Source organism: Jatropha curcas, chromosome 9 (genome assembly GCF_041381405.1).
Source record: "Jatropha curcas cultivar XTBG-Jc1 chromosome 9, XTBG_Jcur_1.0, whole genome shotgun sequence".
NCBI classification, from domain to species: domain Eukaryota; kingdom Viridiplantae; phylum Streptophyta; class Magnoliopsida; order Malpighiales; family Euphorbiaceae; genus Jatropha; species Jatropha curcas.
The window spans coordinates 10,828,415-10,889,362 of record NC_143159.1 but is presented as its reverse complement, the minus strand read 5'-3'; the positions used below and the strand labels follow the sequence as shown (position 1 = coordinate 10,889,362).

The window sequence follows — 60,948 nt, the reverse complement described above, 5'->3', positions numbered from 1 at the left end:
GGGGGGGGGGGAGATGTTACTACTGAATGTTTGAAATGTTTAAGTGGTGATTCTCTATTACCTGGTTTTAATAGAACTAACATAATTTTGATCCCAAAGAAAGCAAGTCCCGAACATGTTGCTAACTTAAGACCAATCTCGCTCAGTAACGTTGTTGATCATATTGTATGCAAGACTTTGGCGAATCGTTCGAAATTGGTGCTGCCACAGATAATTTCGAAGATGCAAAGTGCTTTCATCTCTCAACATTTAATAACAGATAACATAATCATTGCTTACGAGTTATTTCATACTCTTAAAAGGAAAAACCAAGGTCGTACTGGGATTATGGCTTTAAAAACAGACATGAGCAAGGCCTATGACCATATTGAATGGGAGTATTTGAGGCTAATCATGTTGAAGATGGGTTTTATAGAGGAATGGGTGTCAAAGCTTATGAGAGTGGTCACTACAATTTCATACTATTTTGTAAGGGGTAGTGAGGAATTTGGTCCTTTAATTCCTAGCCGAGGTTTAAGGCAAGGGGATCCACTCTCCTCGTATCTATTTATCATTTATATGGAAGGGCATTCTGCTATCCTATCTACATTTGAAGCGCAGGATAGAATTCATGAAGTAGCGAGAGGTGCAATTCCTGTTTCTCATCTTTGCTTTACTAACGACGCTTTATTTTTTTCCAAGGCCAAGGAGTATGAAGTTTCTCAACTGAAAAATTTTTTGTCCCTTTATGAAGCAGCTTCTAGGCAATGTATTAATTTTTCTAAATCAGTAGTTTGTTTCACTCCAAATACTGATAGTGCAACAAGGGCTCAAATTTGTCAATCCTTAGGCGTTCAGGAGGTGGTAAATCATGGCAACTGTTTGGGAATTCCATCTGTTATTGGCAAAGAGAAAAGATGGATTTTTCAGTTTATTATTGAGAAGGCAGTTAAGCGACTATAGGGATGGAAAGCCAAACTTTTATCCAAAGCTGAAAAGGACATTTTATTATGCACTGTGGCTCAGGCTATGCCGAATTACTTAATGTCCCTATTCCTTCTTCCAGTCGATATCTGTAAGGACGTTGAATGTCTTATGAATGGTTTCTTTTAGCATAACGAATCCTTAGATAATAATGGCATTCGATGGTTTCGGTGGCGTCGTCTGACTATCCCAAAAAGGGAAGGCGGTTTGGGGTACAGGGATCTTAGATAGTTTAACTTAGCTCTATTGGCAAAATAAGGGCGGAGAATTCTAAAGTATCCCGATTCTTTAGCTGCAAAAATTTTGAAGCAAGGTACTTCCCTGATTCTAGCCTCTTTAACACTGAAGTCAAACACAATCCCAGTCAAATATGGCATAGCATCTATGCTTCACAATATATTTTATGTCAAGGTTGTAGAAAATGGGTAGGCGATGGTACTTCTATTGATATATGGAACGACCCATGGCTTCATGATGAATTTGATCCTTATATTCAGACTGAACTAATGGAGGACCAAGTTTTATCAAGGGTTTTTGACCTTATTAATAATCAGAAATGGAATGAAGAATTGATCAGATCCTATTTCAGTCAAAGGGATTCTGATTTAATACTAAAAATTCCATTGTTTGCTAGAGTAGTTTGTGATAATTGGTTTGGTTCTCAAACAGGAAAGGGGAGTATTTAGTTAAAGAGGGTTATAGGATGGCTATGCAGATGGATAATGTGGAGTTTGAGGTAGTAGGATTTCCGTGGCAGAAGTTATGGCAGGTATAGGTTCCTGGAAAAGTAAAACTTCTTATTTGGAGTGTGATGTGTGATGCTCTCCCTTGCAAGACAAATCTCAAACGGAGACATTTGGAGATTGATGAGATTTGTCTGGTATGTGGTTTTGACAATGAAACTGCACTTCATATTTTGTATGACTGTCCTTGTGCAAAGTCGTGTCGGTTGCTGTCAACTGTGAGATGGAAGATAATCAGTTCTTTTCATGATTGTCTTACTCGGATTCTGACTGATATGCATTCCAGTAGTCATGAAGAATTTTTTATGTTGATTTGGAGCTTATGGTCTCACAAAAATGAGGTCTTGTGGCAGAGACATTTTCAAAATCCTAATTACGTGTTAAGTCATGCACATGCCGTGCTTTATGAATGGAAGGCAACAAGGAATAATGACTCTATGATTTCCAAATGGGTTATTCAGCATCAACAGGATAAAAGGAGTTGGAAGGCCCCCATGCCAGGTTTATATATATGCACTATTGACGTGGCAATCTTACCCAATGAAGCGTATGGCATCAGTATGATTATAAGAGATTGTCATGGTCATTCTTGAGCAGAGAAATTGTTTTCTCCACCTGGTTTGCATGACCCATAGATTGGAGAAGCTTTGTGCTTTCAAGAAGCACTGAGTTGGTTGAAGTCACAGCCTTTCTTTCCTATTTGTATGGAGACAGATTGTGAAGTGGTAGTAAAAGCCTTGAGAACTTCATATGAATTTTCTTCTTATTTTGCTTTGATCATTAATGATTGTAAGGCTCGATTGAACGAGCTGCAGTTAGTTTCTTATGATGTTGTTAGAAAGTCAGCGAATCAAGTTACTCATACGATTGCTAGGTTGGCTAGTTCTATGTCTGGTTTAGATTGGGGGGGGGGGGGTATGCCCTCCTTCATTTTTGTATGATGCTTTATTATTTGATATCAATAATATGAGCTGAGCTCATCATTTTATTCAAAAAAAAAAAAGAAACGCCTAATCATATATATAAGAGCAGGGGTGTGTAAAACCACTGATTAAACTGAGCTGACCTTCGATAAGCTATTCAAAGAAGGTTTGATTTGTTGGGTTAGTCAATTTGAACCGAATTTATTTTTTGGTTCGAGTCTGTTTCATAAAAATTCATTGCTTGGACTAAAACCAAATTGACATTGCAAAACCCTATAAAAATTGTACGAACCGAATTGGTTCGATTTGATTTAAGTCAGTTCAGATGCCAATATTGGTTCGATATGGTCCATTGTCCATAAACTTCATTTTTTTTACCTTGATTCAATTTGATTTGAACCGAGCCTACCATTTGCTCACTCCTATATAAGTGGTACACAATTAAAATTATTCGATTTTAGAATACCATTAATTGAAAGAGTTTGAACAAATTTTTTCAACTAGGTCTAAGCATAATAAGCCAAAACAAATATTTTTTTGATTTGATTTGTTTTTCTTGGTGCAAAAATTTTAGGTATAAAACTAAAAGAAATCTAAAAATTCTAAACATTAATTTAATTTAATCCAAATATAAATTTAAAATTGAAAAATCTAACTAATCCACTTCTATTTGATTTTCTTCATATAAAAATTGAAATTATTTAGCGTGTACTATTTTATTTCGATTTCAAACAAGCTAATAGAATATTCGTCTGTACAAATAATAATAATAATAATAATAACCACTACATTACTAACTTAATTAGTAATTTGAAATTGATATTTGACAAATTTTATTGTTACTAAAGCTCTGATTTTCTTTAGGTAAAATAAATCTATATATATAGACATATCTTAAAATGATCTTATTACTTTGTGACATGAAAGATATTTAATCCATTGAAAAATCTAAACATAGGTAGTGATGATAGCAACTTAATAATAATGGAATCTTAAGAATCCTATGAAAATTTGCATTTGGATTATAGGATATTACCATATGCATATTATAATGTTAATGTGTAGCTACCTACCTAGTTTTCTGTCAAAGCATAAAAGACACGCGTACATATAGCATGGCCTACACCAGTGTTTGGTATTTTATTTTTTAGTTTTTGATCTCTTAATTAATTTGATTTAAGATGTTTCCTAAATACTTGTGGTCCAAAATTATAATTGAAATGTTAAAATTTAAGATTTTAATTATTATTTTTTTTATAAAGATACTTCAGGTATCTTTATTCATTGGATTAAACCTAATCCTACTCGCTCCACGTCAGACCCATAAGGTGGAAGCGCTCTCAATGGAAATTATCTCTGTTCACAGTGATGAAGCACTCAACCTCTTACTTAAGTAACCTGAGTCCTTTCACTCAAACAAACCTCCGTAATATTTTAATTATTTCTTATAAGCCTAAAACATATAATTGTTATTAATCGATAATCAGATAATAACTAATTAAATGTATTAATTTGAATTATAACAAATGAAGAAATTATTTTTTAAAGTGATAAAATTAGGATGAGTTCCTAAAGCTAGTAGGGAGGAGGATGAACAAAAATGAGAAATTACATATTTGGAATAGATAGGCATAAAATTGAAAATAGAAAAAGTTGGCAAGTAAAGTAATCATTTGGCACTTTAGCGACATACAGAGAAGCCTGAATTAAGCCTCTCAACACGGATATAGGTCTCAACACTTTTTTATTATTTTGGGTTTCTTTCAACATAAGCAATTATCTATCTATAGTTTCTTTTCTCTTCTCTTTCTCCTGTGTAAGCAATCTACCAAATCCACTATATAGAATATCCTTACCATTTCTAACTGCTCTTTCACTATACTTTTATTTTTGTAGGCCATGAGTTTGAATTATAGATTTAATGATAGTTTAAATTTAATTTAATTGATTGGAATTTAAATATTGGAAGCTCATAATTAATTAATGAGCAGTTCTAAATGGCACAACCTGTGCCAGGCTCAACTAGAATCTATGGTTTTACAGCTTCCACTAGGAGGCTTGGAGCTTTTAGTAATTCAAACTTTTCATTAAGTAAAAGGTTAATAACACTTGGGTTGCCATCTTTACCGTTGGATCTAAAACGCCCCTGAAAGGGGGCATTATAGACATTTTATATACCAAGATTCTAATTGAGCTTGGCGCATGCTGTGCCAAAAGTCTTTATTGTTATATATATATATATATATAATATGAGTTTAATTTTATGCTAAAAATTATAAGTAAATATTCTAATATCTTATTTTGTCATTTTAAATTTAATAATCAATAAAATAACAGTTTTTACTGAACACTCTTCCTTTCGATTGCTACTTAAACAGCTAATAACTAAACAGCTAATAACTAAATGCTGAATCCAAAAACGTAAAATTTTAAATGAATTCACAGAAGATTTACAATGTTAGCGTGGACAGAAATTCACTTCTCTGTATCAAAATAGAAATGGATATCAAGGTGTATCAATTCCTTAAAAATTCATGGAGCCCCCAACCCTATTTATTTAGGGTGTGTCAATTTCTTCACTTACAACCGTAGAAGAAAAACCATATTTCTTCGTAGCTGAAAAAAGCATCAAGAAGACAAACGCATAGGCTAGGTTTGCTTAAGACCTACACTTTCATGCTATAACAAAATTACTAACTTTTGATTTATTTTTTCTTTTTCCCATTCTTGGCAGAGCCAACAAAAGGTAAAATATTAAAAAATAACATATTAATTGTTAGTAATATTTTCTTCCTTCATTTTCTCAACAACCAAACGAATTTATCATCCAGAAGTACACATTACAGTCATGTAATGACCTTTGATTAAAATAAGGATTAATGTTCGAAGAATTTCACTGGGAATGGCTATAATTATGTTGACCCACAGATTCATTTTAAACCAAAACCAAATTGAAATCGAACCGGTCAAAATCAACACTAAGCTACATTCAATCATTTTCGATTCCAAACTGTAACCAAAACCGTACTTTTACAATTTGATTCCAATTTTTCAGTTTTAAAAATTGAAACCCAGGGTTTTAGTTTAAAACCGATAATTTCGATTTAAAACCACGAATGATATATTTTTAAATAAACTCTCAAAATATTGCTCTTTTTATTAAATTATAATATTTTAAAATAAATATCAACACTTTTTATTAAACTATTTTCGTCCTTTTCAATTATTATTATTCATTCAAATCTACAAAAATAGAAAAAAAATAAAAAATTTTAAAAAGATTATCTAATTTCACTTTCAAATCAAAACAGCACAAAAACCAACAGTTTCCAAACTATCTTAAACACCACCTAAGAATGCTTCGGTTGTAATTCCTCCATTTTTGTAACAAGAACCAATTGTTTTGAAATACTAACCTACATTTCAAGAACCGTGGTCATGCCTAACAAGATGTAACTTTTTACAATTTATAGATCCGAAATTGATTTTCAAAAAGTTTCAGATTTAAATTTTCCCAAAATCAAATTTCGGCACATAAAAATCACATTTGCAAGAATCTATTATCTTTTTAGTCCAAAAAAAAAAAATTCTTTTTAACTTTTGACTCAACATATGCTATTAGCAATAGCAATGCTAAACACACACCAATCATAATTGAAGGGGAAAATTGCAGTAAATTAAACTGAAGAGAAAATTCAGTTGTGCCAGTTCCATGTACATGAGAAGTTATACCTTAAAAGATGGCAAGAGGAAAAATAAATATAAATACTACTTTAAAACTCTGGTCAGCGACAGACACCAGAACGAAAAACAAGTCGCATGCATGTCAAAGAATTGAATTTATCAAATTGTGTAGAAGATTTTATGCATAATACTGCACATTGTGTAGAACATCTGGACAGAACTCGCATCCAGCCTGTGATTACCAATCATATGCAATTGTGAATTTTCCAAATGGATAATGCAATAGTTGCACAGTGAAAAAGGGCCCTAAAGATCTTTCCTTTTTCTCTTGGTAGGGCCAATTTTGGTTTTGACGGAGAGAGGAACGAGGGATGAGTTTCCCTCCTCCAAATTATGATACAACAGCTTAGCATTAGATCAGTAAATTCCCTTAATCTCTTTCAAATTTGAACCATTTCCAATTTGCATACATAATTTCTTCACTATCAAAAGGTAAGGCATTACTTAGAGTGGATCCGGACTTACGAGTGGCTAAAACAACAGGTAGCATTTGCCTATACTTCTTTGCCATCTCTTCTGCCTCGGCGAATACTTTCTGTACATAATCACACAGAACTTATTCAACAGCACTTGAACTTAAATAAATATGAGACACCAAATAGGAGAGGAAAATAAACCAGAAAAAACAATTGCACCTCTTTGTTTGATATAAATAGGCCAGGCTCACTTTCGAGGTCTGCAATACTGCATGCCAGAATAAAAAATTATCAGTTGCAGCCTTTCAGGTACCTATCTGGCATCAGACGAATTTATAGGTAACAATATTTTCATATATTATCCAATCTCAAAGAAGTTTCATCAAGTAAAAGTCCATCTGGTTCCTCTCTACTTTTCCTCCCAAAAGAAAGCATAAAAAAAAACATCACTGCAACTCTTTTTCTTTGGGCATGCATACAAGCACTTGTGCAGTCAATTAATCCTAACATTGTTGATGAACAGAAAGACAAAAATAAAATAAGCCAATGCAAAAGGTAGGCTAGTAAGAATGCAAGTTATGTAGTTGGAAATTTAATAGCAGGCATGATCATAGTAATTTGGGATTTCAGATGGGCTCATTTAACAAATTGGATCCCTGGCACTACTGAAATATATAGTTTCACTAATTTTGGTTGGGAACTAAAACCCATCACCATCATATAGGAAAACAGAGGAAATAAATTATATCAACTGGAGAATCTAGTGACTAGGTAAATGGTACAACTTAAAAGAAAAATTTTTTCTTGGCAGTTCAAATCTCTAAAATTACTCTTTGATGTTCTAGTTCCACAAGTAAACACTCATTATGATACAAACAGAAACAACCTTCATCACCTCATTAGCTAGGAATATTGTTTTTGCATAGATGGTTGAAAGAAATTTCTTACTAGGATGAATGAGCAAATTTATTTCCAGAGGCATTACAAAATTATACATAGCCAATTCAGTCTATGATATAATGATATTAGACAAATTATATAGAATCAATTTCATGTTCTTTTCTTAGCCTTTTTACATATACAAACACTTAAAAAGGATAAATATAGATTCTTGTATATGTTGATATCTCCTAAGAATCCAAAAAAATTGTTGGACTGGATTGTAAATAAACTTGAGGCATCAAATGAAAACAAGAGTAATTGAGCCTTCAATTACCTCAGTGCAATTTTATCAGGGAACATTGACTTCACAACGAGGACTTTAACCTTCTCGTCAATTTCAAGTACATCACTGACGGCAGTAACTCGGGTTCGAGTGATGTTTGATATATGCAGCAACCCACTGAAATGCATCAACAAAGTTTAGGAAACTTTTGTACCAATGGGCCAGATACAGAAGAACAGAGAAGTGAGACATTAAGTCAACTTATAGTTGATATTCAGAGAATGAAAATCCTTTGCTTATCTTACATCTTATATATAATATTATGAACAAAAGAAGAAAGGAATAAATATATTTAAACAACCACAAAAGCTTGAAATTTTCTACAAGTATTTTGGAAAAAAAAAAAATCAAATATATGAATGCTCAAAAGGAGCATATAAAAAACACTATGTTGCCAATTGCTTAACTAACAAGTAGATCGAGCCTTTACAGATCTTATTCTCAGCATAATGGATGATAATAAGATCAACATAGCACAAAAGTTATGTCATGTATCCTCCCTGTATCAGTATCATTTTTGTGCCTGTAATCTCTACTCCCTCTATCAATCATATCTTGAAGAAATTTCAAGAAAAATAACATTTGTACAAGAGCATTCCAACAAAGAAAAAATGATTCCAAGTCCACCCCAATCCATATTCGTTCAGTATCATTTTTGTCCCATCTCCTACATCAACACCATCCTTCTCCATTTATTTGTTGCACAATATTTTGGAAAGAATTTGCAGAACACATATAGACAAGTGCTCATCCCACAAATCAAGAAAGTAGTATGAGTAGAATCAGCACAGAATAAGACAATTTTGCCAACAAAAGTATATTCTACACCCACCTCCGGTTAGTGTCACCAATTCTTACTTGAGCTCCATAGGGAAAAATTTTCTTAACAGTTCCTTCATGAAGTGTTCCCTCCCGAAGGTTTAACATTTCCTGCAATCGTCTACAGAGTTAGCAAACCTTTTATGCCAAAAAAAAAAAAAAAAAGGGAAACAGGAATGAGCAAAAACTGAATGAATGTCCAAGCCAACAAAAGGAGAAAATATAAAACACAATGCCACATGGAAACTAACCCAAGCTTCTCTTTCACTCAGTATTAGATCATTGTTAGTCTCATTTATTCGAGTGATCAGTACATACATTCGGCGGCCCACCTACAACATTAAGAAACAGAGAACTTTTAGAGGAAAATGAGGGGGAGAAGAAGCAGCAACATTGAATCCTCAAGAACATAAAGCACATAGCAGGCAAAACAAAAATCATAAAATACAAAATCTTTAAACTGTAGGTTAGGAGTATAGTCAACATGTCAGGGCCTAGGCTTTAGTCACTTAGTTGACCATTTTGCTTGAGCGTGCAATCCATTCAGGGGTGCTGAATCACTTCACCAAGTTCTAAGTAGAAAATCCATAAAGGGGTGCTTTTACAGCAACTATTATGAGTTGAATATGAGCAATTCAGTTTAAATGAAAAACTCAAAATATCCTGACCTCTTTACTTTTACATGTGTATCCGAATTTTCAAGAATCAAGATATGAAACTTTAAGAAATACAGCATAGTTATAGAAAATACAAAAAAATAACAGCATTTGCTTCTAGACATCAACATTAAAAAAATGCTGATATTGCATTGACATGACAATAAGTTTTAGATCACAGAAAAATTATATACTTTTTATTATCTTTACACAATAAAATCTCTTATTATTACATTTGTATATCCTTTTCTGTTACGCTTTTTTTTTGCAGCTTCACATTTGTTTCTAATTCTTGATAAAGAAAAAAAAAAACAAAACTTAATGAGGGGAACTCCTTAATCAAAGTGAAATTTAATTCAGGGAACAAGAGTAATCCTTATTCAAAGAGTAATAAGGGGAACAGTAATCCAGGTACAGGGGTTGGCTTATAGAAAAAGAAGCAGAATAAAATAACATCTCAAGATCAAAAATCGTAATTAATTTTTGGAAAGAGAAGTATTTAGCACAATGTTTTTCTGTTTATACGCCACCATAACAATCCAATATTATTTTCCGATTTCTGTCCACATGTTCAGACACAAAGTTCGGCATATATTAACAAAATATGGGGTTCTACATCAATTATTAACAAAAGGAGGATAAATGTAATATGATAGACATGTGCAAGGAATACAAATGAATATTCTACCAAGAAAATGTGGTTTTTCTTAAAGAGAAAAATGCTAGAGGGTAGACAAAGGGAATGACGATCAAGGTGATGAGAGAAGACAATGATTGAAAATAATAGATTAGAGGCATTTTGCCTGATGATTCAGTTTATAGTGTTTTCTATTTCATTTTGTTGCAACTACAGTCAGTATGGTGCACCATTGCCTTACATTGGATAATTTACTTCCCTATGTGCCTTGACCAACAACAAGCAAACACATGGCTTCAAATATCCTGGCAAAATGATTCTGAGAAGGAAGTCTTAGAAAGACCTTCCACAGTGACATATATGCTACAAATAAATTGAAAACTAATTAGGCCTTCACCGAAAGATTGCAATGATGAAACAAAAGAAGATTATCCCATAAGTGATTTCTTATTTATTTTAAAGAATGAAATAAGTGCAATTCTAGCAGAAAAAGATTTTGCATTTGACAGATTTTAAGGTTATGCAAGCCTGAGTTTTTATAATTCATACATGATGGGCATGAGATTTTGTAATTCATACATGATGGCAACAACTATCAGATGATAAAATGCATTATACTAGATAACAAAATATTTACTGAGCTGAAAATAATATTCTTTTCAGAATCACAATTTACATTTTCTTTCAGCTCCTTGAAATTTTTCACTCTGTTCATTAACTCAGCCTTTGGTAGGAAAGCCCGCAATCCCTGCAAAATTCAACTCTAAAAACTGATACCATTGACATGTGATGGCCAAACACACAAAACTCAGTCACATTAAAAAAAAAAACACAAACCTCAATTCTTGTAAGCAGGCCACCAGTATTCCACTCCGTAATTTTGACCTCAATTGGCTCATTCAGTTCTTTTATCTGACTACCAAAGTAAAATGTCAAAAGGAATCTCAATATTCAATGTCAATTTTGAAACTCTAATTCCAAAAATGTTGATAGCTAAAACGTTGAAAGGAAATGTATGCATAGCATATGACATAAATGATAGCATATTCCCATAAAAGAGATTTGAAGGACAAAAGAAAAAGAATTTATCCACAAACTCATATCTCTGAGCAAAAGTAACAAAACCCAAAAAGTGCAAAAGAAATAAGCAAGAAAAGAACCTGCCTCAGTCGATGCCAAGCTATCCGCCGGAATAAACGTCTAGTTGAAAGTAATGGCCGGCCACTCAGGGTCCTCCCGAGAACCTCTGCAAACAGTATGGTTCCAGTCTCCACAACAGGTCTTCCTGGCCCTGTTCCCCCACTCACTGTAGCCTCATCCTTAACAATTCCCATTTTTCCTTGAACCATAAACCCCTCCGCATCCTTCTTTACATCACATAATAAATATTCCATTTCTCTGTCATACAGAGGCAACACCTCTTTGGTCAACATTGTACCCAACAAATCTGCCCCAACATTCACATCAAGCTTGTTCTCATTACCCGAAACCACAACACCTACAACAAAATCACCAGGTTTTGGTTCATAGTAGTCCACATTAACTTTCTTACCTTCCTTATCTTCATTATTCACATTATTCTTCCCGTCTAGTACACCCAAGCCATCTTCCTCTTCTTTTTTTACTTCTAACGAATTTCTAGGCTTAAAGAACTTCAAAAAAGGGGCCAAGGCCTCATCCTTTTCAGATCCCTTAGATTCTTTATCAATTTCTACACCTAACCCATTATCTATAACTACTGGAGATGGCTTATTTAGCAATTCAAGTTCTTCGTTCTCTTGAATTCTATCATTTTGTAGCTTCTCCGTGAACTGGATACTTGATTCTTTATCAATTTCTACACCTAACCCACTATCAACTACTGGAGATGGCTTATTTAGCAATTCAAGTTCTTCATTCCCTTGAATTCTATCATTTTGTAGCTTCTCAGTCAACTGGGTATTTGAAAAATCATTAAAGTTGTCATTTTGAGAGCAAAATGAGACATGGGTACTTCTCCTAAGTGAAAAATTCTTAGAAAACGACGGTTTTTTGAGTGAGCCAATAGTAGGGAAAAAATGAAAACTCGAAGATTTTAGGAGTTTGTTATTGCACGTAAAAAGGAGAGATGGAGACTTACAAGGTTGAAGAAGGATTAGCATTTCTGGTTATACTTTGCAGAGTGCACCTCATGAGCTAACTCTCCCTTTATTTCAATCTGGTGGTTAGATTTTTCCTGCACGCAGAGCTGTTTTATCGTGTTGCCTCGTTTTAGTTTCTTCTGCCAGTTCTTCTTTTCTATCCATAGACATGCTCAGCCTCATTTTCTACATTGGACTCCATAGACATGCGTAGCCTAATTTTCTAGTCTCTGTCCACCTAGCTTCGCGGGCCCAACCATCTTGGGTTTGGATTACCTAATGGGTCTTCGAAGCTATGCAAATAATAGTCCTTCCACCTGTAAAATCTCACTCGAGCACCATTCGAATTAAACTCATTTAGATTAGAACAATACGGAAAAACAACCAATTTAATCGGATTTGCATTTCAAGAAAAAAGTCACCAACTTAGATTTAATTATTAGGGAAAAACTTAAAGAAAAATTTCAATTTAACTCAAAAAATTTTACCAATGCAAAAATGCACTAAAATTCGAACTAACGAGAATTTGGGGAATAGATTTTTTGTATAAAAATAATAAATTATTTGACTTAAAATTAAAACGAGATTTATTGAAAAAAATTTTTATGAATAATTTATATAATGCATGAACATATAAATAATGCATGAGCACATAAAAAAAAAACATTATAGACACAAATCAATAATAAATAAAGCAAAATTAAATTAAATTAGGGAGTATTGTCTCTAATTTCTTGATAAGGATTCTAACATAATCGCACATCTCTAGATAAAAATAAAAATAAAACCAATTAATCCAAATAAATAAAGTCGGGAATATCAATTATGACTCATTGATGGAGATTCTATGTTACATCACACATTTTCCAACAACGATAAATAATAATAATCAAACAAAATAATGAAAAGAAGATGGAAAAGGAGAATGGGTTTTAGTTGATTTGGTTAAATTCCTAAATTTGTCTATATATCTGGTAGATCCATAGTCAGATCGGGATCAGAATCATGTAGTTCTATCGGTTAATTTTAACATTTATTTATCATGTTTCCACAAGGTAGATTTGTAGAATAGAAGAAGAGAGATATAGAGTGCATTCAAGAAATAATACCTTAGTCTTAGGGATCTTGGAGAGTTTGGATATTGCTTGAACGATACAGTTGGATCTCAATTCCATCTTGATTTGCTAGAACAGGCCAAATTAATTTTAAAAAAATTTGGGAGGAGGAAATTAATTAATTTAATGAAAATTAATTAATTTAAAAACTAAAAATTAATTTAAGAAAAAGTTAATTAGGAAAAGGGAGGCTTAGAATCCAAAAAGATTCCAAAGAGAGAAAGAAGAGAAATTTTCAAGTATTAACACAACCATAAAATCAAAATGTGGAAACATGGTCAAAAACATGGATCCAATCTACTAAATGGGATCAAAACACTTATTTGGTTAAGTTCATAGAAAGGTTTTGTAGAGTCGCTATCATTATTTGGTAAACTTAAGAAAATTTTGATTTTGAGAGTAAATATCTCATATCTATTTATTTTAATAGATTTTGGGGATATGCTTTTAGATTTATTTATTTTGATAGAATTTGAGTTTTGATTAATCTTTTTTTGAGGTTATTGTCGTCACTTTCACAATGGTTTTGTCTGTACTAACTTGTTATTTTGAAGATTATCAAATTAGGCTTGTTAAAAGTCCCTAAAGCTAAATAGAGGTTGTAAATCACTATCAAATGGATCGTGCTTATCTCTGATAGTACAAGTTTATAGTTATGTCAACTCGATTAAATCTCTCAAATGAAACTAAAGTTTTTTATTCTTTATTAAGTGGTTTATATTTAAGCTCCTTATGCAAAATATGGGGACTGGGTTCATATTTATATTCTCTTTTCTTTTAATGAAATTCCTACTTTAAAAAAATAAAAAATAAAAATACTTTGTTATATATAGAGATTATAACTGATTTAAGTTTGTAATATAATTCTCCATCTCTTTTCTTTTATGTTTTTATGGATAGAGCATCAATTTGAAATTGTTTTATTTTCCACTTAATTTTCGCTAAAAAAAATTAATTTTTAACCTTTTTGACTAATAAAAAATATAGTTTACATAAGAATAAAATATTATTATTACACTATTAAAAATTATTTAATCTTTTGTTTAACTGATTTAAAAATATTAAAATTATTTTTATCTTAAATATAGTTTATTATTATTAAAATCTATAAAATAAAATTTCATTTTTCTTAAACAAAAATTGAGTTTAGTTTAAACAAGCTGTGAAACTTTTTTTTTTTTTTTTTGGTAAAAAAGAGAGTTAAACAATACTAGCTAGAAACAATACGAAGAGTAGCAACACCATAAACATCATGACTGAGCAAAGACAATAAATCAGAAAAGGGTGTTCAAGAACTTGAATTCTATAAGCTAAAGAAGAAATACCATTTGACAAACAATCAAAACACATATTTGCTTTTCTATAAATGTGATTAATATTTGAGATAAAATCAAATTGGAAAAATTGCTTAATGCGAAAAAATAATGATCTCAAAGCAGTTGGGGGGTTCAAGAACACCTTCTATGAGCTGAACAGCTTCAAAATTATCACACTCAATTATGATATTAGTAAGATTTATAGTATAAGCGGAATGAATACCAATAAACAATATATTTTTCTTCTTTTTCTTTTTTATTAAGGACATTTACCTTTATATTAAAATTAGCTTTTGGATGCTAAAAATAACGGTGGACATTAGCCTAAAAATTAGGCCTAGGTAAGAAGCTCAGAATTATAGGAGTTAAGAGAAATAATTAAAGCACATGCCAAGAAGGTCACTTGAGCCTAAAAACACACACTTATAAATATTGTATATACTTAGGGTATTATAGATATATTATTTAGGTGGCATAATATTACAACAATAAAAATGTTTTACTCAAGTTGAGCCTGGCACAATAAAAATCTCGTGGTGTTCAATTCAAGCAATACCCCTTCTTGCATTAGGGCGAAAAATGGTGCAATATAGGAGGAAAAACTGCAATGATTTCTTGTGTTGAATAATGTGAACGAAGATTTTACACTTTTTGCACATTAAAATATTGCAGCACACGTGGCATGCAGAGCAAGGTGCTTGAAAAGATTAGATGCTGAATGGATAGGTGGATTGCATGCACCCATCTTTAAATCCTAGGTTGAACTAATGATGAAGGGCCAATTTACTGGGCTAAGAAGTTAAAGGCCAGTTAATTTGGGTTATTGCTGGGCTATTTTTAACATGGACTTGAAGAGAATATAGAGGAAGAAAGCATATCTAATAGTTGGCAATGAATATTTATGGGGCCTTGGGTTTATGGCCCATATCATAGCCAATAAACAGAAAAGATTTTCAATTTCGCACCATTATCAATAAAATCCACCCTTAAATACATAGACCTTGGTGACTATTAAATAGATCCATCCTTATTTTAGAAGCCAATGCATCGCATGCCCTGATGGATTATATGGTTGATTAAAGCAGCAAAGGAGGTTTGATAATAATGCAAGAAGCGGAAGGCCATGCATCTTATGAAAATTGTTTGACTGAAGGAGCTGCTCACGACAATCATAGGACGTTGATGCAGGAACTGTTTGGCAACGATAGTAATAGTTATGAGAACGTATCCATTAATAGTGAAAATCCGGACGATATTAGGAATGACATAATTGAAGACACAAAAAATGTATTGGATTCCCAGACGATGTATGACGAAAACATTGAAAATGTTTTGAACTCAGTCTTGCTGGAGGAATGCGACGGTGGTGACAATGGTTTGATAACCGATAATATTGATGAAGGGTCGAAGGAGGCAATGGTTCTCCTCACACAGGATAGGCTCTACGAATTTTAGCAGTGGCATGGCAAATGCAAAGGTTTTGGCATTGCTAAGGGATAAAGGGTGTCGGAGGGATATATAGGTATTACGTTATTGCTTGCTACAAAGGTAGAAAATTGAAGGCAGAGAGGTTTAGTAAGAGGGTGGACTGTCCTGCGAGGGTATATGCCTCTGTAAACAAATATGACCTATGGGAGGTGAAGAAAATCGTAAGGGGCCATAACCATGATATGGATCCTTCCACGTTTAGGATGATGCCGTCCCATAGGCAGAATCACCCAATATGAAGAGAGTTTTGGAAGCAAACGATATATGCAGAATCTGGCTGTGCAAGAGCATAAAATTTCTCACAGTTCAAGCCGGTGGTCCAGAGAACATGCCTTGCCTTGTGAAAGATTGCATAAACTACATTAAGGCTACTAGGAGGCTAAGGCTAGAACAAAAAGATGCTGAAGCAATTGATAGGGTCTTTCTAAAGATGCAAAGAAATATTCTAATTTTTTCCATTTAATGAGAATGGATGGAGATGGTAGACTATCAAATGTTATTTGGATTCATACATGCGGAAGAGCTACTCATGAAGAGTTTCATGATGTTGTGTGTTTTGATACCGCCTACTTGGTGAACGGATATAGGATGTCATTTAAAACCTGGCTCGGGATTAATCATCACAGGCACTCCATTCTTTTTGGTTGTGCCCTACTGCCACATAAAAATTGATCAAGTTTCAAATGGTTGTTTGAAACTTGAATTTTGCAATGGGAGGTAATCATCTGACATGCATTATGACTGACTAATGCGAGAGCATCAGGCGTGCAATAAAGGAATTCATGTCGAAGACCATTCACAAGTAAAAGTATTAGATGTTTAATAAGTTATCATCCATATATGGAAGCAGTCATTAATTTTCATTTTGGCGCTGTTATGTATCATAAAATGATTCTGATGAACAATATAATAGGTACTATTTGTGGCATATACTTTATAAAGTGCTCGAGAAGTTCAGGTTCATTTCAAATCACATAGAGTCGCGCAAAGAGTTTTAGGCGTAATATACGGTAGCTTAACAATTCAAAATGTTCGACACTAACTAGGTGAGGTTTGTGAAGAAATATTGGTTGTAGAGGAATGAATGGTTGATGAAGTTGTATTTTGAAAGAGACAAATGGTTATAATATACCTTAGTGGATGGTTATGGGAAGGCATGCTTTCGACATAATGAAGCGAGAGCATGCACTCTTACTTCGATGGCTACGTGAACTCTTGCAGTACACTGAAGTAGTTCGTCAAACAGTACGAGATAGTAATTCGAGAAAAAGCGAAGAAGGAGTTCCAGAAGGAGCATAAGTGTCACGCCTGACTCCAACTACCAGAAGAATTGTCCGCTTTTGATCAAGCCAATTCCATCCCATACTGGATTAGCAAGACCAAAGCGGACAATTTCTCTGGTGATTGAATTCGGGCGTGACAATTGGTATCAGAGTTGGACCCCCTCTAGTAGGTCTATAGTTTGAGGACGAACCAAGCGGAAGCTGGTGGGCCTGTGACATCTCGACCCCACAAACCGATCCTAAGAGGGCGGGTAAAGCAAAGCTCTTGGCTAGCTTCTAGGATGGCAGGCTAGCTATGGGCAGTGGAATGTGGGACATAAAAATGAATCAAATCATGTATCGAAAAGGGAAAAACTAATCATCAGAGGCACCTTTTAGTGGAATGGCTTGGAGAGTTGTAAGAACTCTAGGGTTAAGTGTGCTCATTTAATGGAAATCCTAGGATGGGTGACCTCTTTGGAAGTTTCCCATTTCACCTGCCCGACAAAATCGTGGGGGTCTTGCCAATCTAGTATTGGATGGAGCTGGCATGATCCAAACCGAATAATTCCTCTGGTGGTTGGAGTCAGGCGTGACAATAAGTCAGATACAATGTTATTATTCAAAAATGTAACTTTCTCTTTGTCAAACAGTTATAGAAAGCTTTCACGAATGAGATGTTCAAGAAAGTCGAAGATGAGATTGAGCGCACTCTTTACCGCACTATGATTCCCCATGCCGAGGGAGAAGAAGGACTAAATGAGGACCAACCCAGAGTGACAATTATCAACATTAAGGGAAGATTTATAGTGAATGATTGGTACGTGACTCAATTGGTTTATGAAGTTAAGTACACCGAGTAGTGGCAGTACCTAAAATGTAACTGCAAGAAGTTTGAAATGAAGGAATCACTATGTTGCCACATATTCCATGTTTTGATTGAGAAAGATATTAGGCTTGTTAATGAATACTTGTTTAGAAGGAAGCGGAAGGACGTTCCCAGGAGCCACACAAAGATATTTTTTGAAGGGGAAAACCACGCATGAATCAATATAGGTCTCACAAAGAAATGAATATGCGAGGACGTGTAACACCCACTGGCCAATCCCGAAGAACCAGACGGCGGATGCCACAATCGGTGCCGGAGCACCGTCTTATGTCACTTATTAAAGTTAGATCACAAATTAGAAGTGGTTAAATTTTCATAAGGAGGCAAGTAATTAACATTTTGTTTTGTTTTTTTTTTTTTTTGTTAACGAAAATAATATTTAAGGAAATTCCTACGAAAATTTCGCAAGAGTTTCCCCTAAAAATTAACTTGCCACACAAAGAAAATATACACACTTCCAATTTTCTCCAAACCCCAAAACCCCAATTCAACATAACATACCACAAGCACTTCTAAATATCCATCAACATACGCATCATAGTCTAAACACATTCCTTTCAAGGAATATATAATCATCATACACCAAAAATATAATAAGATGTTATTTCCTTCAATAATCATAACTCTTAATGCATTATAAACTTATTATATACAACCTCCATAATACAATCTTTATATACATGCCAAAAATCACCATTTACAAAATATCCTACCCAAAATGTGATCTCTACTATGATGCTTGTCCTCTGGTCTTGAAGAACACCCTCCGCTCCTAACCTGCGCGTGATAAAAATCAACGCGCTGAGTGAAAGACTCAGTGGTGCTAAATAACCAACAATTAAATTAAATAGAAAAGCCAAGTCAAATCTGAAATTACTCAACTATATAAATACCGAAATCGCATTCATTTAATTCAAATACTTTGAAAGCAATGAGAAGATTATAAATACAAATATGTCTTCATTCTTTTATAGCAACAATAAAATTTCATTTTTTGTTGAGGCTCGTACTCATGCAGAATGAACATAAGCAGATTTGATCGTGGCCTATATTAGCGCCACCCCCATCACATACTCGTGGCCTATGAAAGCACCACCGTGGCCTATGAAAGCACCACCGTGGCCTATGAAAGCACCACCCCATCACACAAATAAGCGCGTCCGCCTATTTATAAGGGCTGATAACCCTAGCATATGATCATAGCTTCACAATAAGAAAATCCATCTCATCATACCACGTCTCAATCATGCATAGTAAAGCCCAAATCAAAATCATTCTTTCACAAAAGCAATAATTCTTAGTCAAAACCTCTTCATTTAGTATTCATCAGTTCAAAATTTTTACTCAAAACACTATAGATGTATATATACTTAAGATAGTATAAAAGTACATAAATCAAGAACTTTTCAGCATTTTTATAAACTTGACCTTTGCAGGGTTTTTAACACATAAGTTGACTTATGGGTCTCCAAATTGAATGAAATCAGGTTCATTAGAAAGCTAAGAAAAAATTATACAAATTTTCAGAAGGGATCACAGCCCAGATCACACAGTAAGATAGCAAAAAAAAGCTCAGAACACAAACCAACAGATCAGACCTGATTCAGCAGAACCAAGTCCAATGTTTCTTGAATTACTACTTCACCAAACACTCAAATGAAACCAGTCCAGAACGAGAGAATTATCAAGACACAGGGAAACAACTTTTATGAAGAACTCAGAACCTAATCTTGTCAGTATAGTGGTCAAAATGGGCACTCAATTTAGTAATGCATGTGGCCCGACACAACAGAGTCAGTTTGGGTGTTTCAGCCATAAGTTGAGTTATGTATATCCAATTTGGACACAAGAGGATGGGTTGGAAAGATAAGAAGTAAAGCTATAACTTTTATGAAGAACATAAAACGTTATTTTGCCATTTGAGTGGTCAAAATGGACAATCATTTCGGATAGACAGGTAAGACATCATAACAGAACCAGTTTTGGTATTTAAATCATAAGTTGAGCTACAAGTATTGGAATTAGACATAAGAATATGTTTTGGAAAGCTGAGAAATAGAGCTACAACTTTCATGAAGAAGTCAGAAACAGATGGGAAGCATAAAGGGGTCGAAAATGAGTTTCAATCCCACGGTAGAACACATCTCACATTAAAATTCAGCAATTTCAACAAAACATACAAAGTTCCCAAAATATATTCAAAACCCTAACCATGTAAAAACAACTTAAACAAGTGAAATTATGATTGCACTAACCTTATTAACAAGCTTGAATAAGCTTGGAAAGCCTTACTCCTTGGCTTTCTTTTTCCCCTTTGAGGATGGTTCTCCAACCTCTTCAAAGCATGAAAAATCAACATTACAAGCAAAACTTGACAAAAGAAATAGTTGGAGCATGATTTAATGCATCAATAACATGTCTAAACCATGAATTCTACTTAACAATTCACAAAACTCAAAAACCACAACTTACTTGCTTCAATGGTAACTTCACTTCTCTTTGCTTTTAATCACCAAACTCAACTTCTACTTCTTAATTCTTAAGGATTAAGTACTAATCTATGGTTTAATTAGCTAGTTTGGTGGTAAATTTGGAGGTAAGAAAATGAAGAAAATGAAAGAAGAAGGAAGAAGATGGAAATGGCGTGGAGAAGAGAAGAGAAGAAAACAAAAAGTGTTGTGGTGTTACTTTAAGTGCCAAAGTCAAATTTGACTTCCAAATTTCATGTCAAATGTGTGGCTAAGATCAAGTCCTAAGTAATCTCATCCAATGGCTCTAAATATTCCTCAAATAAATCTCTTCTACTTCTTATTTAACTCCACCAATTAATTAAATGAACTCCACTAAAATAATTCCTCATTTATTTCTTAATATACCACACTAGAAATATTATGCATTTAATACATAAACTTTCCAAAAATATTAATTAAATATTTTCTACCCACCTAAATCATGCAAACATGCTCCAAAAATAGTAAATAAAATATTAACTATGCATAGTAATTTTTCCGGACTAAAATAATACCAAGTCCCGGACCGATGGTACTATTCACAGACCGGTAAATCACTATTACCGACACTAAAAGAAAATCAGTCTGTTACAGGACGATGCAGGGGTACACGTGGAGGTGGGAGGCATAGAAGAGGCAGGCGAGGAGGCGGCAATGAGGTACTGCATCACAAGTGAGACTCCCTACAAATTGGTTGCTGATGAGTTGCTGAATTTCATTTCATAGGAGACTTATTGAAATGTATCTATTTGCATTGTTGGTTTCTTTTGCAAGAGTCAACCATAGATAGGGAAATGGCTTATAGCGAAGTGCTAGGGGATGTTAATGAAGGCGATGGACTGATTTCTTAACTCTGGGAAGTAGTATAAATGGCATCCATGGCAGTGTGAATGGTGGTGCTATACATAGTGTTAGTTCTGCAGGCATTGATTGGGATTTGAATGAGGATTGTATTGGGTTGGACTAGTTCTGTTTTCTCATATTAGCATATATTAGGTTTGGAAGCATCACCACAGCAATCTGAATGGCGAATATTAGTTCTAACCACATAATAGAAAACTACTTATATAACCACTTAAATAGAAGCTTATTTACAACCTCTAACAGTATAATTGATTTAGCTAATCTACTAATCTCAATATGTGTATTATAAAACCTGTCCTACTCTAACTTAATGTTGACTAGATTTGCAGCAATCTGCGAAGGTGTAATCTATTGTCACATGCTGTAATACAATGGCTTCAAACCTGTAAAAATTTCTGTTTTGATAGCTGATACATCCTAAACTTGTAAAGGATTTATCTTTTTTAGTATGGGCTGCAATTTGCAGACATTTTCGTTAAGGCAATTATAGGATCATATTTTCTGAGTTATGAATACCAAAGGCGACATGGGTGCACTAATCTTCGAAAAAAAATCAAAGAAAGTGTGGATGCGATGAAAAAATGAATACAGTATATACGTTTATAATTTACATGCAGAAAAGCAACAAAATCATACATTTGACAAAATAGTGACCATAATTACACATTGACCTCTTCATAGCAAGGTAAAGGGCGTAAGAGAGAGATAATGAGCAAAATAAGGATAGTATAACATTGACCAAAAATATGCAATCAGTCTCTTATAATGTCCACATTTATGAAGAGGTAATGCTATTGACAAAAAAACATGAAATCTGTCCGTTATAATGTCCATATATATGAAGACTTATAATGATACAAATAATAGCATGATAAGTTATTCAAAATAGGTGCTGCTGGCCACAACGAGTAGACACATAAAGCACATTTGGCCCTGATTTGTTGAACTAGCAAACATCCCCCTACTTTAACCCATTGGTATCTATGAATTCATACCATCTATTCATAATGCCGACAACGTACCCATTTGCACCACCATTTCTCATACAAGCTGGAATGTTGTATCCAACCTGTGTTCCCTCCTCTTTGTCCCCTAATTTCTTAAGATATAAGACAATGGTCACCATTCCCAAACTTGTAATTGTTGCTTCTATTGACATGTACTACACATGGTTTGGGGAAAAAAAAAGCATTGATGATCAACATACAAATTATAAATAACCAACAAAATATTATGGAGCTAATGGATTAGTTATAGATCGTGGTATTACTAACCACTTTATAATGCTAATAAACTTTGTTTAAAGTGGATTGGAATCTCCAGGGTGCTGGCTTCACTCGAGAATCCTCTTGATTGCAGTCACATTTAAATGAATTAACAATGAATTAACAAATCCCAACACTTTAATTTTTACATAAATTAACAAATCTCTAAATAAACATTTTGTGAATTAGTTACTTGGATTACCATATTCTGCAACTTGCTTATATACAACAAAATTTGGATACGTCTCATATTGCACCTAATTCCTTTTAGCGATTGGATGAGTTTTACATTCTCGCAACAACAATGTATTTTTAGGGCATTTCATCAATTCAAAATTAATTAACTTTATGGTAGAAAGTAGAAATATGAAATATGGTAATGGGCTATTCATAAATTGATGCAACGATATTTTGAGTATCAATTTTTTCTAGGGAATTACTGGGTTGCTTTAGCTAGCAACGAGTTTCTTACTTATCATTACCTTGCATTAGATTTGATGTAAAGTGAGGGTTGTTGAGTTTGGATACTTTAGTTGTTGCTTGGCAGGGTTTGAATGGTGACATGAATATCAAATGGGAACTCATAGCGCATTTTTAAGATATAACCAACCCTGACCTTATTGTCTAGCAAGAATTCTACCATTCCTTCTCCTAAACATGCACCACCCAGTGCTTTGGTTATCTGTACCCCCCATGAGCTTCCTGTCGGTGTCTGTAACCTGTACACTGTCGATTCTATTAAAGTTGAGTGCTTAATCCAAATCAATAGAATCCACTTCCAATGAACAAAGGATTATGGTTATTGATGGTGATGAAAGGGGGGTTATTATAATGGCAGTTATGCATCTATAGCAACAAGATGGTAATAGATGAAAAATAACATTTTATCAGCAGGCCATTAAAACATAAATGGATATGTTAGCTTAGCGTCCAAATGTAAACTAAACATACCATGATGCCAGAGATGATTGTCTTACCGTAGACGTTTCTCATGATAGTATCCTCCATAGCCTTATTATGATAAATACGGTCGTCGATTGTTTAGAGATGTACGCTTTCAGCTGAGTTTGGGAAAATATTTATAGGGTTAAAGAGATGGAGAGAGTGGTTAAATGTGGAATGGGTTTTATAGAGGGGGAGAAGGACCCGTGGGAAGCAGAAGTAGTTGCGTAGCATTAAGGTCCTATCCTATTGACCAATGGGCGTGCGGGGTATTTTTTTTTTTTTTTTTGTCAGTTAATCATGTAATTATCGAGCTTAATACATAATTAGTCAACAAATGACTTAAATTTGACACTTAGCATCCAAATAACCTCGAACTGAATTTTTCTTTTACACAATAATTAATTCATCAAACGAATTTGAATATGTTATAGTAATTGTCTTCTATGACTTAAGTCACCATAAATTAACTACTATAAAATGCACGTTCATTGTATAGTAGTCCCGCTAATAATGTAATTTGATATACTACTCAAGTTTTGTTTATGACACTAAGTATAAAAGCCCATCAAATCTGTCGATTTTGTGTGTTTTACTGCCAAAGGAGACATGCCATGCAAATTATTCGAATTATATGTCAACATTGCGATTAGTTTTTTTTTTCCAAAAAAACCATTATCTCATATTGAATTTGAAAAATTACCATATTTACCCATTTCAGGATTAGTCTTCTATAACCTAATTTATGATACTTGCCTAACAAGATTGGTCATCTATGAACAAAGTTGCATATTAAGTACTTCAATATAAGAACTAAATTTTCATACAACCATAACCTAGTTACTGAATTTGAATATATTAGACGAATGGTAATATATAAATCATTTGACCATAACCTTCCATATGGACGCATAATTACGCCGTCATATATGATCAAATTTTAACTAATTCAACTAGAACCAAATTCGTATTAATGCATATAGACTGCAGTGACATGACATGGAATATAATGAAGTAACATGTTAGCCTTCAGTTCATTTTTTCCAGTATTGAAACCATGAAAACCAGTAATCACAATGCATTGATTTTGCAGACATTGTAACAATGACTTATATGTATAGAGTGGTTATGAAATGGATGTTAGTAATTAATCATTTATGACCATACTTCAATAATTACTTTTTTTAATAATACTTTCCACATAATGTCTATAATTTTATTATATTATAATGAGTTTCTATATATATTAGATCAGTCGACTTATTTACATATTTAGATATAACTATATGTACATTTAACCAAGCATATACAGAATGTGATGCTTTACTGACTATATGGTTTATCATAAGACTAGGTGATATTGAGGGTTATCAAATAGACCTAGAAATCCAATTGATGAGGTTAATATGAAGGCACGCCAACACATGATTGAAACTAATGGGATTTGGCAATAATACCCACGGTGTACATTTCCCTCATCAGGTTTAATGAGGGACTTTTTTTGTAAATGGCTTTTGTTAACAACAAAACCATACTTGCACAGCCAAAGAGTATAAAAGCCACAATTAATTTAATTAAACGACTGTTGCTTCTCCTTATCTAAATCGAAGTCGGCAGCGTCTCATATCGACAAAGCCATAGTCTACAAGACTACTATAGCAAGCGAGGATAGCAAGTGAGTTAAGTGATCTAGCCTACTCAAGTTTCTTTTTTTTGTTGTATTTGCATGAGGTAAGAAATCCACTTATATGTGTTTTCCTTATTGGGTAACAGAATCTATTTCTACTATAATCTCATTGAACCCTAAAAATATTTGAAACTTAATACTATTGGGATACAGGAGATTTTATTTGAGTTTTGTGTTTTTATTCTTCAAACCCATGGGATTTCAATCATGTAATCTTCTTTCAACTTTTGATTCATTCATTACTATGGAGCTTTATCTTCATAACATGTGGTCTCTATCATTCTTATTTTCTAAAATCTGGAATACGCAAGTCTTAGATTCACAAGAAATTTTTATTCTAGGGTTCAAATCAAGTATATTAAAGAATGAAACTAATATGAGATTTGGTATGAATACAATAAATCCTACATCATAAATTGATAAATGAAAAAAAAAAAAAGTTTCTTTGCATGATTTTGAAATTATGGCTTATCCTTTATCAGTAGAGAATGGACGGACTAAGTTGCATAATGAGTGTGACTAACGAGGATCTGCAGCAAGGACAATTGTTATGCATTGTTTCCTTAAAATTTCCTTTTCCATAATCATAAGTTGGGACTGTGAACCATGGTTTCATTACAATTCTTAAATTGTATTATTTTACCCATGTTCAGGAATTGACACAACGTTTCTCCAAGACATATGGGAAACACATTAAAACAAAGATTGAATTATCAGTTGGATGGATCTTGGCCTGTTAAAATTGAGACTGATATTGACCGTGGTCTTATTGTCCTTTTAGAAGGAATGGATGAAATATTTGACCATTTCAGAGTTAGGTCTGACTATGAGATTTCCATAGTGTTTATTTGCTCTTACCACTTGAACGCTATTGACAGTGATTTTCACAAGTGTACGAAATCGTAACAAGTAATATAGAATGAGAAGAGTATCATATCCACAGGGATTGTATACCAAGTACCAAAATTATGTTAACCTATTATTATTTAAACAGAAATAAGGGGAATTATTTTAAGAAATTAAATTAAACAAATAAAAGAGAACAAAGAGAAATCAAGCAACAATATTTAAAGAAAAGAAATCAAGGGATTTAAAGCTACTAAGGATTTTGACTTCACTTAGTTCTATCCAATTTATTTTATTAGCTCGTTAATCAATTTTAATTATTCAAGTAGGGGAAACAACCCTAAAATCACTAACAAGCTCTTCCGATGTTTTGTTAGCTATTTTAATTCGGTCTAATTACCTATCTTCCAATAGCGCAATCAAACATGAATTAAACCATTAAGTTTTATGGTTTGTTTATGAATTCATAACCTAAGGTCATTAATTTATGAAAACCCCCCATGAGTCAAACCATATAACTTCTGCATCAATTTATTATTCTCATGTAATTTATTACCCTATTCATATCAAAAACCCTTCTCCCGATAGTGATTAATGAAATAAATCAATCCAGGGGAGAAACTCTGCCAGGAAGCATTAAGTTCAATAATAAATTATATCATGAACAAGGAAAAGCAAATCTAATATTATAAATTGGAATCAAAATTAAGCTACATTAAATCCCTAGTATGAGAGTTTTCGTTCAACATAGTAATTAAATAAAACTCAATTAAACTTGTAAATATTCTCATAATCAACTTGAATATTGAAAATAAAACAAGGAAAGAGTTTAGAAATAAAAACTAGTTAATGATTGGCTTGGGCGGCTTCCTTGAATCTTGACACAAATCTTGAATACTTTAAGTTTTGGAGAGAGAGAGAAAATAATAGAACAAAAGATGGAATATACAATGAATGGATCCTCTTGACTATGGCTAGTGTCTCTATTTATATAGACTTTCTGGAATATCTTCGTGTTCGTTTAGGAAAGTGAATCTTTATTGAGTAAGAAATCTTTTGAAGATAGGAAACTATTTAGGCTTTGTATTTCTTCCAAATTAGGACTCTCCCAGCGTCTAAATAGGATTTAAACTTGTTTGGTATATCAGAAAAGGATCTCATGCAGGTCCATACAAGCGGTATGGGCTGGAACTGACATTCTCGGCCCAATGCAAAATCTGGTCTTCAGCACGGGCATGCTATCTGGCACGGCTTGGGTACAGTCTTTTCTGCATTTTTGGCTGATTTTCTATAAAAATTCTATAAAATTCCTCAAGATCAAGTAAAATATGATTCAAGGAAGCTTTGAACAAAAACATAAATAAAAACTAATTAAAGTAATTAAAAATACTAAAAATCCTAATAAAAACTATATTAAAAATACTAGAAAAATAACACCTATCAGCTATTGTGTTTGATAGGAATGGAAACTCTGTCAAATAGCCACCTGTCCCAGATAACAGGAGTCTCGTGAAATGGATATTTGGTCGTAACAATCAAGTGCAAAGAAAAATATCCCTTAAAGTCATGTGTCAGGTGCATTCTCACCATCTGAAGTTCCCTTTCATTTCAATCATGAGAACTAAGCACTGAATTCCAATGTATGGTTGCACCTTGTTTCTATCTAATTTTAGATGTTATTTGCCTATTGTGGACACTAATGGATCTTGCTTGCGTCTCACTGATAGCCTTGACTCAACTGGTCTCTGAAATTACAAAAAAACCAAAATGTGCCCAACTTCTAAGACACTATTTAGCAAGAGCCCTACGACCAATGCAAATACTGAGAAAAATGCAGAAAATCATCGAGATTGGGCAAGCAAGTTATAGTATTATGCTTTATGGGGCTACATGACCACCGCCAAATCTATAAATGGGGCAACTCCTTATTCATTAGTCTACAAAATAGAAGTCGTGCTATCAACGGAAATAGAAGTGCAGTCCTTACGCATAATGATGTAATCCAAGATTCCAGAGTATCAATGGGCAAAGAATCATTTTCAAGAACTAGCACTCCTGGATGGAAAAAGGCTTATGCCTGATTCATGGATTAACTGTATAAAAGGAGAATAGCTAAGCACTTCCAATAAGAGAGTTCTTCCGAAGTCACTCAGAGTAGGAGACCTGATCCTGAAATAGATACAGCCAAACATTCATGAACTGAGGAGGAAGTTTAAGCCTAACTGAGAAGGTCCATTTCTGATCAAGAAAATGTTTTCAAAAGGTGCAGTGAAGCTATCGAACATTAAAGGCAATGAGTTTTTAGAGCCGTTCAATTTGGATAAGCTTAAGAAATTTTATATACAAATCGAAATGTTTATGGTAAAGCCCAACTAATAAATTCACCTTTTGTGTTCTTATTAACTTTAAAGCTTGTTGTGTTAAGTTCTTATTAACATGCAAATGATGTGAATCTGCATTTGTGACATAGAATAGTAGGAAATATATCAAGCATTTCCAAGCAAATGACATTTCATCCATAATAAGTGCATACATTCATATAATTGCACTATCAATAAATGTCTAGTACATTTCATTAGAAAAGCAAGATAGATGCATCTACATGCCAGGTCCTAATAGAAATCTAATGGTCAACAAATTAATTAACTCCAAATCAGCACCGACTTCAGAATAGGCCTGTAGCCATGAGCGGTACAAATATGAAGAAGAGGTAATGGCCACATCAGAAATAGGGACAGCCATGCGACTGGCCCAAGTGGAAGTAAAGCGAGACAAAAATCATGGAGTAATAAGTCCACCCTCAAATCGAGTGTAATTAGGGATAGCCTAATGATGACTGTACTGCCTCGCTACATAGCTGGGATAATAAGCCACTGTCATGGTTAATCTACACAGGGGCACGCAAAGCATGTAGGAAGAAACTGTGACTTGCTCTATGTACCACCAGGGGCAAGTCCATCTGATAGCCTCAGAGCTGAGATCTTGAAAGTCAGTAGTCCAATCTTCAACAGTTTTACCAGTCAAACGGCGATGGCGTCGAAAATAGACTCGCGGCCTATAATCAAACATTAGATGGTCCGATGGTGGGTCCATCACCTGAAGCTTCTCAAAAGCCCATAACTGTAAAAAAAATAAAAAAAAAACAAAAAGAAAGAAAAGAAAAGAAGCTCGTTAAGTAGAAAACCCTCAAGGGCAGCTTAAGCAAAAGTTAGAGCAATATACAAAAAAAAAAGAAGATTGTTAAATTAAAACCCACAAAGGGCAGCTTAAGTAAAAGTTAGAGCAAATAAAAATAATAATAATATGAAGATGGATGAAAATGCATTTACCTACAGTAGAAGCGGGCTCCCCATCGAACCAAGTACTGAGCTAGAGTCTCGAGCATAATCTCCTAGCAAAATGAGTGTCTCAGTAAGAATAAGTGGGAACGGCGTGTGTCGCCTAGCCATCTGCTCGACTATGGGCACCAGCCAAAGGCTACCATAACGGTCAATATTGGCTCAAAATGCAGAAACAGATGAGTGGAGCCCCATACGGGCTAGTGCAGTTCATACGCAATGCATAGCCTACGAGTGGCTGCAAGGGCATGACATCAGCTCCGAAGTCATAAGTTGGAATCTCATAAGCTAAGATACCAAATACAGGTAGAATCATCGAGGCAGGGTCAATGTCTAGCCGAGCCATCCCAGGAACTTCTTCAGTTGGGGTATATCCTCCCGAAAATGATGCTGAACTCCTCAAATAATGGACAAATCTCAAATTCGTTGTGACGAAATAGGTTGTCCAAAGGGTCAAAGTGGTTAATCAACCATTACAGCAGTACGGGTTGGACCCGAATGTTTCGATAGTAACAAAGCCCGTTAAGTTCAAAAGGAGAAAGCAAATCCAAGTCTTCCCGGATGAAACTGCGGAGCAAAGCTTCAAATGTAGGTGCTAAGGGCCGATCCATGAGGAATGGCAAAGAAATGACGACTTTGGGGAAGTTTTTGAGTTGAAGCTTCATCTGGAACGAGAGGAATAGACTTTTGAGGCTTGTATAACTATTATGGGTTTTTATAACATAGCCCAAAAATCACCCGAAGCTAAATTTCTTCCTAGTTTTTGATTTCAAACCTAATATTTGCATGTTTTTAGTAATTATAATGCAAAAAAAGCAAGGAAAAGAGTTACAAATTACCTCGGACAAGCCGCAATAGAGGTGGCTCGGTAAATTATGCCGCAGGCTGATAGAAGTCCCTGTATCAGGAATAAACTCTTGCAACTTCATACCATAGCTCACAGGTCGAGTCACGGGATTGATCACCTCATCCCCAGGAAACCAATCAGCAACATTCTCGACAGCCATAAGTCTTGGTTGAGAGAAAGAAGAGAAAGTGAGTTTTCAAGAGAGTTTTGAAAGTTAGGTTAAAAGTGACAAATGAATGTTACTTTCACCTTTTTATTAAAAAAAAAAAAGTTAAAGTGGGCCTATGGGCCCAACTTCGGCCATTGGGCCATAATGGCCCAAAGGCCCACCTACTGCAACTAGCTCTCATGCTTAGCCGGTAACCCGTCAATAGCCCGCCACCTAAGTAGGGGCAATATATCGCTAGTCACAGGTAAGTTTTCTCGTTTTGTGTGCCACAGCACTATTTTTAATAAATTCACACAAAAAAATGCATAAATTCATATAAACTCACACAAGCTCATGCATTTTTATTATGCAAAATCACGCTTCGCATGTGCAGACTTTTCCGGGCCTAATCACGAAATTTCTAACTCTAACCATCGGCCAAAGGCCTATTTTCATGTGAACAAAAAATTGCTTTTTGTAGGTACCTCCCCAACCGAAGCATGGCACTGTAAGTCCCTTGAGGCACCGTAAGTCCCTTGAGGCAACCTAAGTCATCCCAGTGGGTGCATCTAAACCCTTTAACGAAGGCACACATCCATTGAAGCCACCAACAATCACCATGATGCAGCTCATTTGCATTTCATGTCCTCAGTAACAACCTCCCATAGTGGAGTATTTCAAAATCAAGCCGTCCAAGGTGATGCACCTAAGCCTTTGAAAGAAGGCACACATCCATCAAAGCCATCGGCAACCACCATGGCGTAGCTCATCTGTACTTCATGTCCTCAGTGATAGCCTCCAATAGTGGAGCATTTCAAAATCAAGTCATTTTAGGTGGCGCACATATGCCCTTCAAACAAGGCACACATCCATTAGAGCCCCCGACAACCAACATGGCGCAGTTCATCCGCACTTCATGTCCTCAGTGACAACCTCCCATAGTGGAGCATTCCAGAACAAGTCATCCCGGGTGGTGCACCTAAGCCCTTCAAAGAAGGCGCACACCTGTTGAAGCCACCGACAATCACCATGGTGTAGTTCATACACATTCCATATCCTCAGCGACAAACCTCCCCAGGCAGAGCATTCGAGTTAAAACTGCTGAAATGGCACCCTACATCGGCAAAGCCGCTAAAATGCCGCACTTCATCCATCCAAGTCGTTCAAAGAATGCAAACCAGGTAAGCATTTCTTACTTGCGCGTCTACTTTACATTTTGAAGACATCTTGCTTAAAAAGCAAAATATTATCAAAGTGGCGGCAAAATGTAGACGCTCAAATTTTGCCTCTAATGGCTTAGTGATGATAAATATTTTTTAACATAAGTTTGGATCGGGATTCCTGATCATCCCGATTTTTGGACCATTGGTCCGTGGCTAAGATAATACACGTATTTAACCATTTTACTTTTTCGGTTCACCGAGCATTTCATGATGAAACCGAGGCCAAGAAGCTCGGTGCACCACCTCATTTTGCGTGCCATCTGGTCTAATTTTATAAAAATAGGCCCGGCCTTATTTTGGGACCCACTGGTGGCATTTTTATCATATAACCCTAAAATAGGGCAACACATTCTCATTTGTCTTTTCGGAAAACCTTAAGGAAACTCTACCATTCTCAAAACTCAATTAAAATCAAAACAAAACTTGTGTTTTCTCTTTGGTTTAGGTTGTGATTGTAACACCCCTTCCCGGTCCACCCGTAAACCCGAATAAACCGAGTCGAGACGTTACAAACTGGTTGACTGTATGGCCTGACATGCTGAAGTCATAATGTATATTGAATATAATAGCATGCTGATGTTGTATACAAAAATAATGTAATTTATATTTACAAAACATGATACTAGTGTCAAAATGAAATGGGCCCAACTGTGTGCCCTGTACATGCCATTAAAAGGATAGACAAAAGATACACATCCAAATGAGTAGCTACCCTGAAGACTGAGTCTTCTACAGATGAACTGCAGCAGTTGTAAGCTGACTCTCTACGGTCCAATCTCAAAACCTGCGAGTTAAACAGGTAACTCGCTGAGCAAATAAAGCTCAGTGGATATCTCAACAGATAAAGAAACAATTAAACACATACATGTATAGAAAGAACCATGTAAACACATATGGCACATATAAGCACACACATCATGATACTTTCATGATACCTTGATTATCTTTTGTACTGTTTATAATACTGTATAATTCATGAAATGTTATGTCAAGATATCTGTATGGCTCCATAAGGTTATAGTGAAACCGAAGTAATAAGAAAAACTGTATGAAACTGGATGAATACTGTATGCTTAGCTGCTATGGCCCATATATAATCATATCCACTCAACGGCCTGTAGCCGGAGTATCAAACTGTATGGGGTGCAGATCTGCTATCCTATGTCGCGACATAGCCTTATCTACATGGTTTCTACCTAACCTCAATGGAGCATAATGTTGGTATGTCAATAATATAACACAACATCATATTAATAGTTCATAACTTCATAATTCATAATGTTTATTTGATTTCACATCATTTGCATGCTTGCATGTTGTTTTAATACATGATTTAATGTTGTATTTTGGTATTAAGATGATTGGAGGCATATAAGTGAAGCAAAGGAATACAATTGCATTGAAAATGAAGTCCAAAAGTGCATGAAAACACAAGTCGCGAGCGCGCCTTGCAAGGTCGCGAGCGCGTAAAGCACCAGATGAGAGACAGTGAGTTATCGGGCACAAGTCGCGAGCGCGTACTTCAAAGTCGCGAGCGCTTACAGGCCAAGGGCCAAGTCCGCGAGCGCGTACTTCAAAGTTGCGAGCGCGAGAAGTGACAAATGAGAGTCAGAGAGTTTGCGAGCACAAGTCGCGAGCGCGTACTTGAAAGTCGCGAGCGCAAGATGTGCCAAATAAGAGTCAGAGAGTTTTAGGTGAAAGTCGCGAGCGCGCATTTGAAAATCGCGAGCGCGAGAAGGCAACGCGAGCTCGTCATGCGATTCGCGCGCGCGCTTCGCGTTTTCCAGCCTGCACAGTTTGTACTCTTTTGGTCATATCTCTTAATATACAACTCCGATTTGGATGATTCAAAAACCCATGTAAAGCTAACACATAGAGGAACAAATAACTCTTCTATGACACTTCCTAATTCCATCATTAAATGGGGTCAAAATAAGATGAAGTTACTGGTAAAATTTCCAACAAACCCTGTTTCAGCATAAACTCACTATTTACTTCATTTATTCAATACCTCCCATGTTCTCCCCTGTTTTCTCACCATTACCAGTCCTCCCACTCAACATGAAGCAATATTGTCTCATTAGCAACACACCACACAATTCTCATACAAAGAAAATGGTAAAGGAAAAGAGATATCAAACCTTTACTCCAAAAAGCTTGAGCTCTTCTTTAACTTCTTTTTTCTACACTCTTTGAACTCCCTTCACCTATAAATAAGAATTCTTATGAATTCTAAAATAATAGCACCAAATGATTCAATTATGAACTTCAAGAAGGTTTACTTACTTGGATAGAAGAAAAATTGAAGTTAAGGCTTAACTACCATTAAAATTGAAAGGAAGGTGGAAGAGGAAAGGAAGAAAATGAAGAAGATGAAGATAAAGATGAAAATGGGAAAGTGAAATGGGTATGCACGGGTAGGCTCTAAAATATCCATGACTTTGTGTGTAAAAGTTCTAAATGGTACCTCAATTGTAAACAGGCTACAACTTAATACCCAAACTTGATCTTTTAATGCAAATAAATCCTCACCCATATGCTTTGATCTTTTTCTCTCACTCAAGTAACTCCACTTATAAACCCATTCTACCCCAATCGGGTTTGGTTCAACTCGACTCAACTCGACTACTCGACTCTATGCTAAGACTCGACTCGGTAGGATGTCACAATTCTCCCCTCCTAAATAAAAACTTCGTCCCGAAGTTTACCTGTTGTGAACAACTGCGGATACTGTTGTCGCATGGTGTCTTCAGATTCCCAAGTTGCTTCTTCTGTCTTATGATTCCTCCAAAGAACTTTTACCAATGCTATTTTCTTGTTCCGCAATTCCTTAGTTTCTCTAGCTAAGATCTGAACTGGTTCTTCTTCATAGGTGAGATCCGGCTGAATTTCAATCTCTTCTGCTGATAACACGTGTGATGGGTCTGATCTGTATCTCCTTAACATGGATACGTGAAAGACATTATGAATTCGATCTAAGGTTGAAGGTAACGCTAGGCGATAGGCTAATGGTCCTACACGTTCAACAATCTCGTATGGACCAATGAACCTAGGGCTAAGCTTACCCTTTCGTCCAAACCTTAGGATCTTTTTCCATGGTGAAACTTTCAGAAATACCTTATCACCCACCGAGTACTCAATATCCTTTCTCTTTAAATCAGCATAAGACTTCTGTCGATCACTTGCTTCTTTCAGCCGTTTTCTGATGATTTCCACTTTCTCTTCTGTTTCTCTAACCAAATCTGGACCCAAAATCTTCTTCTCACTCAGTTCTGTCCAACACACAGGTGTCCTACATGGTCTACCATACAATGCTTCATATGGTGCCATCTTAATGCTTGATTGGTAGCTGTTGTTGTAGGCAAACTCCATGAGAGGTACATATCTGTCCCAACTGCCTTCAAATTCTATAACACATGATCTCATCATGTCTTCCAGGATTTGAATAACTCTCTCTGATTGACCATCTGTTTGAGGATGAAATGCAGTGCTGAAATGCAATTTCGTTCCTAATGCTTCCTGCAGTTTACTCCAAAATTTCGATGTAAACCTTGGATCACGATCAGATATAATGGATGATGGAACTCCATATAGTCGAACTATTTCGCTAACATAAATGTCTGCTAACTTGTCCAGAGAATAGTCCATCCGAACTGGTAGAAAGTGTGCGGACTTAGTTAATCTGTCCACGATCACCCATACTGCATCATGCTTCCTCTGCGTCTGAGGTAATCCAGTAACAAAATCCATCGTGATTTGATCCCACTTCCATGTTGGCACTGTTATTGGATGAAGTAACCCAGCTGGCAGTTGATGTTCTGCTTTTACTTGTTGACATGTTAAACATCTTGTTACAACATTTCCGATATCTTTCTTCATGCCCGGCCACCAATAACCTTTCTTCAAATCTTGATACATCTTGGTACTACCTGGATGCATTGTATATGGACTGTTATGAGCTTCATGCAGAATCTTTTGTCTAAGCTCCCCTATCTGTGGTACAACAACTCTGTCTTCATAAAATAAGACTCCACTGTTATCCAATCTGAATTTCCCACCATGATCTTCCTGTACTTGTTTCACCCATAGTGCTGTTTGTGCATCTTTCTTCTGTGTCTCTGCAACTTCCTGAACCCAAGATGGTTGTACTTGCATCTGTGCTAGAATAACTCCCTGTTGTTGCAACTCCATGCTAATTCTCATTGCTCTCAAAGCAAACAATGATTTCCGGCTAAGGGCATCAGCTACCACATTAGCTTTGCCCGGATGGTAATTAATGACATAATCATAATTAGCCAAAATCTGCATCCACTTCCGTTGTCTTGAATTCAAATCTTTCTGTGTCGGTAAATACTTTAAACTTTGATGATCTGTGTAAATGTGACACTTTTCACTGTACAGATAATGCCGCCATACTTTGAATGCTAGAACAATGGCTGCCAATTCTAAATCATGGGTTGGATAATTCAATTCATGTGGCTTCAACTGTCTGGAGACATAAGCTACCACTTTTCTGTCTTGCATTAGTACACATCCTAACCCAGTATGAGAGGCATCACTGTAAATCTCAAAGCCTTTACCTGACACTGGCTGAGTCAACACTGGTGCTTCAGTCAACTTTTTCTTCAAAGTGTCAAAACTCTGCTGACATCTATCATCCCATTGGAATACAACTGCTTTCTTCAATAATCTTGTTAAAGGTGATGCAATGATGGAGAATCCCTTTACGAACCTTCTGTAATAGCCGGCTAAATCCAGAAAACTTCGAACTTCTGTGACGTTTCTGGGTGGTCTCCAATCAACAATAGCTTCAATCTTATGAGGATCCACTCTAATACCCTTCGATGACACCACATGTCCTAAGAAAGAAACTTCTTCCAGCCAAAACTCACACTTACTGAGCTTGGCATACAACTGTTTATCCCTCAGTGTCTGAAGTACAATCCGCAAATGTTTATCATGTTCAACCCTGTCTCTAGAGTAGACCAAAATGTCATCTATAAACACCACCACAAATTGATCCAGATATGAATGAAACACGCGATTCATGAGATCCATGAAAACCGCTGGTGCATTTGTGAGACCGAATGGCATGACTAAAAATTCATAGTGACCATATCGGGTACTGAATGCAGTCTTAGCGATATCTTCTTCCTTTATCCGCAACTGATGGTATCTCGACCTAAGGTCGATCTTAGAAAACATACCTGCACCTTTTAGCTGATCAAACAAATCATCGATTCGAGGCAATGGATACTTATTCTTGATTGTCAGTTTGTTCAGTTGTCTGTAGTCAATGCACAGTCTGAATGATCCATCTTTCTTCTTTACAAATAACACCGGTGCTCCCCAAGGTGATACACTGGGTCTGATAAAGCCTTTATCCAATAACTCCTGTAGCTAAATCTTTAACTCTTTTAGCTCTGCTGGTGCCATTTTGTAAGGTGCAATTGATACTGGTGCTGCTCCAGGATAGACATCTATGGTAAACTCCACTTCCCTCCTTGGTGGTAACCCTGGTAACTCTTCTGGAAATACATCTGGATAATCACACACTGTTGGTATATCTTGCACTTCTGACTGTTCTTTCTCTGCTTGTAATGCACATACCAAGTATGCTTCACAACCTTTCTGAATTAATCTCTTCGCTGCCATGGCTGATATCACATTACCTAGAAAATCTCGCCGCTTCCTGACTACTGTAATCTCTTCCCCTGCTGTTGTATATAATGTCACCCTTTTCTTTGCACAATCAACTATAGCCTGATGTCTGGATAGCCAATCCATACCCAGAATAACATCAAATTCTCTAAATGGCAACTCCATAAGATCTCCTGGAAACTCTTTTCCATGAATAACAATTGGACATCCTTCGACCACTGTATGAGTTTTTACTACATCTCCTAATGGATTTGTAACCAACATACCTTGACTCACATATGCAACTTCTAACCCTTTAACCCAAGGTTTATGTACACTAATGTATGAATGAGATGAGCCAGGATCAATTAAAGCATAAACTGTATGATCACATAAGGAAAACTCACCAACTATTACATCTGGAGCTTCCTCATCTTCCTTGGTTCGCATAGCATAGACCCTGGCTGGACCTCTTGTATCAGGTCTGTCCACAGTCTCTGCCCTCCGGAGCTCTCACCTCTACCTCTGCCTGCTATGAACTGTGTAGGAACTTTTGCCCTCTTCGGACAATCCTTCTTCTGATGGTCTGATGCTCCGCATATCCAACATTTACCAGTCACCAACCAACAATCTCCACCATGCCGTCTGCCACAATGCTCACAAGGTGGAAAAGTATAACCAGCTGACTCTGCACCTCTACTGGTGCCTCTACCAGTTCCTCTGCCTGAACCTCGACTACCACCGGCAGAACTAGCCACAACTGATACCGCTGGCGCGTTAGCACCCCTAGCTGAGCCTTGGCTAAAGGAAGGTCTAGCACTAGCTGAACTACTAGCACCTCTGAATCTCTTGCTTTCTGACTGATAGGTACTGGGTGCACTCTGAGTCTGGTCTCTCCTCTGCTGAGACCGCTGGCGTCTAGTACGCTGACTGGCCTGAATGCGCTCTATCTCCTGAGCTGCCTCTACCAAAGCTGAGAACTCTCTGAATCTGGAAGCTACCACTCCCATTTGAATCTCATCGTTCAGGCCTTCCTAAAACTTTTTACACCTTTCGGCCTCTGTAGTCACTATCCCCTTACCATACCTGCTGAGTCTGGTAAATTCTCGCTCATATTCGGCAACTGACATTCTGTTCTGCCTCAGGTATAAGAATTCTTTCCTTCTCGCATCTAGGTAAGCCTCTGTGATGAACTTTTTCTTGAATTCATCCAAGAAGAATTGCCATGTACGCTGCTCTGCTGATACCCGCTGCTGAACAGTAGTCCACCATGTATATGCCTCATCTATGAGCAATGATGTGGCACAAACCAACTTGTCCTCTGGTGTACATTGTAATTGTTCCAGAACTCTCGATGTCCCATCTAACCAATACTCAGCTCTTTCTGGACTATCATCCTTGTTAGCACTGAATTCTTTCGCCCCATATTTCCGAAGCTTCTCTAGTGGGGGCTTTCTTTCTCTTTCTACTACTATTGGTGCTTGAGGCATCACCCCTGCAATCTGTCGAAAAGTATCTGCAAGTTGCTTTAACAACACCTTTTGACCTGGTGCTACTGGAGCCTCACCCTCCACTGCTCTGGAGGCGTGTGACTCGCTCTCACCTTCTTGTGACATCCTCCTAAAAGAACAACAACTGCTTAGTTCATCAGGGTAGACATGGCATGTACACTATACTGACTTATGCATGCAAGCCCGGGGAAACTAAACCTAGGGCTCTGATACCAAAATTTGTAACAACCCTTGCCGGTCCACCCGTAAACCCGAATAAACCGAGTCGAGACATTACAAACTGGTTGACTGTATGGCCTGACATGCTGAAGTCATAATGTATATTGAATATAATAGCATGCTGATGTTGTATACAAAAATAATGTAATTTATATTTACAAAACATGATACTAGTGTCAAAATGAAATGGGCCCAACTGTGTGCCCTGTACATGCCATTAAAAGGATAGACAAAAGATACACATCCAAATGAGTAGCTACCCTGAAGACTGAGTCTTCTACAGATGAACTGCAGCAGTTGTAAGCTGACTCTCTACGGTCCAATCTCAAAACCTGCGAGTTAAACAGGTAACTCGCTGAGCAAATAAAGCTCAGTGGATATCTCAACAGATAAAGAAACAATTAAACACATACATGTATAGAAAGAACCATGTAAACACATATGGCACATATAAGCACACACATCATGATACTTTCATGATACCTTGATTATCTTTTGTACTGTTTATAATACTGTATAATTCATGAAATGTTATGTCAAGATATCTGTATGGCTCCATAAGGTTATAGTGAAACCGAAGTGATAAGAAAAACTGTATGAAACTGGATGAATACTGTATGCTTAGCTACTATGGCCCATATATAATCATATCCACTCAACGGCCTGTAGCCGGAGTATCAAACTGTATGGGGTGCAGATCTGCTATCCTATGTCGCGACATAGCCTTATCTACATGGTTTCTACCTAACCTCAATGGAGCATAATGTTGGTATGTCAATAATATAACACAACATCATATTAATAGTTCATAACTTCATAATTCATAATGTTTATTTGATTTCACATCATTTGCATGCTTGCATGTTGTTTTAATACATGATTTAATGTTGTATTTTGGTATTAAGATGATTGGAGGCATATAAGTGAAGCAAAGGAATACAATTGCATTGAAAATGAAGTCCAAAAGTGCATGAAAACACAAGTCGCGAGCGCGCCTTGCAAGGTCGCGAGCGCGTAAAGCACCAGATGAGAGACAGTGAGTTATCGGGCACAAGTCGCGAGCGCGTACTTCAAAGTCGCGAGCGCGAGAAGTGCCAAATGAGAGACAGTGAGTTCCCAGGACAAATTCGCGAGCGCACGATGAAGGTCGCGAGCACTTATAGGCCAAGGGCCAAGTACGCGAGCGCGTACTTCAAAGTCGCGAGCGCGAGAAGTGCCAAATGAGAGTCAGAGAGTTTGCGAGCGCGTACTTGAAAGTCGCGAGCGCGAGATGTGCCAAATAAGAGTCAGAGAGTTTTAGGTGAAAGTCGCGAGCGCGCATTTGAAAATCGCGAGCGCGAGAAGGCAACGCGAGCTCGTCATGCGATTCGCGCGCGCGCTTCTCGTTTTCCAGCCTGCACAGTCTGTACTCTTTTGGTTATATCTCTCAATATACAACTCCGATTTGGATGATTCAAAAACCCATGTAAAGCTAACACATAGAGAAACAAATAACTCTTCTATGACACTTCCTAATTCCATCATTAAATGGGGTCAAAATCAAGATGAAGTTACTGGTAAAATTTCCAGCAAACCCTGTTTCAGCATAAACTCACTATTTACTTCATTTATTCAATACCTCCCCTGTTTTCTCACCATTACCAGTCCTCCCACTCAACATGAAGCAATATTGTCTCATTAGCAACACACCACACAATTCTCATACAAAGAAAATGGTAAAGGAAAAGAGATATCAAACCTTTACTCCAAAAAGCTTGAGCTCTTCTTTAACTTCTTTTTTCTACACTCTTTGAACTCCCTTCACCTATAAATAAGAATTCTTATGAATTCTAAAATAATAGCACCAAATGATTCAATTATGAACTTCAAGAAGGTTTACTTACTTGGATAGAAGAAAAATTGAAGTTAAGGCTTAACTACCATTAAAATTGAAAGGAAGGTGGAAGAGGAAAGGAAGAAAATGAAGAAGATGAAGATAAAGATGAAAATGGGAAAGTGAAATGGGTATGCACGGGTAGGCTCTAAAATATCCATGACTTTGTGTGTAAAAGTTCTAAATGGTACCTCAATTGTAAACAGGCTACAACTTAATACCCAAGCTTGATCTTTTAATGCAAATAAATCCTCACCCATATGCTTTGATCTTTTTCTCTCACTCAAGTAACTCCACTTATAAACCCATTCTACCCCAACCGAGTTTGGTTCAACTCGACTCAACTCGACTACTCGACTCTATGCTAAGACTCGACTCGGTAGGATGTCACAGTGATTCATACACTTTCAATCATAAAACACTTAAGTATTCTTTAAAAAGTCCAGAAAGACGTTCATTTAATCTCAAATCAGATTTTTGGATCAAAAACTCAAGTTTTGGGTTTCTCTCATCCATTCTTACAATCCTTGGAGATTTTCAAAAAATTAATTTCTAAGAGCCATTAACTTCTTTCTCCGTCTCTTTTTCTTTTTATTTTGGTGTTAGATCACCATTTTTGGGCCTGGTTGTGAGGGAAATTGGGGATCAACCAAAAAAGAGGTCTGCACTGAAACGGCGTGCTGGGAACCACAATGGCGCGAGCCACTACATGTGGCGTGCGCCACAAGCATGTAGCTTGCGTCAGTTCTTCTCAGACACACTCTTTATGCTCTATTTTCGATCTGTGACCCCCCCTAGCAATGTAAGTGCCTAGCGCCACTATGTGTGGCGCACGCCACACCTATGTGGCACACGCCACTTCTTCTGTGGCACCAGGCACTTCGTTTCAAAGGTCCAAATTGATAAATAACAATAAAACTGACCCAATACGGATAACCAATGGTAAAGCTCCAGACTTTATTGATCTGGGATGCATTTTTTTTCCATAAATGGATTTAATAAACATTAATAAATGAGATTTTAAGTAGTGATGGGTGTATTTGTTCATCATTCATGAACATTAAGACCTTGAACTCTAATCTTGTCTTAATCTTTAAATTATTGCCTTTAATTTAATATCATTTACCTTTTAGCACCTCTTATATTATGTCCTTCATGTTGGATTTAATTTTCTATTGTGGGCTTAATATGTAAAATTAAATACGTACAGCAGTCTAATTGTAAAGTCAATTTCAAATGTGGTCTTGATTGTGAATAATTGACTATTGAGGTATCAACTGATTATAGATATTAAGTGTAGAGACCATTATATAATTTCTATTTTGTTAAAGGACCGAAATAGGAATTGTACTAACGCTACAGGTATATAAAGGTCGTGGTCCCCAGAGGAGTTGAATACGATTCAGTTTTACGTTCCTTTCGTACTGCTTCCGCTAAATCGATTCTTCAATTCTCTGGAAAGCTGCAAACCTAATTCTACACATCAAGATCGACCAACAACGATGTCAGGTACGCAACCTTTTTTATTCAATCTATTTTGTTGAATCTAGTGGTTTGCATGATCTGGGTTATTATGGAATTATTTGAGATTAATTCTTAACACTTCATTCATGCTCTTTTATTCATTAAATTATGATTATTGTTGTACTGACCTATGAACATAAGCATGCATCATTTAATCATTTGTTGAATGAATGAATGTTTTATGATCATGTGTATGGATTTATGTTTATGTTTATATTATATATGTTATGTTTGTGTTGTATGGATGATTCTTTATTGCTTTAGTTTTATTTTGTTTTAGCTAAATGTAAAGGGTCCTAAATAAATTCTTAATAATTTCTTGTTTGTAATAATTGGTTGGGAAATTTTAATGGGATTTGGGTAGATTGTATTATAGGAGATTGGTTGTATTCTTTTCTCCTCCCCGCTTTCTTGTGGATGCCTTATTTTATGTTTTATGTGCTTCACCAATTTGTATGATTGATATGATTTTCAAAAATCGCATTAAAATATGTTTTACATCTCAATTCTGGTTAATAATATTATTAAATCATTAAGAATTAATGGACAACGAGGAGGCCATTTTAACCAGGCGATATGGGTGCCTAATACCTTTCCAATATTGTACCTAACTCCCGAACTCTATCTATGGGTTAAAATCGAGTTAGTCGATTCCAAAGAATCGATTAATTCGAGAATTTTCCCTAAAGAGGGTGGCGACTCCTAAAACTAAAATTCTTACTAATGTAAGAGATCTTTTTACAAATCCCTTTTTCGAAAGGATCACCATTTCTGAGGATTAATAAACGGATTTAATAAAAGAAAACTATTTTATTAAATAAAATCAACCAAGCCTGTTCCATTTCCATCTTTCCCTTTTTTGGAACGATTGAAAAAATCACGCGTCCTCACAAATATCTTCCATCGGCATTTATGCCATCAACGGGCAGATTACATTGACTAAAATTTATAGACGCCAATACATATACCAAAAAAAAATACCAACTAAGAAGACGGCTATGAAACTTAAGTATTTTCCCTCCCTGCAATTTACAATTGCAGATTCATCCCTTACTTCCACTTCAACTTCGTGATAACCTGTATTGTCAATGGTCGATATTGGATATTCAATACTTTCCTCATTTCCTCCTTTAGATCTTACCATGCTTGATTCCAAGTGTAACACCCACCGGCCAATCCCGGAGAACCAGACGGCAGATGCCACAATCGGTGCCGGAGCACCGTCTTATATCACTTATTAAAGCTAGATCACAAATTAGAAGTGGTTAAATTTTCATAAGGAGGCAAGTAATTAACATTTTGTTTTGTTTTTTTTTTTTTTTTTTTGTTAATGAAAATAATATTTAAGGAAATTCCTACGAAATTTCACAAGAGTTTCCCCTAAAAATTAACTTGCCACACAAAGAAAATATACACACTTCCAATTTTCTCCAAACCCCAAAACTCCAATTCAACATAACATACTACAAGCACTTCTAAATATCCATCAACATACGCATCATAGTCTAAACACATTCTTTTCAAGGAATATATAATCATCATACACCAAAAATATAATAAGATGTTATTTCCTTCAATAATCATAACTCTTAATACATTATAAACTTATTATATACAACCTCCATAATACAATCTTTATATACATGCCAAAAATCACCATTTACAAAATATCCTACCCAAAATGTGATCTCTACTCTGATGCTTGTCCTCTAGTCTTGAAGAACACCCTCCGCTCCTAACCTACGCGTGATAAAAATCAACGCGCTGAGTGGAAGACTCAGTGGTGCTAAATAACCAACAATTAAATTAAATAGAAAAGCCAAGTCAAATCTGAAATTACTCAACTATATAAATACCGAAATCGCATTTATTTAATTCAAATACTTTGAAAGCAATGAGAAGACTATAAATACAAATATGTCTTCATTCTTTTATAGCAACAATAAAATTTCATTTTGTTTCGTTAAGGCTCATACTCATGCAAAATGAACATAAGCAGATTTGATCGTGGCTTATGTTAGCGCTACCCCCATCACATACTCGTGGCCTATGAAAGCACCACCGTGGCCTATGAAAGCACCACCCCCATCACACAATCGTGGCCTATGAAAGCACCACCGTGGCCTATGAAAGCACCACCCCATCACACAAATAAGCGCGTCCGCCTATTTATAAGGGCTGATAACCCTAGCATATGATCATAGCTTCACAATAAGAAAATCCATCTCATCATACCACGTCTCAATCATGCATAGTAGAGCCCAAATCAAAATCATTCTTTCATAAAAGCAATAATTCTTAATCAAATCCTCTTCATTTAGTACTCATCAGTTCAAAAGTTTTACTCAAAACACTATAAATGTATATATACTTAATATAGTATAAAAGTACATGAATCAAGAACTTTTCAGCATTCCCAAAACTTGACCTCTGCTGGGTTTTTAACACATAATTTGAGTTATGGGTCTCCAAATTGAATGAAATCAGATTCATTAGAAAGCTAAGACAAAATGCTACAAATGTTCAGAAGGGACCACAGCCCAGATCACAGAGTAAGATAACAAACAAAAGCTCAGAACACAGACCAACAGATCAGACCTGATTCAGCAGAACCAAGTCCAATGTTTCTTGAATTCCTACTTCACCAAACACTCAAATGAAACCAATACAGAACAAGAGAATTCTCAAGACACAGGGAAACAACTTTTATGAAGAACTTATAACCTAAGCTTATCATTATAGTGGTCAAAATGGGCACTCAATTTAGTAATGCATGTGGCCTGACACAACAGAGTCAGTTTGGGTGTTTCAGCCATAACTTGAGCTATGTATATCCAATTTGGACACAAGAGGATGGGTTGGAAAGATAAGAAGTAAAGCTATAACTTTTATGAAGAACATAAAACGTTATTTTGCCATTTGAGTGGTCAAAATGGACAATAATTTCGGATATACAGGTAAGACATCATAACAGAACCAGTTTTGGTATTTCAATTATAAGTTGAGCTACAAGTATTGGAATTAGACATAAGAATATTTTTTGGAAAGCTGAGAAATAGAGCTACAACTTTCATGAAGAAGTCAAAAACAAATGGGAAGTATAAAGGGGTCAAAAATGAGTTCCAATCCCACGGCAGAACACATCTCACATTAAAATTCAGCAATTTCAACAAAACATACAAAGTTCCCAAAATATATTCAAAACCCTAACCATGTAAAACAACTTAAACAAGTGAAATTATGATTGCACTAACCTTATTAACAAGCTTGATTAAGCTTGGAAAGCCTTACTCCTTGGCTTTCTCTTTCCCCTTTGAGGATGGTTCTCCAACCTCTTCAAAGCATGAAAAACCAACGTTACAAGCAAAACTTGACAAAAGAAATAGTTGGAGCATGATTTAATGCATCAATAACATGTCTAAACCATGAATTCTACTTAACAATTCACAAAACTCAAAAACCACAACTTACTTGCTTCAATGGTAACTTCACTTCTCTTTGCTTTTAATCACAAATCTCAACTTCTACTCCTTAATTCTTAAGCATTAAGTCCTATTCTATGGTTTAATTAGGTAGTTTGGTGGTAAATTTGGAGGTAAGAAAATGAAGAAAATGAAAGAAGAAGGAAGAAAAATGGAAATGGCGTGGAGAAGATAAGAGAAGAAAGACAAAAATGTTGTGGTGTTTACTTTTAAGTGCCAAAGTCAAATTTGACTTCCTAAAATCATGCAAAATGTGTGGCTAAGATCAAGTCCTAAGTAATCTCATCCAATGGCTCTAAATATTCCTCAAATAATTCTCTTCTACTTCTTATTTAACTCCACCAATTAATTAAATTAACTCCACTAAAATAATTCCTCATTTATTTCTTAATATACCACACTAGAAATATTATGCATTTAATACATAAACTCTCCAAAAAATATTCATTAAATATTTTCTACCCACCTAAATCATGCAAACATGCTCCAAAAATAGTAAATAAAATATTAACTAAGCATAGTAATTTTTTCGGACTAAAATAATACCAAGTCCCGGACCGATGGTACTATTCACAGATCGGTAAATCACTATTACCGACACTAAAAGAAAAATCAGTCTGTTACACCAAGTTTGCTCCTGCATACCTAGTTGGGGACAAACCCGAACTTGCTGGCCTTTGAACCGATAGAGGTGCGCCACTTGATTCCAAAAACAAACAGTAGGCTTTCACAGTGTCGTCCTTGCTTTCTTAAGACCTAGACAAGCCATTGCTGACGCTTAAGACTCGAGACACACACTCCAGTTTCAATTCCACATATACTTTGGCTTTCTTCTTCCATGGATTCATATTGCAATAACAATTCTTCTCCTCAATAGCATCTGTAGAAGAAGATAGGAGCCTTGTTGGGTGAAAAGGTTTTGGGGGTTAGGGATATGAAGGGAGAGAGAGTGTTTAAAGCAAGCTATAATAAAACATTTTATTTGGGCCTTGAGTTTTGTCAGTTTACCATTATTAAAGTATGAGAAAGATTATAAATTTCAAATTCAAATCTAAAATCATTCATCTAAAAAAAATATTTATTAAGGGCATTGTGGACATTCTATCTACAAAGATTTTAATTGAGTCAGCGTCAACTTGAGCCATTTAACATTGCTCATATTGAAAATATCTTAGGATATCTTCTTTGCTTAGAGTGTACTCCTCAAACTCCTATAAATAAGTTGACATTATTATAGATGACAAACAATCCAATGCAACTAACTCGAATGCACTAATATTTAGTCTATTCCTCATCCCATTTTCCCTCTCTTCTCTGTCCTCTTTTCTTTTCTTAACCCCTAACTTTTTTTAACTATTTTTTTTTTTTTATGTTTTTCCCATCTAGTTCTTTTCTCCTCTGTCTCTATCTTATTCTCACTCCTATTCAAAATAATAGGCTCACGACTCACTAATCCAATCCATTCTTAAGCAACGCTGATAGAGGCAAGCCTAACAGATCTTTACAAATTTCGGACCGAATAATAACTTTGACTATTATACATTTTAGATAGAGTGACTAATTTGTTAATAGAAGAAAACTAAATTGGTTTTTTATTTTTATTTTTTAAAAAAGACAGACTTGCTATTCAAATCAGACATTCATGTTAACATTGAAACTAAAAACTCTCAAAGAAGAGTATATATTAATTTTTGAAGATGCATTTGAGAAATATTAATTATGGAAGTGAAAAAAAAAAAGGAAAAGAAGAAACTGACCAAATGCCAACTTTCCAATAATTATTCCTCTCATTATCTATTTATTTATTTATTTTTATCATTGCTGTAAAATAGATGCATGAATGTAATAGCAGCCTGGCATGCTCAGAAAAGACTCCACCAGAGGAACTAATCCAAATTACTAAAACCGTCATGAGAGTGCTTTATAAACTATTAAAAGTATATGAATTAACAACAACAATTATAATTAATGAGCATTTGACTCTGGAATCCAAAAATCACATGCCATGTCTAACAGTACTGATGATAGATTTTGCATTGCGTGGCATAAATTGGATTTTCCAAATTAAAATATTTCATATTTAAATCTAAGTATTTTAAGACACCAAAACGTTGATTGGTGAACAAAGCTTATTATTATTATAATTACAGTAGAGACAAACACATAATTGCGAAAGAAAATGGGCGGTGTTTCGTATGGACAAGAAATAGAAGAGATGATAGAAGCTTTTATTTATAATTAAAAGAGGTTCGTAAGCTTCTCCTAAGAAAAGACAAATGTAATAAAACTTAATTAATCTCTGACTTCATACACAAAAACAAGTAGCAGCTTTTCAATTATATATCATGCTGTTTCCACTAATTTTTGTGATTATATAGCACTACATGTCATTATCTTCATTCATTTTTTTAATTATCATGTTTATAGTTAAACTTATTAATTTATTTTTCTATGCATAAATCATAAACTTTTAAAGTGATAAAAGAGTTGTTAATCAGTGATATGGTTGGTCTTCTCGCTTATATGAGTAATGGAGAGGTCTCGAGTTTGAGTTCTCTCTATCACAAAAATTTTTATCAATTTAGTGAATCAAAGAGAGAATTAGTTGTTAACATAATTCGCTTCTAATTAATAAAAGAGTTGATAAATTTTGAATTTTTGATGGTATGATGAGAAAAATTTAATTACTATACTACAAATTTAGTGGCATATTATGTTTAAGATTACAAATTAGATTGCTTACTTTTATAAGAGAATAAATTATTATTTGATTTTGGTATAATTAACAAGTATTTTTTTTTCCTAAAGAATGAATTGAATTATCCCAACAATTAAAAAACAATTTTTTCTTTATAAAAATTAAATGGAAATCTCTTCAAATTATTAATTTCAAATTTTTCTGGTTTCTAAATATTGGAGAGGGGATTTGTATTTTATTTTGCTATATATGGAATTGGAAAATGGAGCATCCACCATATTTAAGGAGAGGAGAAGCAGCTCTGTACAGGTGGAACAAGAACAAGAAATTGGCACCAAGAAAAAAAATTATACTATTATCTATCTTGTCCTTGAACTTTAATTAATTTAGGTTCTTAAACATTAATTTATTTCGGTTTTCCTTATTTAATAATGCAACAGAATCCCTAATTATGAGATTCCCGCTAATTCTTTCCTGCCACGTCGCATGTTTCTATGGTCATTATGACTACAGCACATGCACATGTCCACCAAACCAGATGCTATACTATGTGGACACCTAATTGGACTGCTGCAACCCGACAAATTTTATAAAAAAATTCCTTCTAAAAAGTTATATTTTTTACCTCTAACGTTTGAAAAATTTTTGTTTCACATTCCTAAACAATTTTTCTTCGTTCGCTATTGAAATCATAATTTTGAATTTGTCCTAATTTTTCTTTTTCTTTTTCTTTTTTATCGGCAAAATAATTTATTTAATTATATATAATTAAATAAAAAACTTAATAAATCTGAGCATTTAAATCCAAGCCAATACATCCCCTGCACAGAATTAAATTTTGAGTTGGATTTGAATGAATCTTTTTTGAAAAAGAACTAGAACATATTGGAAGACAGAGTTAACAATTGGTGCAGCCTTTTTCAGGGAAAGAAAAAAGGAAAAAGAAACCTCACCATTTCTGATTCAGATAAGCTTTTTATTTATTAGTTCTTAATCTTACCATTAATCAGTAATTTTATGTATGTAAATTATCTTATTCACTGGTAGTTAAGTTTATATGATGGATCAAGAATCATTTTAAAAGTGGCAGTCAACTATTCTTAATTATGTTAATCATTAAATAATTAATTAATGCTTGTGTCGTTATGAATATTAAGCACGGTTTATATTTAATTAATAATGAATTAATTTTTGAAATGAATGACTAATTAGTTGTTAGAAGAAAGTTAAAGATAATTGTAAAAAACTATACATGAAATGATTAATTAAAAATCCGAAACGAAATAAGTTTTTTCGAAAAGAAAGATACGGAGATCATAAAAAATAAAATAGTAAAAAAGTAAAATTGAGGATAAGTGTGGAATATATATAGTACAAAGTGATTGAGACCGCATATTAAACTTTTCTCTTATCATGTAATTTCATTAGTTATGTTACAAAGATATGAAATTTCTGGACCACAATGTCTCGCCTAGTTTGCTAATGCTAGCTAATAAGTTTTTGTTTCACTTGAAAATTGAAGATTGAATCCCTTATATGATTTGGTTGTTTCAATGTCCAAACAAAACTTGAAATGATAGGTGATTGACCAAACATGAGAAAGAGATGAGGAGGAGAATAACATCTATTAGATTTAGGGATTTTACTAGTAGATTAACCTAGAGTGAGCAAAAGGTCGCTTTGGTTTAAATCAAACCAAACCGAGACAAAACATATAAGCCAAAATTTTTTTGTCAATAGACCGAACTAAATTGAAGTTGCTTTCTAAATCGAATCAAACTGGATTGAACCAGTCAGTTTTGTTAATTTTGATTGATTTGCCATTTTGATTCGGTTTTAAGTACAATCGATGAATTCAAACTGAACAATATATTTAGTTCAAATCGAATAAACCGACAATTGCACCTTTCTTGTGAGCTGAACGACCTGAACTGAAATGAGTCAATTCGATTTTTGGTTCGATTCGGTCAATAAGTTTGCACACCCCTAGTAGAGTTACCTGCACAATGCTGCAGACAAATATGAGTTTTTTAATGAACACTGGTTGTTGTTCTGGTATTGAGGCTGAAATATGGGCAGCTTTTGAGGTTTTTCTTTGGCTTTAGAACTGAGTTTTAAAAGTGTTTTTACAAATTGATTCACAAGTTCTTTATCAAATGCTCGGGACAGATAGATTTAAAATTTTCCATTATAGGAATATTTTCCCTGTTTGGATCTTCTTGATGTTCTGAGAAAGTGGAGACAACACATATCTATAAAGACGTTAATTCACTTGCAGATGCTCTCTCAAATGAGGCTTTACTCAAGAGGTTTCATCAATTGGTTTTTGGCATAGACATGTGATGTTGTAAGTTCGAGTTGTTGCCCCGTTAAAAATTAAAAAAATTAATAATTTCGATAAATATAACTTGTATTTTTAAATTCTAAAAAAATTTAAAAAGAAATATCGTAAAATTTCAAGAATCAAATTCAAATCAATATAAATTGTATTTTTAATTTTTCTCCTTTCATGGGTTTGTTCCTTGTTATTGAGGATTTTTTATGTGGGTCTTTTATTTCTCTAACAGTTCGAAATATAAGATGGAGTTGGTTGCTTGTGATTTGAGACTTCAGGTCTTCAAGTTCTAGTAAGTTTCTTGTACCAATGAAGCCTAGTAGTAAACTTTTTTTGCAGATATCAGTTGTAATAAATTTTCGGAAAAACATTATTCAGGACAATATTATGGAAGGTTTTTTTTGTCGTCTTATTCGAAAATGAACCAATTTTTACCTGAAAGATTAATCTCTTCTATCAATATTAAGAACATATCCAAACAGAAGATTTTAATTTTCTATATTTATATTTCTTATTTCTATAGGAATATTATAACGTACTCAACTTATAATTCATTATACTCAACTTATATTCATTTTTAATGAATTGTTATGTTTAAAAAAAAAAAAAATGCATTACCATGGCCTATTCCACCTCCTTATGGAAATAACCAAAAATTTTCATTTCTTCTACTACATCATGAAATTAAAACACTAATTAAACAATCAGCAATTCATGCAAAATCAAAATTAAGTTACTATAAAATTAAAGAATGTAAATTATAGCATGTAAATGTTGTGAATTAAGTAGGGTTTTGTTTAAGTGAAACTTTGTGTAGGATTTAAGGAACTTGAAGAAATAAAACTGGTGGAAAATGTCCCCTTAAGGTTAAGCCAATATAGGAAAAGAAGAAGGAAAGAAGATGATGAGCTGGGAAAATTGGAAGTGTTAGAATTTTTTCTTTGGTGGTTGTGATCGTAATGATATTTAAGGGAAATTCCTGCAGTTTCTCTATGAATTAAATTTTAAATTTTGATATACAAATTGGTTTTATTATATAATGAATGTTGTGAGATTATAAGATTATAATTTTAGTTTTTTTAGCACATAAGGTGGCATTTCTAGTCTGATTTTCCCTAGATTAAACGAGAGGTGTTAAATTTAGTGGTATCAGAGTCAGTTTTCGATATAAGGATATGTGGGTGAGGGGCTCACAAATTGCACTATATCCAAAAAAAAAAGTGCAAAAAATCAAACAAAATATTCTACATAAGATAAAGACATTATAAACCCTATTACAAGATAAAGATAGAGATAAAACGACTAAAAATATTTAGAAAAACAAATCAAATCATAGTTATTAGTTTTGAACCAAATAATATAGATTTGGAATTTATTTCAGAAAAAAACCATAAAATTGCAAAGAAATGGAAATTTTTTTTTAAAAAAAATAGATATAAAAAAATTTAGAGTAGAGCAACGTTACTGTAATTTTATAAAATAATATTCCGATAGCCAATATTTTGCAGTACTATTTAATAATTTATAAAGAATGACTTTTTTTTTTAGTTGTCAAACTACAAATAGTTCTATTTGTCAATATTTTATAATATTTTTTAATAATTTCTAAAACTTGAAAATTTTTATAATATTATCTTATTACAAAATAATAGCTCTGGTAACCAATATTTTATCTGAATTACAAAATGTCTTTTTTCTTTTTTTAAACAAAAAACCATTATAAACTAGTAGCCCAAAATTATACCTTTGGCTTTTTGTCTTTTCTAACCAAATGCAGGACGTTTGGATGCAAATACAAAGATCAAGTACACGAACATCCATGATGCTCAAGTAGATGCTGATCATTGTACTTTGAGCTCTGTGGAATTTGTATTGAGTATTTTTGTGAGTGAGTGAGAAGGAAAGAAAATGAGTTGAAAGGGAGAATATATTAATTAGAGGATTTAGGGTAGTTTGGTCATTATATTAAAAATTAACAGGAAAAGTGTGTTTTTTAGACAGAAAGACTAAGTAATATAACAAAAATTATAAATATTTATATAAATATTGGAGACTACTTAAATAATTATTGCAAACATCATCAACGAAATAATTATTTTCCCTTAGTTTTTGTATAAAAATATTTAAATAATTTATAAAAGGTATTAACTATTTTTCATAACTCAAATAAAGCTAACATCATCTTACTTAAATTTAAGTCACTTCACTGTAGCAAGCATCATAGAAAAAGAGAAACGAACGTATAAAGGTCATCGCAAGTGATAAGAATCGGCTTCTCCTTTAAATCTACGTGCACTTATTAAGTTTTAACAGGGAGAAAGAAGAGTTTAGCGGTGAAGAAGAATAAATGGTGTCCTTTCAAAAGAAAAACGAAAAAGGATAAATAGTGAGTGGGTAGGGTTTCACATTACGTACAAAATAAAAAATATATAAATATTTTTCATAGGAAACACAAGGTAAATAATTTTTTTATTTAAAAAATGTTTCATCCTAATTATGGTCGTTTTCAAACGACAGAATGGGGAAATAAATCAAGTGCATGTAGGCTAGGAATTCCCGAGGTTTGGTTTCAAATTGAAATCGAATTGAAATCAAATCAATTAAAATTTAAACCTTAAACAATAGTTTTTAGGTCTAAACCACAATTAGAACTGTGCACTTAAAGTCCAGTTTTGATTCTTTATTTTTTAAAATAGAATCGACAGTTTTGATTTAAAATTGGTGGTGCTAATTTGAAATCATGAAACTTATGTTTTTAAAAAAACTCTTAAATTGTTTTTTTTGTTTATTATAAATTTTTTAAACAAATTTTAAGAATTTCTATTAAATTAGTTTAATATTTTTCAATATTAATATTTATTAGTATTATTTATTAAAGCTACAAATCAAAAAAAAAAAAAAAAAACTTAAACCCGAAATAAATTATCTAATTTCAATGTCAAAATGAAATAAACAAGAACCAATGGTTCCAAAACCTTTTGATTTCATATTTTCTTGTAATTGCGGCAATTTTGAAATTGAAACCCGTAATTTCTAAAACTGTGTCATGCCTACCATAGAGTTTGCAAAATCACCGAATCAGTTCGGTTCGGTCAGAGTCTTCACAAGGAAATTCGACTGTTGGTTTAAATTTTATTGGTTCGGTTTGATTTTTCAAAAAAAAAATTATGACAACATGGTTTTCGGTTTGGTTTCATATCTGAAAAACTCGGTTCACCTTTTCCAACGAACCAACGGCTTGCTCACTCATTTGACAACTGACAAATCGTGCATATTGATGCCAAATTCCAACGGAAGACGTAAGCCTCAAGACGGCAAAGAAAAAAAATATTCATCCACGTGGCACAACCACATCAGTCTTTTTCTGCTCTGGTGAACTGAATTTATCGATATAAAAAGCCTATATACGCCTACTCTCCTTCTTGTCCACTCAGATTCCCGGAAAGTGAAATTGACTTTCCGGAGAAACAAACACTGCTTCATTTCTTCATTATCAAAGGAAAGGAAGAAAAGACATCAAAAGAGTAGCTCGTTTTGCTCTGACAAAAGCTGAGAAGAGCTAATTAAGGAAAACCGTTATCTATAAAAATCCCAGGTAAGTATATACATTTACTGATCTCTGCTACATATCTTGCATATATTATATAATTCTTGATCTTTATTTATTTATTTATTTATTTTTTTTTTTGCTGATGATGATGATGATGATCACTCTATTTCTTGCTTTACTCCCGCCTTGATCTTTTTTTCTTTTTCTTTTCTTTTAGTATCTTATAATTAAGAAAAAATTTAAGAAATTAGATTCAAAATAGAGTTTTCAGATAATTTTGCATTTGTAGACGAATCTAGCACCGGTTTATTGGTCTTTTCTTAATTTCATGCTATCATCATTAATTAATTAATTAATTAATAATTATTCTAAATTAAAACAAACTAACTCATGGTGTTCTTCTTTTTATAGGGTTATTATGTAATATCTAGTTAACTGGAAATTAAAAAAAAAAACTAACTAAAACAATATCTTTGTGCAATTGAAAATTTAAAAAGAAAAAACAACTAAAACAATAATTAAGAGAAATTTTTGGAATATATATATATATATATATATAGAGAGAGAGAGAGAGAGAGAGAGAGAGAGAGAGGGACATGACAATGCTCATGGGTATGCATAAGTTAAGGAAATCCCATGCTTCTTATACAAAGTGATTGTAATTTTAGTTTTGTAAGGGCTATTAACTTTTATTGTGTTCCAATAAAAAAGGTACAAGATTTGAGAGGTTGAAAGAATATACAACTTGTTCGTGCTGCTTATTATAAACATACAAGATTTGAAAGTAAGGACTTGTAAATAGTAATAATTATGATCGGATTCGGATCGAATTATTTAAATTATATAAAATTTATATTTGACCCTAAAAATTTTCATATATTCATATTTATATTCGTCCTGTTTGTGATTCGGATTAAATATAAAGCGTCGTATTATCCATTTTTCATTATACTTCAAAAAAAAAAAAATTTCAATCAACATTCATATTATTTATTATATTTGAAAATATAAAAAATTCATAATAATACTAATTAGAAACATTTGTATGCTATGACAGGTAGAAGATGCTTCAATAATTGTTAAGCAAAAAATTTTAGGCTGCTAGTATTTTTTTTACTAGATATAGAAATTTTAAAAAATACAAAAAAAATAAATAAAGAAGCTGCCCATCTAAAATTATTAAAAAAAATTTAAAAATATAATAAAAGTACAAAATAATCCTTCACAGATCAGATATTGGAATGGATCGGATTAAACATTCAGCAGATGGAAATCGTTTGGATGATGATTAAAAGAGTTTAATTTTTGAAAAAGAGTAAATAGGATGTTGCTATAGTGGTTGACAGAGAGAGTATAGCAAAGCAAAAGTATAGATTGTTCATACTCACTTTTGTTTTTTCCAATCCAGAATTTGACTTGATTAAAACAGAATCTACCTGTGCTCATAGAGAACAGAAGAGGGAAATAAATGTCGGTGTTTAAGAGGATTGAAACTCAAAGATTTTTGGCTCTTGTATAAGTGACTACACTTAATTGTTAAAAATTTTCATACATTGATGTTATATTAGAAATTTATTTCTATATATAAATAAATATAATTCGATTTATTTTAATTATTTATTTTTTAAAACCGAAACCAAAAGGATCCAAAATAACATAAGTTTTTAATAAAATTTAAATCAAACCAAACAAATGAGTAAAAATCAAACTGAAATAATTGAAATTGAACCAGTTTTATTTGATTTCCATTAACCGAGCATTTACTGAGTTTTAGGTTGTGTTCGGCAATAACTTTTTAAGTAGCTTTTAGCGTTTTTACCCCAAATGCTAATTTTTATAGTGTTCAGTAACATAGTACTTGAACTAGTGCTATTTTTTACAGTGTTCGGTAACATAGCGTTTTATAAAAAGTTAGTTTTAAAAGTTTTATAAACAAACTACTCAAACAGCTAATACCTAAATGTTATTAGAACAATAAACAACTACCACAATAATTAATTTTACCAGATAGACTCTTGATTAAAAAAGGAAGGAGGTAAAAAATATTTTTTAAAAAATAAAAAAGATAATAGTTATATGGATTAATATATTTTATATTACCTCTATTCCATAATACTCGTCACATTTGATAAAACAAATAGTTTTAAAATACTTATCGCATTTATAGTTTCAAGGAGTAATAAATTTTTTTTTTTCATATTTACCCTTTGTATATGATCAATAATTATTACCTAAATGTAATGATTTTCTTAGAGAATTAGTAGTATTAAATTAAGGATAATATAGTCAATTTACTCAATAATTTATTATAATTTAGACAAATTTAATAGTTTTCTTAAGTAACGAGAAATTTCTAACAAATAATTCGAAAGAGAAAAAAAAATTTGTCTTTTAGTAGAAAATATTTGTCTATCTTGGTGTATGAAATCAATTCACCGACATATATCAAGCTGATAATGAATTACCATATTTTATTAAAAATTTTATGTAACAATATTCGGGTTCATGGCAGTACACCATTGAATTTTGTTATTCCAAAAAGAAAAAAGAATTTTTGACAGATGTATATTTTATTTAAAAATAATTAAAATATATAAAAAAAATGAAATATTTTCTTTGAGAGTTTTCTTTTTTCACTAATTTTAACAACATTTTATTTTATATTATTACAGCATTTAAAATAAAATCTTAGCCAAAAGGAAAGAGAATTAAAGTCTTGACGCGGTAAAATTTATATTATCGGTAAATTTTTTGAATGCTCCAAATTCTATTTGAGTGTCTAATAATATTAGTGGTTATTTTTATCAATTAAGGGAACGCCATGCTTTTGAAAGTAAATCACCAAAAGTCAAAATCTCCGCATTTTGGTGAAAAGGACATCAACAGTGGGCCAGGCAGGTGGGTAGGTGGGTTCCGAATTTATTAAATTTCAAAACGTTTTTTATCCATTAAAATTTTTTTAAAAAAATATCTTATTAAAAACTAAAAAAAATCATAAAAATGAATTATTTTTAAAAATAAATATATTCATCGAATTTTTTTGAAGATCGAATTATGAAATATTTTTTGACAAGGATAAATTATTTTTCTCTGTATTATTCTCATAGAAGGTAATTTATTCTATAATTTTTTCAAAATAATTAATTCCTATTTTTAAATAATATTATCCTCATAAAATTTTTCAAAAGGATGGCTTCCCTTGCACACGTCAAAAGTAGAGTAAATTGTTAAAAAAAAAAAACAGAGAAAAAGGAAACAAACTCTTAATGAATAAAATTAAACTTTTCGAAATGCGAGTACTTAGGGTATAATATTTGGATTTATGGAAGTTTTTCAAAAAAAAAAAAAAAATTCAAAAAATCATTTCCCTTAGATATAATATTTGGATTTCCTTAGAAATTATTTTCTAAAAATAAATTAATTTCAAGAAACAAACAAAGGTTTAGTCAAGATTATAAAAATAAATTATTTAATAATGTTTATAACACTTTAAATGTGTTTATAATAATTAAGAGAGATTTTAATTAGTAAGCTTTATTGATATAGTATTAAAATTTGATTTTTAAATTGAATGATTTATGGATAATATATTCGTTCCAAAAGGTTTTTTTTTTTCTATAATTTAATTTTGTTTTTCATAATAGAAGATACTCCAGCATTATTGATATGACTTCAGGAAAATGTAAAGAAATATATGCTAAAAGGCCCTTTTGATTGAAAGAAATATTATTATCCTTAGACCCGTGGCTGCGACATGTCGTTGTGTTAGGCCAATGAATGAAAATGGAAAAAAAAAGAGTGAATGAAATTTAGCTGTCTTTTTTTTTTTAAAAAAAAAAAGAGGGAATGAAATATTATTATTCTTTTTTTTTTCTTTAAAAAAAAGAATAAAATTTAGCTGTCTTTATCACATGATTCTAGGAAGTGGCACATGATGATACATGCCACCAAGATTTATATGATCACACTCATAATATCATTTCCTCTGCCTTTTTGTCTTTGAAGAAGTACCAAAAATCCTTAAACATTAAACCATCTGCCCATTATCAATAATACAAGCATACATGTTCCTTATTTGTCTCCCCAATTGGGTTTTTTTGGGACAAAATACATGAAAAAAGAAACCTAGTTTCCACAAATATTTTTAATTAATTAAATATATAAAATTTTGAAATTAGTGACTATAATGTAAATAAATTAAGAAGAATTTTACCACTTTCAAAAATGCAATAAAAAAATGTAAGTTTTATTTGCATAATACTTTATTTCCAAATCATTGAAAGAACAAATTAATATTTTACCAACTAATAAATTTAGAAGTGTAAAAATATAATAAAATTTGATATTTTGCTCTTGAATATGTAAGTAAAAACAATTTTTGCATATTGATTTAGTAGCATTTTGAAAATTAATTTTTTTAAAATGTGAGTAGAGGGTTAAAAGTAATACATTCTTGAAAGTTTATACATTTTATTTTTTTTAAAGAATATATTTTAATTAATAACAACCAAATTATATAAGCTAAAAATTGAATAAATATACTTGATGCCTGGTAAACAATAAAAAATAGTCAAATTATATAAATATTATTGTCATTTATATTCTATTTTCTTAAAGTTATAATATTATCAGTTATTTTTAAATAAATAAAAATAGTTTTAAAAAATAAAAATAATTTTTTTAATTTACATAATATTTGAAATAATTTCTAAAGAGGAATTTATTTTAATACAACAAAATTATTAAATTCTTACTTTTGAGATTTTTGAACTAGTCCTTAAGATTTCTCTCGTAATCACGTGATTGATATAAGAAGTACATAACGTAAAATTTCAATTATTTAAATAATTAATTATCTTTTGGGTTCTTACTTTAGGTTACAAATGATATAATCGTAATAATATAATATAGTATACGCTAATTGAATAGTCAAGGATTAAGACGGATGGCCACTTGGCTTCTTCTGATTAGATGTTTCTCTGCACAACAAAGTGCCATTTTATTTGGAAAGTGAATAAAAGGAGAAAATATTGTGGGTTATATATTGCCACGCGTAACCATAGAACGCGACTTGTAGTGGAGACCAGCCTTTGGCGGGTCCACGTCACCCATCTTCAATGGCCAACCGGGCACTCGCTGACCTGTACGCGGTTTAAGCGGTTCGAATCTGTGTCGAATAAGGAATAGCGTACAACCATATATACATGTGTAGGGAACTCCGTTATAAATTCGCTAATTTACTTTACACTGTTATTTTGGCCGAGTGATAAAAAAAAATTTAAACTTTGACCATTCATCATTCAGTAACTGTGTATTTATTTTTTCCATTTAATTTTGACTTTCACTTATATTCATCAAATTAGTGCTGATGTGACCATTGTCTTTTATAAATTAACGCACAAAAAGCAAAGTTAGCAACACTAAATATGCATTAACTATACCAAATCTCATACCTAGCTACTACGACACTATTTCAAGCTAAATTTTTAATTTTTTTTATTTAAAAATTAACATAAAAGCTTAATCCAAAAGAATTTTTAAAATCCCAAATATTCTTCTTTTTCTTTTCATCAATCTAAAACCCTAAATTCACCATTGATCCCATTTCCTTGAATGCGACACTTTATTTTCTTTATCTTCTCCAATTTAATTTAACAAAGCGTGTTTTTCTCTTTATCTTTTTCTTTTTTGACTTTCCATTAAGATGTTTTTAGGATGAGCTGTGATTGACAGATAAGGATAACGTTAGAGATAAAAAATCGATGACTTAGCATTGACTTAGCACGAGTGAATTCACTTTTGAGATTCAACAACTATGTCGGCACAATTTAGGCAAAAATATTAATAATTGATAAGAAAAAAAAGTTTAGTACAAAATGTTGATTGATACAATTCAAAGAATTGGCTAAACTTAATAAAATGATTAAAGATCAACATTTTTTTTATTATTTGACTATTTATTTTTAGCTTTTACATATGAAATATTATTAGATATGTGATTATTTTAAATTTTAAAATAATAATTTTCATATTTTTTAATTTAGTAAAAAGTTAATTGACATAATTTTATAAATTAGAATATTTACTAGAAGGAATTTCAATATGATTTAGCTTAAAATATTCAATGGAT

The 60,948-nt window shown here is 33.6% G+C and overlaps 3 protein-coding genes and 1 long non-coding RNA gene across 10 annotated transcripts in view; 2 read left to right on the top strand and 2 right to left on the bottom strand.

The window, feature by feature from the left end:
- The first annotated feature begins 222 nt into the window (after positions 1-222).
- Positions 223-942, top strand: LOC105645129 (uncharacterized). Its single transcript, XM_012230648.1, has one exon. It carries the CDS (start codon positions 223-225, stop codon positions 940-942), a length of 720 nt encoding a protein of 239 aa, XP_012086038.1.
- Positions 943-6,283: 5,341 nt separating this feature from the next.
- On the bottom strand, positions 6,284-12,437 carry PDE338 (Nucleic acid-binding proteins superfamily). Its single transcript, XM_089726395.1, has 8 exons — positions 11,287-12,437; positions 10,964-11,038; positions 10,803-10,874; positions 9,085-9,165; positions 8,847-8,944; positions 8,006-8,131; positions 7,009-7,057; positions 6,284-6,908 (listed from the first exon to the last, which is right to left on the bottom strand). The coding sequence occupies exons 1-8, from the start codon at positions 12,265-12,267 to the stop codon at positions 6,744-6,746; spliced, it is 1,647 nt and encodes a 548-aa protein (XP_089582521.1). The 5' UTR covers positions 12,268-12,437; the 3' UTR covers positions 6,284-6,743.
- Positions 12,438-18,964: 6,527 nt separating this feature from the next.
- Positions 18,965-21,067, bottom strand: LOC149493620 (uncharacterized). The gene is made up of 3 exons (XR_016322402.1): positions 20,789-21,067; positions 20,572-20,651; positions 18,965-19,093 (listed from the first exon to the last, which is right to left on the bottom strand). It is a non-coding gene; the product is annotated as an uncharacterized LOC149493620 (long non-coding RNA).
- A 33,620-nt stretch (positions 21,068-54,687) lies between these two features.
- LOC105645123 (DNAse I-like superfamily protein) overlaps positions 54,688-60,948 on the top strand; it is a 16,723-nt gene continuing 10,462 nt past the window's right edge. For 2 of the 7 annotated variants that reach the window (XM_012230635.4, XM_012230634.4), the window contains exon 1: positions 54,688-54,863. The gene's annotated coding sequence lies outside the window, so the exon portion shown is untranslated. Of the gene's footprint in view, positions 54,864-60,831 lie in introns of those variants that run through there. The other 5 variants (XM_012230638.3, XM_089725687.1, XM_012230640.4 and 2 more) reach the window with 3 other exon arrangements.

What these genes read in the sequence shown, in the direction of transcription:
- LOC105645129 (XM_012230648.1), top strand. Translation starts at nt 223, where the DNA reads ATGCAAAGTGCTTTCATCTCTCAACATTTAATAACAGATAACATAATC.
- PDE338 (XM_089726395.1), bottom strand. Translation starts at nt 12,267, where the DNA reads ATGCTAATCCTTCTTCAACCTTGTAAGTCTCCATCTCTCCTTTTTACG. An exon ending in TCAAGGAGCTGAAAGAAAAT is followed by an intron (nt 9,166 to 10,802) that starts GTAAATTGTGAT and finishes TTAATGTTGTAG; the next exon opens with GTGGGCCGCCGAATGTATGT. An exon ending in ATTGGTGACACTAACCGGAG is followed by an intron (nt 8,132 to 8,846) that starts GTGGGTGTAGAA and finishes GATGCATTTCAG; the next exon opens with TGGGTTGCTGCATATATCAA.